Consider the following 69,432-nt stretch of genomic DNA (forward strand, 5'->3'; position numbering starts at 1 on the left):
GAGCTAGGCAAGGGTCTCAAATGCCATGGAAGAAGCAGATGGAGGCAACCACTGGAACGCTCTGTGCTTAATTGAGGGCACCTTCAAGGGTGAGCACGAGGTGGCTGCCCACCACCGGGATGCTCTGCTGCTGCCATGTGAGTCTCTGTCATTAGAACCAGGAATGCAGTTTATAGCTGAGTAACCACAACAACTTTGCACAAATTAAACAACATACTGCAGGTTAATTAGATTTCTTACTGCTGCCTCAATTAACTTAGCCCTGTCATCTGCTGTCAGAAGTGGATGGAGACCCTTTGAAATTCATGGGCTGTATCGTTGAGAGATGGGAATGGGAAAACCTCTCCCTGGGCAACCACACCTGTGAGTGATGCGTGTTTGCATGGATGGGCAATGCCATCTTCTGTGCTTGGAACCCCTTTGTGTGGCAGGGGAGAGCAGCAGGAGATGCATTTGTCTTCCAGCAGAATAGTGACCAAGGAGGATTTCCCCTCTGGTGTTTCAAACTCACCTTGTCATAAGACAATCTTAAAAAAAAGCAAATAAACATATCTGGAGAAGTCTTTTTTTTTTTTTTCTTTTCTTTTTTAATCATTCCACACAACGCTGTGTGAATGCAAATAAATAAAAGGGCCCACTATGAAAACATCTGAGAATGCTGGTTTGTATTTTTAAACCAATTTCCTTCGACTGTGTCAGGGCCTGTTTTGTGTTTGCTCGACAATTATGTGGCTAATGAGGACAGCCACAGCTACATTAGGCAGGATTAGGAAGAATAAGGCTACAAATGCTTCAGTGTTTAAGACAACCACTGACTAATGGGGGGTAGGAGGGCATGCCCCTGGAGCAGACAACACCTCACAGGGTTTCTTATGCTGCTTGGTTGGGCAGGAGAGAAGGGGAAGAGCAGGAGTGACAAGGGGGGCTTCTAGTCCCATCTGCTGAGGGGTGACCATACCTGTGGGACAGGAGGAAGCTTAAGGTGCAAAGCAAAACATCTCATCCTCAATGCCCTGCTCACAAAGAGAGCTTTGTTGAATGGCTGGGACAGAGATGTAAACCTGGAAGAGACTGTACTGAATGCTCATGAACTAACCCCAAAAGTGAGCAGGTGTGGTTGTGCAGAGAGCCCTGCTTCTCCAACAGCATCATGGCTTGGCTGTGTTCATCGCAAGAGTAGGTAACTGGAGACACCTCTCCCTGACAGTGGTACTGGAGAGCACGGCTCTGCAGAATGGTTGAGGTGGCATGGTCCCTGCTCTTCCTCCCTCTGTTTCTGTTGCTATGCCTATTGCCAATTCTCCAGCTGCTTCTTTGGCCCCAATGCTTGGTCTCGTTGCCATGATCCCATGGCCTGTAGGGTTGCACTAATCCTCCAGATGAGGAGAGGTGCCTGCAGCTCACGGAGACCCCACAGAGACCCCAATCCCTGGACATAGGGCTGTTTTCACCAGCTGCAGACCATGGTACCTTGGGGGCCATGCCTGCCCCTACCCTGTCCCCAGTGTGTCCACAGTGCCTGTGCCTGTGAACTGAGTTCCTGAAGAAGATGGCACGGGTGCTGAAGAGCCTCCCCTGAGTGCAGCAACTGAGTTGCACTCCGGCAGACTAATTTACGCCCTAATTGGTGTGGAAACGAGTGCCAGAAAGCACTGGAATATCGAGAAGTGAAGCTCTCCATCTTGGCTTCCTTCAGGGAAATGGTCTAATTAAGAGCCTGTCTTGCAAAGAGAGATAATTTCCAGCTCTGTGTTGCGGTAGGAGCCAGGATGAAGGTTGCAGCTGATACCATCTTCTCCTCACTGGATCCACTTGGCTGTTGCACAGTGAGGGCAAAGCTGGGTGTAGGTTTCTCATCTTGTGCCCAGCACCCTGTGCATCCCATGGGCTTGAGCTCCTTCCTCACCCAGTGCTCTACAGGACTATGACTTATAGCTGCATTAGAACCCGTTTGTTCTCCCATCACCAGGTCCCATCACAAGAGGCTGCACCAGCTGCACAAGCCCATTGTAGCACCGACTCTGGCGTTGACTTCATGCCTACAATCTCCACCAATATTTGCATAGCGGTTGTGCAAACTTCACGCCATTCATTGACAGCCCTCGGGCTGCAGCGGGGCTTTTCCCTGCTGTATTTGCTCTGGTTCCCTGCTGTATTTGCTTTGGGTAAGCAGTGGTTTCACTCTCCCCATGGCCCCTAGCCGCCTTCCAGCCTCAGCACCGCTGGTCCCATCACCGCTGCCTGCAGAGCACGGCTGGCACAGAGACACCCCAGCCCCTTCCCCGTGGCCCCGCTGTGCACAGCTGTTCCCTTAGAAATAGCTGTTGCCATGGTTTTTCCAAAGAAAACACATCTCCCCCCACATCCCCCTCCCCGTTCCCCACCGCCACCGCTCCCCACCGCCTTAACCTTGTGACAGCAGCTATGACGCGGCTCCCGCAGAAAGGCCACTTGGTGTAGCCATGGTAACAATTAGCTTTCTCTTGCTTTTCCCTCGGGTGATGGGTGCGAGGCAGACCCGTGGCTGCTCTCCTGCAGTGGGAGCTACCCCCAGCCCCACATTGGAGCATCCTAGCTGTGTCCCTCACTTGGACGCACGGACATCCATCTGTCTTGGGTGCCATGGCCATGTCCTACGCAAGTTCTAGACACCTCCATGGGGTTCCACCAACCGCTGCAGGAGCTGAATGCTAGGAGATTGGGAAAAGCACCTCCCGAGCATGGGAGAAGGAAGGAGGGAGGAGGATAGAAAGGGGGCTCAAAGGAGAGAAGCATTGCAAGGGAAGGCTGGGAGCTGGCCAGGATTTTGGCCATCCATTTGGCTCAGGGTAGGATGTGTGCTCCAATTCGGTGCCTCCCAGCAGCGGTTGGGTAAACACGGTACAAAGCTGCTCCCTGTGTATAGCAGAGTCACAGCTGCTGACTGCAGCAACTAAAATAAACGTTTCCCTGCTTTTTATTCCTCTGAGCCCGGCAGAGCCCACTCAGCCCCAGGAGTGGAGCTGGAGTCTATTCTTAGCCCTGCAGAGCCTCGCAGAGCTGGGAGGGAGAGGGAGTCTCTGCATGGAGCGGGGACCACTGTTTTAACACCATCCTATCCCCAGAGCCTGGCCTGGCCCCAGGGAGGGACTGAGGTCCATAGGATGCTGATGTTTGGCCAAGGAGGATTTGGGAAGAGAGCAGAAGCGGGGATACCCCAGCACAACTCTCAGCATCTGCAGGATTCGGCATCCCCAAGGAGTGGCTGCAATGCAGGTGGCTTTCAGAGGGTGCTCGTGCAAAGCTGCTTTTCTTCCCACTGAAATGGGCACGGGGGGAATCAGAGGAGCTCAGCTCACAGCTGCCTTTGCCCCAGGAAGGGAGATTTAAGGGGAGTTTTGCACAGCCCTCACTGAGAGTCACCCCTCTGCCCAGACACAGCCAAGAGATGTTTTTGTTCATCCCGACCCTCCCTAGTGATTTCAACGTGTGCTGCAGCCCATGGCACCTGGAAGACCACTGCCAGCATCGTGTCATCCCCCAGCATCACACCTACATCACCCCGGGCATCGTGCTCTGAAAAGTGGGGTGATGAGGGATGACTCCGTGGACACAGTGCACACAGCTGGTGACACACGCTCCAACCATCATCCATGGGGACAACCCTGGGGACAGGAGCAGGGATGGGGAGAAGGCAGGGATGCAGGCAGTGCTGGAGGAGAAGCAGCCCCAGCTCCATAGCAACAGGTACTCGCCGTGTAATGGAGTCCTTTCCGCTCGGCCTCCGCAGCCGTCAGCCTTATTCGCATGGCCATAAATAATTCAATTTTCTCATTCACACACATGAATGCTGCGGGCCGGGGCTCCGGGTGCACTCAGCCTCCATCTGTCCAGGGGGGAAGGGGAAGGCAGGGCTCGATAATAGACTCCGGCGTTTGTTTAACATGGATGAGTGTGGGCAGATGGCCTGGGGATGGGGAGGAGGTGGGGGATGCTCCGTGGCATCCTCAAAGTCCTCAGGTTTAGCCCAGTTGCTTGTGCTAGGTGAGGAGGAGAGGAGAGCAGGGACAAGATCTGGTGCATCCAAGTCAGCATCTCTATTAAATACAAGCATGTTTTGGATGGGAGGGGGCTAGGTGCATTTGGATTGCCTTTGGAGCATCCCACTGGGGAAATGTCCTAAGGGTCTGAACTGAAGGATCTACATCAGGGTCAGCCCTATCCCTGGTGGTTTGGGTGCAGGAGCTGCTCCCAACATGAGATATTGTGTCTGGAGATGGCGTTGGCCATGCAATGGGAGATGTTCTGTGCCACAGCTGCTGTTCCACACCATGTCCTGCTCTTTGGGTGGGCAGCCCCAAACCCTGCCTTGGGCACAGAGTAACAGCCCTGGAGAAGGAGAGCAGCGCAGCAATGAGCGAGCTCTATACCACCCTCTCCCAGGGAGCGTGGGGAGGCCTGACAAGAGAAAACAATATAATTAATGGGGTTCATAGGCTACACACATGCCGTGGGGGGCTGAGATGTGAGGGACAGTCATCAGTGCCATTGCCATCTCTGCAGGTTTAGCATCACCTGGTCCAATGCGTGCCACAAAAACGTGGGTTAAGAGATGAGACCATGCAACGACATCACTATCGTCCACCCACACTCTGGGGTCCCTCTGCAGGAGTGGTGTCTGCAGGAGGAGGTGGTGGGATGGAACTGGCTGACGCGCGGATGTGCTGAGAGCTGCCACGTATTTGGGTACAGCACGTGTGTATGGATGTGTATTTGGGTGTGCTCACACACAGACACAAATTCTCTTTGGGTTGTACTTGGAATGGGCTCTTGCAGTTATCAGCTATTCTGTCCAGCCTGCACTCCACTGCTTTCCCTGCCTGTTGTGTTTCCCCTACTTACTCCATGTATCCATCTAGGCAGACCACAGTTCTTTTCAGCTCAACTCCAGCGCCCTGCACAGTTAAGATTATGTCCACACAGCACATGCCCCATGCATGATTCCAAGTCTCCCTCAGGCAACCCAACACCACAGGGTGGTCAACCAGGCAGGTCAGTGCCCCCTCTGTGCTGCTCGCTACACTGGGAGTGCAGGCATGGTCTGCTCCATCAAGCCACCTCCTTCCTCTTATGCATGGGGATTCCCCAGGGGTCTTGCCCTTCCCTGCACGGTGCAGCTGTGCACCCTGCTGTGGGATGGACAGATGTGCAAACACAATGGTGCCATGCCTTGGGGTTGCCACTCAGTTTCTATCTACCCAACAATTGGTATCTTCCACTCCAAATCCAGGCCCAGCCCAAGCTCTCACCATCTTCTACCATCGTTCCTCTGCATCCCAGGATGCAGGGAGCCAACTTCTCTCTGTGGGGCTCATCCTTGGATTTGGCCCCATTTCTCAAGACTGAACTGTAGAATCACATGGTTCCATTTCTACCCCGCATAGTTCCCATCCCTTTCTGCCTGGAAGAATTTGTCCTGTTCCCTTGCTCCCATTATGAGGCTGTTGGCTCTTTGGTGGTGGGGTCCAATACAGCCCCCATGGACTCGGGATGCGGGGACCTGCACAAGCCCTTGATAGGAGCTGCTGAGCATCAGGACAATGGTCCCCACTGGGTTACATCCCATGGGAAGGAATGAACCCTTCCTGTCCCTGGAAGTAGACATGCCGACCTCCATGCACACATTTCCATTCTGAGCTGCTCCCGGACCCTTTACCTACCCCATTCCCTGCCTGCACATCTGAGTGACACCAAAATCTGCAGCCAGAAAGATGACACTTACCTGCTGCTCACCCTGTTGGGACTGCGGGACAGACACTGGGGACTGGTCCTTGTCCCCCAGGAGATGGGCAGCCCCTCTCTCCCTGCTCCGTTGCCACGCACCGTATTTCCTGCAGCACCCACCACCACCCAGCAGCAACCCCTCTGGGTACATGGCATCAAATGGCATGTACTGGGGATGAGGAAATGCCATGCTGGAGACACCCACTTCCCACATGAGGGTGGCATACAAGGAAAACGGGTGCCTAGACAAGGGGATGGGAGATTAATTCAGTGGTGCCCTGGGAAAGCCAGAGTGGAGGTGCTGGGATCCTGTTGAGCCCAGTGCTGCCCAAAGCAGAAACATCCCAGCGCTCTGTGCCAGCAGGGCTCTGTCCCCACAGTGGGAACCCGTTGTCCCAGGGGTTGCCATGTCTTCTGGAATCATCCCCATGCCCTCCCCAGAAGCAGCAGGAGCATCCCCAGGGCTGGATCACAGCAGGTGCCCAGCGCTGGGTGTCCCCACCACCTCCCCTTTGGTGGCACGGAGCAATCCCTTTGTCAGAGCCAGGGCTGCAGGGAGTGGATGCAGAGAGGCAGGAGGGACTGTGGGGCCACGGAGCGCAGCCTTACCTTGGGGGATCCACTGCGGTGGTGGGAGGTCGGCACTGGAATGAGCACGAACCGGCTCGGAAAGCCCGGGCACCGTGGGAGCTGTACGGGATATGGGGACAGGTGGGATGCAGTGGGATGGGATGGGTGGATGGATGGGATGCGGTAGGATGGGATGGATGGATGGGTGGGTGAGAGGATGGATGGATGGATGGATGGATGGATGGATGGATGGATGGATGGATGGATGGGTGGTCGGGGGGCTGCAGGTTCCCTCACTCCCAGGTGCGCAGACAATAGCCAGGGCTCCTGTTGCAGCTGCAGACTGTCTCTTTAAACCCCTCACCAGCCCACAGGTGGCCCTGTCACCACCGTGGTCATCCATGACGTCATCGGGAGGGAGGGATGGAGAGGAGGAGGAAGGGGGGGAGAAGCGCGATCCCCCTCCACAGCAAAAGTCCCCGAGCGCCCATGGCAACAGATTGCAAATGTCACTGCGCATCAGCGGGAGGGGCCGTCACCCACGGGTGGCACAGCGGGGACGGGGCTGTCACCCACGGGTGGCACAGGGCGCTCCTCGTCCGGGGTCCTGCATGGGCTCTGCGTTGTATAGAGGTCGGGAGAGTTTGGGAAGGTGCTGAGAGCGGCGATCAGGCGCTGGGGGCAGGCTGGGGGGACTGATGGCAGGCGGTGGTCCCAGTAGCATCCCGCTAGCCTGGCCCTGTGTGACTCTGGAAAGGGTCGAAACAGGAGCCGGGGGGTTCTGATGCGGACTTCTCTGTCCCATTTTATAAAAATGGGTGCCTGAACGCCCATGCAAATCTGTAAACATTAATGAATTCTCTCCTCCAGCCCGGGGCAGAATTAAATATTGAGTTAGATCTTATTTTTTTTCTTGGAAAAAAAATGAGTGAAATTGGAGTCAGAATCCTCACCTCAGAGCTGTCCCCTTGGCTGCATCCTCACCCCAACTGTGTCCCCACCTGAGACTTCTCCTTGGGGCACACAGGATGCTTTGCTCAAGGGAAAGCCCCACAGAGGCTGCTTCTTTCTGAGGGCGAGGAAAACACCACTGGAGATTTCTCCTGGAAGAACCCCCCCATATCCAATCCACAGAGAAACATCTCCAGAAGGGAGTTCCCTGTAGTTCCCAAAGCACCCAGCACCTCTCTTGCCGCGTGTGGGTGCCTGCAGCAGTGCACATTTGGAAAGAGCACCCTACAAGAGGGCAAAGCCTCGAGCAGGGCTACTTGCACCAACTTTGCTCTCTGCAAAGCCTAGGGAAGGTTTGTTTTTCTCTCCTCCATCAGCACAGCATAGATGGGGCCACAAGAGGGGACAGCAACGTCTGGAGAGGGTTTTCTTTCCCTGCGAGTGTCCATATGAGGAGATGGCTGGGGCTGTGGGCTGAGGCAGGGTGGGAGCAGAGCATCCTTCCTTTCCTTCTTCAGTCCTCAGCCTCACTCATCCTGCATCACTTGGTGCACAACAGCAGAAGGGTCCTTGCTTCAGTAAACCACCCAAAACATCCCAAATGAGCTCTGCTTGTTGTTTTTTAAGCCCCCATGCTAGCTGTGGGGATGGATGGGAAATATCTGTGCTGCACTGGGGTTCATCCCAAGGGAGCTGTGATGAGGACATAGGCACGTTTGAGGTTTTGGGGTGGAACAGGACGGTTTGCATAGGGGTGCTGATGCTGACAGCCATAAAGGGCAGATGATGTGCAGCTGGGAGCAGAACTGCATTGTTTGTGCCTGAGATCCATTGGGCTGTGCTGGGAATGACACTATCACCTTCCCCAGCAGCAAATGGGACAACTCAGAGCAAAGCCTCATGCGTACCAATAGTTCTATCTGCAACACTCACCTGCTTTCTCTGGGTGCTTTCCACCAAAGCCTCCTCCAGCCCGCCTTGAAACCATCTGCAGCTGGAAAATGGACAAAATCCTTCCTAAAAGCAGAGCAACCAGCCCAATTCCAGCCAACTCCATCCCATCTGAACCCACTGAACGTCTCACCAAGCTCCCTACTCCCAGCCCTCCCTCGCTGAGATTTCTTAAATCCCATCAACAACCCCCTGCAGATGAATGAAAACAGAACTGATCCCACAAAGGTCTGCTGCCCTGAGCCCCAACACAGGCTGGCCACAGGGATGGAGTTATTAGCTCAGGAGCGCTGATTGCTGCTGTGTTAATGGCTCTTTTGTCCGTTGAACTGCCTGTCTGTGTGTGTGCTGGGTGGTTATTTTCCTGCCAGCTGCCGTGTGGTTGGATGCTCTTTGGTATTTAGTTTTATCCTATTAAGGTGGATCCCAATTAATTACATAGAGGAGAGGGAAACAAAGAGAAGAGCTGAGGCCATTCATTTTCAGCTTGTCATCGTGTCTCCTGCTGTGAAAAACACTGGGAAATGGGCACAGACCCCCAGACCCATAGAGTGGGTTCTTTCCTCATGTTCCCATAGAGGATGCTGCTCCTCTGCTTCGCAGGGTGCGTCCTTCCCACACACATGTATAGGAGCACAAGGTGGGTGCTGGGGTTATATAGGGGTTCCCAGGGCTATAAAGTTCCCCACTGTCCTGGCACCTAACTGCCACCCCCATTGGGGTGATGTCCCCAGAGCTTTGTGGGGATAGCAGTGTCATGGAGTGCTTTATGGGGCTGAGGCCCTTCACCCAGGGCTGGCTGCAGCACAGTGACCAGCGTGGGTGAGCATGTCCCCAGCTCCGTGGCACTAATGCCACCACCTGGATGCTGCTGTCCCCATCCCTTGGCTGTCAGAGGGGCTTCTGGAGAGGCAGGAATGGTCCTGTCTGCCCTACACACCTGGGGAGCTTATGAGACAGAGGCGTGCCCCAAAAACATACAGAGCATCCCTAGGGATGCTGTGCAGGGGGTGTCTGGATGAGAATACTGGGGTGGGTGCAGAGGATGATGGTGTGGATGTAGGACCGGTGCAGGCTTTCAGGGGGTGTAGGTTGGGTGCAGTTTTATAGGTGCAGAGTTATGCAGGTGCAGGTTCATGGGTGTGCAGGCTGATAGGAGCACAGGATGGATATAGGCTGATAGGGCCACAGGGATGTAGTTGTGAAGGAGTGGAGGGTAAGTGCACGTTTATGGGGGTGCATGATTATAGGTTTCAGGACAGGTGCAGGGCTATAGTGATGCTTGTTTATAGGTGTGCAGGGTTATAAAGATGCATGTTTTTGGGGTGCAGAGCTATAGGGATGCAGCACGTGTGCAGGCTTCTAGTGGTGAGGGGCTACGGGGCTTTAGGAGTGCAGGGTTATGGGGATGCAGGATGGATGCATATTTATAGGGGTGCGGGTTTATAGCTATGCATATTTACGATCTGCAAGATTACAAGGGGTTAAGGATGGGTGGAGTACTATAGGGGTACGGATTTATGAGGGTTCAGGATTTTGGCGTTGCGGGGCTATAGGGGAGCAGGGCACGTATCAGGCCGTTCCCGCTGTGCGCGGACGCGTCCCGCAGCGCTCCTCCGTTCGCCAGGAGGCGCTCTCTCGCTCGCTCTGTGGACACTCTGGTGCGTCCCGCCTCGCTGCTCTGCCGACCGGAAGCGGAAGTGGACGGTGAGGGTGACGCCTTCTCGCCGCCGCCGTCGCGGTGCGTCGTTGTGTGGTGGCGGAAAGATGGCAGCGGCCATAGAGTAAGCGGCGGCGGCGGGCCCAGCGCCGGGCCCCGGTGGTGAGCGCGGCCTGCACCCTTCGTGGGCTCCGCTACACCGTGGCCTCCACGCCCGGAGGGCTCCGAGCTCCTCCCTGCCCCGAGGGCATGGTCCTGAGCCCCGGTTTCCTGCGGGGCAGAGGGAGAGCGGCACCCGTCCCCAGCCTCCAGTCAGGCTTCTCCTTGAGGCTGCTGTCCCCTCGGTGGCCCACAGGCTGCCCCATCCCCCCTGCCTTCATGCCCACCTCCCCGGGCTCCCTCTGTCCCTGCTGCAGGCTGCCTCTGGCTGCCCCTGGCTGGTCTCGCCCCCTTCCCGATGTTTGAGTGATCCCTTCATTCCTGTGGCACCCACCACGTATGTGTGCTGCCTTCCTCAGCTCGATCCTTTCCTGTGCCCTGCTCTGCAGCAGGCACTCTGCAGATCCCATCGCCTTGCTGGGTTCCCTCTGGGTACCTCCCACTGTCCCTGTTATGTCCCTCTCTCCCAGTCTCTCTCCCTCTCCCGAAGGTTTTTCAGCTGTCCCCCACCCTCAGGGTTTTGCCCAGAACTCCATTTCTGTAAGCAGCCTTGGTGAGATCCCACAGTGAGTGTGTGCGCCGTCTGCAGCAGGGTGAAGATGAAGTAGTGCTCTGACCATGGACCATGATGCCCCCACAATCAAGCCCCGCCGCATCCAGAACCAGAATGTCATCCACCGCCTGGAGCGCCGTCGGATCAGCTCTGGCAAGGCCGGCACCCACTGGCACCAGGTCCGCGTCTTCCACCAGAACGTCTTCCCCAACTTCACCGTGGTCAATGTGGAGAAGCCGCCCTGCTTCTTGCGCAAGTTCTCCCCCGATGGGCGCTACTTCATCGCCTTCTCCTCCGACCAGACATCCCTGGAGATCTACGAGTATCAGGGCTGCCAGGCAGCAGAGGACCTCCTGCAAGGCTACGAGGGGGAGATCCTGGCTAATGGCAATGACCAAAGATCTGTCAACATCCGAGGGCGGCTCTTTGAGCGCTTTTTTGTCCTGCTCCATATCACCAATGTGGCCTCTAATGGGGAGCACCTGAACCGTGAGTGCAGCTTGTTCACTGATGACTGTCGGTACGTCATCGTTGGCTCTGCTGCTTACCTGCCTGAGGAGCCGCACCCGCCCTTCTTTGAGGTTTATCGCAACAGTGAGTCGGTGACCCCCAACCCTCGCTCCCCTCTGGAAGATTATTCCTTGCATATCATTGACCTCCACACGGGCAGGCTCTGTGACACGAGGACTTTCAAGTGTGACAAAGTCATCCTCTCTCATAACCAGGGGCTGTACCTCTATAAGAACATCTTGGCCATTCTCTCTGTGCAGCAGCAGACGATTCACGTCTTTCAGGTGACACCCGAGGGGACTTTCATCGATGTGCGGACAATTGGTCGCTTCTGCTATGAGGATGATCTCCTGACGCTGTCTGCGGTGTATCCCGAGGTGCAACGGGACTCTCAGACAGGGATGGCAAACCCTTACAAAGAGCCCTTCATAAACTCTTTGAAGCACAGGCTGCTGGTGTACCTGTGGAGGAGGGCAGAGCAGGACGGCAGTGCGATAGCAAAGAGGAGGTTCTTCCAGTACTTTGATCAGCTGAGGCAGCTCCGCATGTGGAAGATGCAGCTTTTGGATGAGAACCATCTGTTTATCAAATACACTAGTGAAGATGTGGTCACACTGCGGGTAACAGATCCTTCACAGGTACTGCCTGCCACCTGGGGCTCCCTGTTGCTTGGTGGCAAGTGTTCTCAAGCAGGTTTGGTGCTGTTCGGAGCAGCATTTCCTAGCTGAGCCTGTGAATGTTCACTGGATGTTCTGTTTAGGACCCCATTACTTCATTCTTGTGTGAACATTTGACACCCTTGGTATTGAATAACTTCAGTATCTTTTGCTCTCGTGATTTCGCCACATTCTTCACAACTGAAAATGAGACCGAAAAGATCTTAGGCATTATTGAGTCCCCTTTCCTCAGGGATTGTTCCCTGTGCTCACAAGTGCTTCACAGTGCTCTTTTCCTCCTAAATCCCCAGCTGATTTTTTTAGCTGCTATTTCATATAATACACTTGCATTGTAGAGGTAGTCTCTCCCTTTTCTTCTGCATCTTCAAGCATGTTTTTCAAATATAATATCTCCATTTTTCACCAGTAGAATTACCTTTTCTATTCTGCCTACGTACTTACTCTTTCAAGCTTCTGTCAGAGCTAGTATTTATGATCTCTCCAAATTGAAGTAGCAGCTCTTAAATCTAGCTAATGTGCCAATTGCTTTTCCTTTCTGTTTAGTACTAAAGAAGTCAAATTAGAGTAAATGTAGCTCAGACAGTGCTGGGTCCCTCCAGGCTTCACCATCCCACGTGTTGATCATCTCTTTTCACCACTGTTACTGTTACTCAGTTTTTGAGCTAAGTGAAGCTGAGCAAGATATTTTTCACATTAACCTACTTTAGTCCTTTAATCTGTGCTTTTTTTGTTGGTTTGTTTGTTTTGGAAGTATTTGGCAAAAACAATTAATAAATCTCTACTGCTGAAGTTTGTCAGGTAGTTCCCTAGATGCTTGTTTATCCTTGCCATCTCATCCTTCCTGTCTTGCTGGTTCCAATACTTAGACCCTAAGTGAAACAGGCAATAATTCTTTGTGACCATGACTTCCCTTTTATATTTGTTTTGGGGTCATTATTTTGGGAGAGAATAAATTAGACTAAAACTGTTTTACCCACTGGTGTAAAATGGAGTGGCTGTCTCAGGAACATGAAAGCTTTGTAGACGTGGCTTGCAGTGTGTAGATTGTTGCCTGTATCCAGAGTCGTGTTCTTGATCCAAGCCTCAGGCCACCCCACTGTGAATGTTTGTGGGAGTGTCAGCTCTGCTCCCTGCTGTGGTTACCAAGGTTTTTGTGCCTGCTTTGCTCTAACCCGTTCTTGACTTGCTTCACCTGAAGGTTACTTTTAGATGCAAATTGTGGCTTGTTTGCGCTGTTCCTCAGGTGATGTATTTTCTGCTGAAGAGAAGCATCTTATTTCTTCTTTCTTTCAGCAGAAAATTCCAGATGTGGAGCAACCTGACCTGCCTGAGTTTAGTCTTGGTGTTAGGGCTTCGTGAAGAACACTTTGGTCACAGAATACCTAAAGCTCCCATTTTTTCTTTCATCTATCAGGACAGGACATGGGTTTGGTCTGATTTCAGGATCTTTTCTTCCTCTGCTAAGGAGGCTGAGGAAGTTCCTGTTTACACTTGCTGTGTATGTATAGTTTGGGGGTTGTTGTTCTTGGCTTGTGTTCCAGCTTTGCCAGCTTTGCTGTATGCTTTTTGTAACAGCTTCTGCTGTCTGTGCCGTGCTTGTGCTAAAATGTAGGAAGAAAGATTTCTCTGGTTGAGGGCATCCTGTGTTAACCTGGCAAAGGAACTTCTTTATTTAAGGTTGGAGGAGATTCCCTGCAGTTTTAAAAGATGTAAATAGTTTCTACTTCTGCTGTCTCCTCTCTGCTTCAAAGCTGTATTTCAGAAGGGCTTTCCTTTCCTCAGGCAGTCATTCAGTGAGTAACCTCATTCAGTGTGCTTCATTTTAACGTGTGGGGGTCAGGTTGTACGATCACAGTTTATTTTGGGGCTGTAAAACAAATAAACCTTGTGATATTTACAGATGGATGAGGTGGGCAGAGTGCCTACCGTCATCGCTGAGCATTGATTGGGAGCGGGATGTGAAGCATTCAGAAATGGTGTTTATGAGCAGAAGACTTACCCAGATATGTGCATATGCCCAGTGAATTAGTTATATTTGAAGCAGGGACAGGCTTTGTGGTGCTGGAAATCTAGCCTTGTCCTATTTAATAAAAGCTATCTTTGGTGACCAAGAACTGCCCCTTCCTGGTGAGATGGAAACGTCCTTTCCCTTTGTTGCAGTTGTGCTGGTACAAATGCAGTGTTTTTCCCCACCTCTGGCGTTGATGCTGTGAAGCACTGACATTGCCAATGTACAATACGGTGCCTGAGCCTTCTTGCACGAGAAGGATGGCTTTAAAAAGAAGTTGTTAATGTCTTTCAGATTTTCATTTCTGTGTCAGCAGGGTATCAGAAGGGTCCAACTTTTTGTAGGCAGTGGTGTAGTGCACAGCACTCTGAATAGGCTCATCCCTGTGTGGTGGAAATATTAAGAAGGGAAAGCAAATAATTTCTCTGCATAAAGGAAAGGATGATTTGTTGCCAGCTAGCACTGGGTTTAAAATCATTTTGTCAGCAGGAATGAAAATTAAATTTGGCACTTCAGAAAGCATTTTGGATTTGGTGGAGGGCAGAGAGGAAGAGAAAACAGAAATATTGACATCCAGTTTGAGAAGAAAAATTGGAAGCTCATTCAGCTGTGTTTTTTTTTTCCCATAAATAATGACATCGCAGTAAACAGGTGGATAATTTGGTGCCTGTTGAGGTATTTGAATAGCAGGATGGATTAGTATGAAGATGTGGGATTCTCCTGCTTTGCAAAGACATTTGGGTAGGATCTGTGGCATCACATGGGGAGGAGGAAGGGCCAGTTTCCCTATGCGTGCTCTCTGGCTAACCCTCACCTCTGCCTCTCTCCCCAGCCTTCATTCTTCGTCGTGTACAACATGGTGAGCACGGAGGTTATAGCTGTGTTTGAGAATACATCTGATGAGCTGCTGGAGCTGTTTGAGAACTTCTGTGACCTCTTCAGGAACGCGACTTTGCACAGTGAGGCAGTTCAGTTCCCCTGCTCGGCTTCCAGCAACAACTTTGCCAGGCAGATCCAGCGCCGGTGAGCCATTCGGAGCATGCTTTATACCATATAGACGCGCTCAGCCCCGTCAGCTGAAGGCTAGTATCAAATAACCACCCTGAGATAAACAGCTCCTGTAGTCGCTGAGTGATGCGAGGGTCTGGCTGGGACCTGCTTCATCTTGCAGCCTCGTGCACCTGGTCTTGTATTGCACAGTATCTGTCTTTGTACAGCAAGGAAGAAGGCAGTGGTGCAATTCAGAGCTTAGCAGAGAAAGGAATTTTAAGGGCAAGATGTTGCTGGCTCTCTTTGAGCAGTACCTCCTCTGGAGATCATTAAAACAGTACTGCCTAGTAGCTTTGGGCCCCCTAGATAAGATTTATCAAGATGCTACATCATCTAATTGGATGTATTTTGCCAAGTGGCCTTCTTTAAATTTAGTGTGCAACAAGCTGTGTTCTGTAACAGCAGTAAACAGCTTGTGGTTCTCATTGAACTCTGCTTAGAGAAAGGAAATGGATCTGCCTAGACTTGTGAAAACTGAGCAAAATATCAAAATATCCAGGGTTTCCAGAATGTTCTTTAACAGTCAAATGTGGTTTTAATGAGGCAGAGTGTGTTATGTCTCTTGGAATGTATTTTTATGTGACTCAGGGTGTTTTGTTCTTCTAGTGACTTGTTTGACATCATCCAAAGTACTTGGCAGTCACTTATGGCAGTGAAGCTTCGGCTGATTTCAGTTTCACATCCCATAAGTAAGAGGAAGTTGACTGTAGCATCGTGGAGCTCTGTCACAAAATCCCTATTGCTTAGGGGAAAGAAAGAACGAGGGAGCTCACTGCAGGCACTGCAGTGCTGAAATGTAGAAGAGAATCTGTTCATTCATTCGACTGTAAGAAGCTGTAACAGGAATGTTTAACTTAAGTAGCAAAGTGTAATAATGCTGTATACACAGCAAGCTGGCTTTTGGCTGAGTGTTTCTGTTCAAAGGGAAACAGTTTACTGACTGTGGTGTGTGACATTCATGCAGCTGATCTGTCTGTTCTTGCTTGTGGAAAGCTCAAATTTTATTTGGAAAGAGAAATCCAACCTGCATTCGTCTCTTTACCTGGAAAAGCTTTGAGCTCACTGTGGTTTTGAAGAGCTTTCTGCTTCTCTTCAAGGTTCTTCCTCATCTCAGGTTTCTCCCTCTACGTGTTTAAAACACAATGGCTAGAGAGGGAGGGGGGATTCTAGAGTCAACCTTAAGGGCTCAACTGTTGCTGTGAAACACACTGGCTTTTGCTTATGCTGTTTACAGGCTTTGTGGCAAAACTTGGATTGACTGATAAGCTGTTAATCCACCTCTCCCTGTTTCTGATCCTGTTCATTTCCTGTACTGTGGTGCAGCTGAGGCCAGACCTTGTGGATAGGCACGGTCTTGTCCTTCTATCAGTTCGGACTTTCAGAGCAGAAACAGTAACGATGAGGGAGGATAAAAAGGTCACCAGAGCTGGTTGATGTTTGAATCACTATGATACATCTTTGGAAGTGAGCTGTTCTAGTTCTTACACTGCTGCTGTTTTTCTTTCTCTATCAATTTTCCTCCTTTTTTTTTTTTTTTTTTTTTTTTTTTTAAATCTGTGCCGTTCACCTGTGGCCTTTGTGAGTAAAACCTGCTTCTTTGTTTGCTTCAGGTTCAAAGACACTATTGTGAATGCCAAGTATGGAGGACACACAGAGGCCGTGCGGAGGCTGCTGGGCCAGCTTCCAATCAGTGCCCAGTCATACAGTGGCAGCCCATACCTCGACCTCTCCCTTTTCAGCTATGATGACAAGTGGGTGTCTGTCATGGAGCGGCCTAAGACCTGCGGTGATCACCCTATAAGGTATGAAACAGATCAAGAAGCTGTATGTGAGGAGAGAGCATGAGGGTAACTCTAAATCACCTCTGCCACGTGTTGTGAAATTTGCAGAAAGAACAGACCTCGGTGCCTTCCTCTCTTGACATCCTTTGGCCAGAGGGTTTATTTCAGTAGTTGCACAAAGCTTGGCCAATCTCCTTTTGATAAGTCTCACTTTGTATGTGTGGGAGAGCCCTTCAGGTTTTATCACTGAGCTGCCTCATGGAAGATTTGGGTCATAAAGAGTGAGCCTTTTCCATATGAATGCTCTTGTTTCTCCTTCCAGAGTAGTTCAGCCCTCCTGTGTGGGCTGCAGATACATTTCCAGGTGCTTGCTATCCTTCCTGTGCTGGAAGGATTCTTTCTGAGCACATAAGGTTAGCTGGTGAGGATCATCTGGTTTGTCCTGTGAATAAAATATTGTCTGGGTTAGGTGTTATTCATAAAGCTTCTGGTATTGATTTTGCTATTTTCAGACTTCCTTTTTTTCCCTATTTACGTTTCTCACCCTGGGAGCCATACTCCTCTTCATGTCCCTCTTCCATCTATGATCTATAGGAAATTTGTTTCTGTAGTAGAAGTTTAGCCAGGTGTAAAAGCCATTCTGTGCCTCTTATGTCTGAGTCTTCAATGCTGGAAGCAGGAAGAACTCCAAGCCTGAGAATAAGGAGGTTTGCAGTGCTTCTTTCAGAAACACTGTGACTGTTTATTTCTTTTTGTTGGCTGCAGCTATGGTGGCAGGCAGTAGTGGTTAAAAATTCAGCATCTCCTGCCTGAAAGGCTCAAATCAAAGGGGCTGAGTTCTCCAGGCAGAATAGTCATTCCACTTACACTGTTGCAAAAGGGAAATGAACCTATGCTCGAAAAACAAAGAGAGCCTTCAATGTCTAAGTGCTTTGTTTAGCAACTGGACGCATGTTGGGGGCTCCGACAGCCTCACGAGTCCATTCTGGATGGTTTCCCAAATTTATTTTCATCAGTGCATTCTCAAAACCTGATTTCATGTCTCCCCTGGCCCTGACTCAGGTGCTAGGAATCTTCTGATTATTCCTGTGCTCTCAATTCCCAAATTATGTATATTTAATTGATTTTTTTTTTTCTCCTGCTCGTATGATTTGGTTTAATCTCCAGCTCCCATGCTATCTGCAGAGAAAAACCTGCCCTTTCCCCCCTTGTCATGCTTGACGTTGGGAAAACTTGCAGGGCAGTGGTTGTCTGCCAGCATCAACCTGCGTAGGGCTCCTGCAGACAAAAGGGAGCAAAACCTCAGTCATTTGCTGTGGTTACCGTCTTTGTAGTAAACAAAGCAAAGTGCCACCTTTCCTCCCTCCCTTGAGCAACGCGGCATTTCAGAGCCAGAGCTTTTAAAGCTCAAAGCTGTGCAGTCAATTAGGACTTGAATAGGGCCTGGGAGCAGTGGGGCTCCTGGTTTTTGGGAAGTAAGCAGAAGACCAGGCGCTAACCTTAACCATTCAGTAGCTGCAGTAGCACTGCTGTGTTTCTCACATACGAAACAAAGGGATTAATAAAATAATACTGCTGCTCGTTGTGGTTGGAAAGCTTGGAAATGAGGGGCGACAGGATTTGTAATGTAAGTTCTCTGACTGGCTGAAGTGCAGAGACCTCTATCAGCATAACGGGTGTTATGGACTGCATGTATTTCCTGGCATGACATCTGTGAGATGAAGGCCTCTGTCTGTTTTACTCACCAGTTTCAGCACCTCTGTGCCTGGTGCTCTTTTGACCCGTACTGCTTTTCTGTGTTCAGCCCTCATTTCTGCTACTTGAGAGGCCAGGGGTGGTTTGCTGTCAGGCGGGAAGGACTTCAGGTCCCCATCACTGCCATTTTCCAATATCTTTTCAGGAGGCTTGAAGAAAAATTCAGTGGGTGAAATGATGGGACTTGTGAGGAAGAGGCTCTAACACAGCTTTACCTATAGCAGGGGGTCTCTAAAATCCATCTAGATGGCTAATAAGGAGCCATTTAACCAAAAAATTGGTCTGCAGATAAATCTTCCATTTTCATATGGTTTGAAAAGGCTGGTCTTGCTGTTTCTGTTGACATACAATTTTATATTGCAGTGCCTAATTTATCCCCAGAGTGAGAGCCCATGGAAATGGCCTCTGATTGCAGAGCACTTTTAAAAATAGATTTAAAAATACCAAACTGAACACATCTTTGAGATTACAGGGAGCTTCATCTTGAGTAGTAAATTATTGTGAATTGGGGAGAGAGAGGAGCAGACCAGGGACTATGCTTTATTTAAAGAATGACCCTCCACATACCCAGCCTTGTGTAGGAGGGAGAGGGCTTTTAAAAAGCCAAATACCAAGATTGTGACTCTCTTGCTGAGTTCTTGTGTGCAATTTTCAGGCAGAGCTTGCTGGCACTTTGATTCAGAGGAAGAGAGAGGAGAGTGGCCCTCCAGGAAGAACATGAGGATCTCAATAGGCTGTGCTGTTAAAATGTGGAGTATGTCTGCTCCTGAAACAGCATTGCCTGTATCTGTCATCACCTGTTCTTTCCAGGCTGAGAGCTGAGTGCATTGTATTGCTTGCCAGAAGTGGGGGGAAATGTGCTCTAGTATTAAAAGCATTCTCTGTGTTAAAACCAGAGGAAAAATGCAAAATGTCCACATCCGCAAAGCGATGGTGGAAAAGAAAAAAGCTGGAAAACAAAATGGCAATTCTGTTCCCGAAACTGAAAGGGCAGAGAAAATGCTCTAAGGAGATGAGTTCTTCAAGTAAGAACTTGAGTCCTGTCAGCTAGAGCTCAGCTGCCTTGTGAAGGTACCAAATCCCCCAAGTCTTCACTGGGAAGAGGGGGGTCATCACAGAGGGTCCCCTGTTCCCAGAGCAGCGCAGAATAATGTCTAAGGTGGGCTTATGTCTGCTACAGAAAGTGAGCCTGTCCTCTAGTATGCAGAGAAGGCTCAAGAAATAAATGGCTTTCTAGACTTTGGCTTTTCACTGCATTGCCTCATCCCCTTGGCAGTGCGGAAGCTGTGTTCCAGAGCTCGTCTATTTGGAGACACAAATGTGCTTCCTCAGACCAACAGCCAGATTTATGGGCAACAGCAGAAAAACACATTCATTTGCCTTTACCTCTGCCCTTGCTGTGATTGTCTGTTGAATGCTGTCCACCAGACACTTCCTGCTCAAACTGTCTTGTTGGTGATTTTTGTTGCTGTGTTTGGAAATCTGTCAGGATTTGCAAAGCCTTCTTTGAAGTGTAAGGTGGAATGTGGCACTCTGGAGCAGAGCTGGATCCAGGTGTTCACCTTCCTCTGCTGAACAGCGATGTAACTAAGCACAAGCAGAGCAGCATATTGACAGCAACAGGAGAGGGGAAGGTTGGCCTTATAGCTGGAATGAAGGCCATTGCTAAGGGAGGCAAGATCCATTATGTACAGTATATCTGCCATACGCATCAAGCAGAGCAGCTTGCATTAAGAGAATATAGAGAGTAAGCACACGTGGGGTCTGACCTGAACTTACTTTGCTATTGTAAAGTCAGCTAAGTCCACCAAAATGAAGACAGAGTTTTCTGACTGATAGGAAAAAATATCTTTTTCTAGACAGTGAAAAACTAGCTGCCCCGGGAGGGACTCTCCTCTGTTGCCAAGAGCCAGACACCCAGCTGAGGATCTCCTGCCACTGAGGGAGTACCAGAAACTGAACAAGGCACTTGTCTCTGTTTGTGAAGAGTCCAGATGGCAAAGTCAATAGTCAGGAACAGCCATAATTGACTTTCTCTTCCTTTCAGATTTTACGCTCGTGATTCTGGCCTCCTGAAGTTTGAAATCCAGGCGGGACTCCTGGGGCGACCCATCAATCACACAGTGCGACGCCTGGTTGCGTTCACCTTCCACCCCTTCGAGCCCTTTGCCATCTCAGTGCAGCGCACGAACGCGGAGTACGTGGTAAACTTCCACATGAGGCATAGCTGCACGTAGGGCAACGCATGGGCAGGGCAGCTCTTCTCCTCGGGTCTGGGCCTCTGCCACAGACAGACCAAAGCCAGGCACTCACACCTTCTAGGAAACCAAACCATCGATCGCGTCAAGAGATCTGACCTGGGAGCTCCCACCTGCCGGCATCTCGCAGTGCCCTTGGCTGTGAAAAGGTGATCTGTTGAAGTCAGACCTGCAAATTTTTCTTCTCACTCTTTTCATACCGCAGCGGTTCCCACTGCATTAAGCACTGCTGTTGTTCCCTATTCCTGTTGATGAACAAAGCGTAGCTGAGATTTGTTTCTCAATTTCCCAGAGGCATGTCTGTTTTCTCTCCTGTTGTATTTAGGATGGCAACCACGGAGCTTTGCAACATATTTGTGGAGTGCTCCCTTCTGCACTGATGCTTTCCTACTTTGTCAAGACAAACAGCCTGTCCTAGAGGGAATGGATAGAAGCCATGGGGAGAGCTTAGAAATACAGCTACCTGTATTTGTATCACCAGTATTACTAGGGAAATGAAATCCTGTTCTCATCCACACCATCTTCTTGCACGATTTTAATATGCAAGAGGTTAGGCAAAGCTGTGAGAAATCACTGGAACTGAGAGAGATGAGGTGTATTCCTGACTCTTATGCAAGTAATTTAATCTTTGTGCCTTAGTATCCATAAAGCCCCTAAGTGGAAGGTGGTAAGTTAGTACCAGAAAGCCTGTGCAGCTGATTGTGTCTCTGGCGCATGAAAAAGAGGGCAAGAAGGAAGAAGGGTGGGTGGGAGGGAGGAGTGTGGAGAATAACAGCAGCTCCTTGCTCTTGTTGAAGGGTTTCTTTCTGCAGTGTGGATGAATCCCTTATGGGTATCTGCAGGCTTGCTGCTGAACTGAAGGGAGTCCCAGCTGCTGGCACCCTTCTGTGTGCTGGAGAATGACCGTGGAGAACTAATAGCATTTGGGTTTTTCCAGGAAGGAGGGAGGAGACCTGAATTACTGTGCATTGCTGCAGGTTTGCAGTTAAGAGATGAGTTTGTTGACTTACGTTGCTTACCTATCCCTGTTTGATACACTGTTCTCTGTGAGAACCCTTTTGGGTATTCCCAGGCTTCAAAGCACAACTGGCTGGTGCATCATGTTCAGTGTGGTGCTGAGTGGATCACTGCAGTGTCTATGCTGCCTAGAAATTAAATTCCTAGGGTGTAATACTGCTTGTCCTGTTAGTTGGTGTGGCCTGCCCTTCTCTGTTAAAAATTGAATCTTTGGTTATAGAGCAGTGTTTGTGTTTTGCTGCACACAGACATGACTGTGTGCTATCAAGCATTGCAGACATCCCATGTGAGGTACACAGGGGACATTAGAAAATTGATGCTTGGACATGGGAGACACCTACTTTAAATGACCCTGCTGGTGTCATCTTTGGACCAAAATGGGCTGTGGGTGATGTGTTGTGGCCACATGCCTGTGAAGAAGAGTACTGATGTCATACATTCATTTTGCATAGTAAAGCATAAGAAAATAACTTTGTGTGTTGATGGTGCCTGCATAAAGCATGAATGCGGGACCTTGCAGGGGAAGGTGACTGAGGGTGTTCAAGTCAGCCTTTACTCTCTGTTCTATGGTATTTATTTTCCTGGCCTTGCTAAACTTAATTCTAGGACAAGACACTGTATTTCACTGCTTTTTTTCTGGTTTATGCACTGTGGGTTTCTCAGGTCTGTCAGGAATGACTTCAAGGTTGGAAGACTGCTAATAGAGGGAGCATCAGGCCATGTGTGCTTTAGGTCTGGGTTCCTCTCCATCTAATAACACTATTTGTCAAGGTTTTAGGTTTTATCCTGTGATCTGTTGCTCAAATATTCAATTAAAGCTCCAAGTGGAGAATCATTTGCACATAGTAGATCATGGAATTACCTTCTTCCTGCACCACTCTCACATTTGTTCAAGCTTTCAGTATGAGACTATTTTTGTTTTCGTTTCTCCAAAGCTCTCAGCAGCTCCATCCAAGACTGGCTTTATGCCTTGATGTCAGCCTGGGAGGTCAGTGCTTATTAAAATAGCTCTCAGGTCTCCATTTAAATGTTGTTTGTTTTTTTGGGGGTAGCAAAAATATAAACCATTTTAGCATTTCTGCAGTAGGGGCTTTTGCCAGATTCAGGCTGTCCTATGTGAAGCAGAGAGCATGGCGTGGGTTATTGGACTCGGGGCTGAGAGACCAGAGGTCTGCTCTTATTCTGCTATTAAATTGTTTTGTGACTGAGGGCAAATCTATTCCTGTTCCATCCGGTGTTTTCTTCTCTGTAAATGAGGCCAAAAACATATTTTCAGCTTTTGTAAAACACTTTGAGATTCATGGATAAAAAGTGCTGGGTAAGTGCTAAGTATTTTCTTATTATGTTTGCAGACAAACTGATTGATTCATTCTGGGTACTAATTGCCTTTGAGTAGCATTGCAGATCCTCTGGTCGTGGCTGCTGCATTTTATATCTACAACAGAGTTAATTTTATTACAGAAATGCATTGGAAGTAAAAAGTCTCTCATGCTTGAAATTTTGATTCTTTATTCAAAAAAAAAAAAGTGTGTGGTGGGGAGGGTGGGAGGAAAGGGCAAATATTTTCTACCTGATATTTTTCCTAGGCTAGGATGAAGATTTGTTAGCAGCGCAACACAAAAATGGAATAAACAGAATTTGCTTTAAGAGCCTGATTTATTGTTTTTGTTTTCTCAGAACCTTAGTGGTGCAGCCAGGAGTCCCATTGTTAGGAAGAGATGGTAGGGATGTGTGTTGGGCTGTGCAGGCTTATTACACGCTAGTTTCTTGCCTCTTCTCGACATCTGGAGTAGCAGTGTGTGCTTCCTACCAAGGGCATTTCTGTACTTGCTGCAGATTTCTCATTCTTCTCTCCAGAAGAATGCTGGGGGAGGAATACTTGGCCTTCAGATATGTTTTCCTCTTTTAATTTTATTGCTAGTCCGTCTTGTACTCAGACTGTTCCTTTAGTCCATTTTATAGCACTTGCCTAACCTTGTGGCCATTTTCTGCTCATGCTCCGTGATCAGGAGATAAAGGTCGAGCAGTACAGCTTGTTTGGCAGAAGTCATCACCTACCCACTGCTTTTTAGGGCACTTGCATTTTCCAGCTGTGTGCTGCTTCAGACATGAAATATCTTTTGTACAACATCATGGGGCTGAACATTTGCGAATGGTTCTGGACTGGGACCCCCCTGTAATCCACTGCTGCTTTGTGACCACCCAGCATTGTGCCTGTATGAATTGTGTTCCTATATGCATCTGCAATCTTGGCCCTGAAAGCTTCTCTGAACCTTCCTCTATTTTGGTGTGTGCAGTTTTCTGTTGCTTTCCTTTGGAGACCTTGAGCATGTCAGAAAGCTCTTGAGCCTGCGGCTCTCCAGAAAGGTACTGAGTGACAAGGAGATGCTGAGATGCTTGACTTCAATACCATGTTTGTTAGGTAGTGGAATCCCATCTTTATTACTTCTTGTGCTGCCTTTTCTTTAAAAAAGAGCTATGTAATATTTCTTATATAAACTGCATTAGTCAGCAAGCCACAGAAATCCCAATAGAATCAAATCTATGTATCCATTAATGGCATGTTCCTGCTTAAGCACTCCTTTTGGTTAACCCTCCAGCCTTGAACGGCTGTCCCTGATATAGCTCCCTGATTTTCTCTGTGTACTTACCTTTTGCTCACGTGCTGGTGTCTGTTATGCTTCCTTTGTTCTCTTTTGACCCAGCTGGAAGAACCAGATTTCTGAAGCTTTATTTCAGATTTCTGGTGCTTTCACATGGTTTTATTGTTTTTCATGTTTCTGTCCTCTGATTGCTTTTCTGCCAGCTCTTCCCATAGAATCTCTCAAGACTTTGGAAATGGAGATGATGTCTGGAAGGTAATGGGATGTGTGGCCCTCCCAACAGCTTTCCTCCTGGTGGGAACCTTTGTTAGAAAAGTCAGTCTTGTGGGCAAGCAATGGGACAGGATTTTGTGGGTTTGCTTTTGTGTTGCTTTCATAGTTGTTAGTGTCCCTGAATGCTTGTACTTTCCTGTCTTGTTAGTGTGGTCGTAAAAGCTTTTCTGGCCAAATACTTCCTTACGAGGAGGGAATGGTGAAAGGGCTTTTATATACCTTTTTTTTTTTTTTTTTTTTTTGTAGCCCCTGGGCTGCGGGGGCTGAGCTGTGCAGTCAGTCATTGTAGCAGTAACAGCCTGGCACTGCCTGCCAACTAGGCTGACTGCTCATCAGGCAGCAGCAGCCCCTGCTAGAGCTGTGTTCTGGCTAAGGTCTGATTAGCCTGTGTTTCTTTCAGGGTAGCAACCAGGGAAGAGCTGTACTTATTGTGTAAGGAAATTAATTCTTAGAAAAATACTGATGTGGAAAAACCCTGAATTGCACATTCTTTTCCTGATGTTATGACATAAAAATACCACACCGGCTTTAGACTAGCGTTCTGGAAATGAGTAACTTGTGGGTGACTACTGTGTTCCTACAAGAGAGAACTGAAAAGGGTAAGTTAGAACAGGGGCAGAGTGTCCCTGGTCCCAACCATTTAGGACTGGGCTGCAACATCTAGGTAGCGTTTTGCAAAGATACCACGTGCACCTGTGTGTTTGAGGGCAGTTTTAGAGGAGATGGGACTATTTTAGAGGAGAGTGGCAGGGAGGTGCTCACTAGATGCCCTCAGCAGGGAGAGGAGCCTGCTGGGGAAACTTTCTGAAAGGAGCAGCAGCGCAGTGTTTGGCTGCCATGGTAGAAAATCCTACAAGAACTGCAGTGAGGCAATGAAAATTCAGGGTGACGCTGCAAAGCTCCCTGCATTTTCTGCATTCTACTTTGTTCAAGTTCAAACTGGTGTCTTTTGAAGAGTTCACCTTCTGTAGATGACAGAATTTAGCCTTTTTAAAGCTGTCCTTAGCTTTCTTTTTTTCCGTGCCAAGCATGGACCAAAGCAGCCCTGGCTCTGACCAAAGGACTCCCTGAACCCCAGCTCTGGGCAGTGCTTCATCCCTCCCTGTAAACTATTCATGAGTCGGTTCTCGTCTGCCATGACCTCCATCCATCCCAGCATGTTGCAACATAGGGAGGCAGAGCACTATGAGGACACGTTGGATGCTCCAGGACCCTGCCTCCATCAACCAAGTGGACGTTTCTTGTATTTGGTCTGGTGAGGATGCACTGGAGGTGACGGCACTGAGCACAGGGCCTGTAGGACAGCCCAGCCCTAGGGATGGTGGCACTATGGCTGTGTCAGCAACTGTGGGGCGTGAAGGGAAAGCACTCCATGGGAAGCCCCATCGAAGGCACTGTGATGTGATTTAGGGCGTTAAGAAGAGCAGTGGGCCTGTGTGTCCAGCCAGAGCCTTCTCGCTGGCCATTTGATAGCTCCTCAAAGGCGCAAAATGGCGTGGGGCCGGATTAGATGTACCCTCCGCCCTCAGCCTGCACCGGGAGATATGGCGCTCGCCCTCCGCCTCCGGCCCTCTGGCACCAGCACCGTCGCCATGGCAACGGGGAGAAGCAGCCATCCGCATGGAAACGGCCTTGCTGCAACATGCAGCGAGTCGGGGGGGAGAACGGTTCAAGTGGCAAGTTTGGAGGGGAGAGGGGCCGTGCTGTGTGGTCCTGGCCCAAATCGCAGTGCTGTGCGGCAATGGAGATCTCTCCTTAAGCTCTGGAACTGCCCCAGCACGTGCCCTCGCCTTAAGGATGGCTTTTGTTGCTGCTGCCCTATTTTTTTGTGTGTGTGTCTAGTCCTGAGGTCAGGGTGAGGCCCAGATGAGCTGTGCTGATAACCACGGGCCGTGTAGCTAAGTCACTGTTTCAGCCCTGGCTGAGAGTCCTTAATGCCAGCAAAATCCCTCTCTGTAATCAGAAGGGGAAGCTGGCAGCCAAACAAGGTCTCCTGTAACATAGGGCAGAGCAATGTCATGGCTGTGCGGTGCAGCCCGGCTGGCTCTGGGCAGCAAGGTTGGAGCTAATCTCTCCCTTCCTCCCTCTCACCCCTTATCCCCCAGACAATGGCCCTGCCCACGCCAGCTCCATACTCAGAGGGCTCTGATAAGCGCTGGGAGAGCAGCTCTGCTGCGAGGCTGCTTGCCCCCATCTGCCTTTGTCCCAGTTTTACACCAGCCCCTGGGTGTGAGCTCACCCTCTTGCAGGGATTTCCACCAAAGGAGCAGCTTTGTCCAACATGTCTGTCTACGGGCAGATTGTCTCACACCATCTCCCAGCGCTGAGGCAGGCTGCTTCCCTGCTGCGTGCTTCACAAGGAGCCCAGCAGGCTGCCCGGCTCTCCCGGTTTTCTTGTGGTGTTGGTTCTGACAGCTCAGGAAATTAGAAAATTTACTTGTGCTGTGGATGCGGCAGGAGCAAAATGAAAGGCAGCAGCCAGGTATCTGCAAGGGGCGGTGTGGGGGCCATTGCTGGCAATTAGGAGAGTGAGTTGTTTGCCTGCGGGTTGCTGTATGGAGAGATGAGAGCCGTATTTCACCACCTCAGCTTGGGGGCTGCTGCTGAGAGGCTGGGGGTGAACATATGTCTTCCTCCTGCCTGGCCCTGCTTTTTGTTACCTATGTGCAGTGGGAAGCCTGGTCTGCTCCTGTGCACAGGAGCAAGCAGAGGGAACAGGGGCTGAATGCTGGAACCAGTAGTGATATGGCTATGAGGCATAGCGGATGTTTGTTTGACTTTTGCAAAATGAGCCATGAAGTGGTGTAGCACAGAGGATAGATTTTGGAGTGCCCTTCTCATCTTCCTCCAAGGTCCTCATCTTTGCTGGTTTCTGGGCTGTGAGATCTCGGGGAAGTTTTTCATGTTGTGTTTTCTCTTCCTGCATTTTTGTCTCCTCACTCTTCTTTCCTGCCCCACATTTTTGCTGTCCACACACCCTTGCTTAGCTCTCAGCCCCTCACACCCAACACTTTTTCTTCCTGCCCAGTTTCTCTACCAAACTATAAACTGCTCCCCAAGCAGTGCCTTTTGGGGCTCCCTAGCTGAAAAGAGGTCCCAGACCCATGCACATTCCTGCTCCTAGCTGTGGGGCGTAGGAAGCGAGTTGTGAGCTCCAATGGAACAAAAGGACCCTGCAAAGTGGCAGCAGCAGAACGGGAAAGCATCGCAGAGGAGGCGTGAGTGGTTTCAAAAAAAGGAAATACAGTGAGGCTGCATCTCCCCAAGAGGACCCTGCAGCCCTGCTCCATCGTGAGCCCAGGGACTTGGATGCTATTAGGCAGTTCATTAGTAAAACCTCTGAGCCGTTCCCGCTGCTGTTGAGTACCTATTAATGCCTCTTGAGGGGAGAGGAGAACAACGTGAAAGCACAAAATCTGAGGGCCCTTGATCTCTTTTTGGGCTGAGAGGTCGGGGCTGGGGCTGAGGGGCAGCTGTGGGGAGGAGAGGCTGCGCAGGGACGCGGGGCGTGAAAGCAGCAGCTTTGCACATCCCTGATTATCTTGAAAGTCTGAGTGCAAAACATAACCCGACTTGAACTGCAACTTCTCAAAACCTCCCGAGGGGCACGTTGGGGTTATAAACACCTAGTCAGAGCCCTGCTTCATGTCGAGTTCGAGCCAGGTATTCTTGCACCATAGGGAAAGCAGGCAAAACCTGCACAGATGTCCCTGACAGCTGCAGCTGGGCTGCGGTAAGCCACCCCTGCTGCGACAGTTTATTAGCACTGCGGGGTCTGTCCCCTTCTCCTTGCTTGTGTATACAGTCAGCTGTTAAAGGACACTGACATCACTTAATTAATGGTTTAATTGAATCTCACAAAGGGATCGAAATTGGCTGCCTGACTCCTGCCACTGAGATGCTCGCATAGGAAATAGTAAATCACCAATTCAGCAAATAAAGCTGCACTCTAGGTAGAAAGTCCCTGTTGTAGGAGTGAGGGAAATAATTCCTCTTTGCACAGTAATATGCTATTAGAGATAAGTCTGGGGCTATTTTTTTCAAGCCACCAGGTGTCATCCCTGGCCAAGGGAAGAGTAACTGGGTTAGACTATCTCCCCAAGGCATTCATTAATGGGGAAACAGACCTGAGGTAGCACTTTAAATCTGAACACTGTTTTGTATTTCACCCCCTGTATAATGGAGGAAGTTACACATGGTATTTTAAAATGAAGGGCAATACTCAAGAAAGGCCACGGTAGAACTGGGATGAGGCTTTGCAGTCAGTAGCACCTTCTGAGCTTGTTTTCAGGAGGAAAAAAAAAAACAAAACAACTTTTTATGAGAATAGGGAATCAAAGATGAGCAGGAAGTGGAGAGAAAAAATGTCCCAAAGCAACGGGAAAGCCTAAAGGGAGAAGATGTGACCCTAATGATGGTGCTAATGCTGTGGTCATACTAGTCAAGTAATTGCTGCTCAGGAGGAATGTGAGCCAATAGAAAACAGTATTCTACCCAGGCACCAGGAAAAGCAATTAAGACTGGTAAATACCAGTGGTTGACTGGGCCTTTAATTAATAGTTTCATCTGAAGGGTAAGGAAATCATTAAGTGCTATTGGTGTCTATTAATTCCCTGCAAGAGGAACCACAATAGAGGGTTTTAAGAGTTCTTTCACAGTACAGTGTGTGCGACCGAGCCCTTGCATGAAGAGGGAGATCTTGCTTTGTGTAGTTGTGCTCTCCCGTATCACTGACAGCTGCCCCTGAAGCCTGGGATTTGCTGTGAAATAAACAGCTCAGACCGCGTATTTAGCTAGGACACAGCTTAGGGGGTGCTCTGTCAGGGCTGGAGTGAAAGCGGCTGGAAATGTAACCAGTTAAAAGGTGCACAACTGAAGCACTGTGCTGGAAAGCTTAGGGAGGATACATGGAACTGGAGGTTCAGAAGACAGATATTGCTTGCTATTTTAAGGACCTGGTCACTAAAGTGTGAGACTAACATCAGTCCCTTCTGTTCAGGATGGAGAAAGCTAAATAAACATCAGTTGGAGGAAGGAGTAGAAGTAGGTACCCAAACCAAGCAGAGTGGATAGGGAGATACAACACCCTGCTGTACTAACAATGGCTGTGTATCAGAAGATTTCATCAAATATTCAGAAATGCTCAGAAACTAAGGATGTTACAGAGCAGCCTCTGTTCAGGGCACAGCCTTGATTCTAAGTCTGGATGAGAGAAAGATTTACTATAGTTGGTATTTGATTCTCAAGTCATCCACCTACTCTTCCTTGAATTTCAAAAAGACCACAGATCTTTTTATCTTGTTTTTTTAATCCATTCCACTGTATTTGTCTAACATGGGCATTTCTGCTGCATTGATGCAACAAACAGCTTGTGGTACAGAATGGTAGTGTTTGGTTTTCTCAGTGTGTGTTTTGCAGTGCATCACTGACAAGCCTGCCAGCACTGACTGGTGCTCTCCTTTGTCATGGCTAGTACAGTGCTCTGCAGAAAGCAGTCTGCTGTGAGGCACTCCAGTGCTCATGGCTGCCTTTTCCAGCTAGCTGCCCAGAGAGTCAGAATTAATCTTTGTGGTTCGTAGTATCTTCTCCTTAAAAAGAGTAATATGGAGTCACTAGAAGCTCAGCCATGTTTCTGGAGCAACGGGGAAGCTCTTCTAGTCTGTCAGACATCTGTGAAGAACCTCTCTTCCTTGCTGTCAAATTTGAGACAGCTCAAGGAACTTCCCTTCAAGATAACTTCTCCTCTATTCAAATTCAGACAGTTGGAGTAAGGTAAGGGATTCATCTGGATCTTATTTTATTCTCTTCTGTCAAATGCAACTCAACAGGCTCTTCTAAGCAGACTGATTTCTTTCAAAACCTGCTGTATGCCATTCAGCCCCATGAAGGAGGTTCACTGCCTTGTTGCCATGGTACCCTTTCTCTAAAGAGGAAGAGAATAGTTAATTATGCAATTTAAGAAACGAAGGAGGAACGACAAAGAAAAATAATAGAAAGGAAGATTCTGGGTTTGTGATAAGACTGCTGGCTGCACCAGAATACACTGTTTACAAGTGAAATATTTGCCCAGTGTATGCTGTATATAGCAAAGGATTGATTTTCTGGCAGCATGGATTTCAAGGAGCTGCCCTGTGCTAGGCAATGTGCTTTTGCCATCCAGGAGATCAAGCCTGTAGTCAGTTACTGCTGTTACTTTCTTTGGTTAACATTCCAAAGAGACTCAGACATATTTGTTTGGCTGCAATTCTCTCTGGATGGAGGTAGGGCAGCAATAATACATCACAAATCCGTGACAAGCCCATGCTGCCTGTGGATATACAGAAGCACAGTTCAAGATGAAAATGTTTTAAATCTTCTTGGCAGCAGTTTGTTGTTCTCAGGCCTAACCCCCTGCTTGCTTACCCCAGGAGCTCCAGCAAATCCAGTTTGTGGTGCACAAGGCAGAACCAAGGGGATTGCAAGCAGCAAAACTGGCACAATCCCAGCCCCTTGGAAGGACTGGCATTTTCCATTTGCCAGCAGCACTGACAGGCTGGCTACAACGTGATTGCAACAAAGCACCACAGCAGATCTTTGACAGTAATGGAATCTGACTGTGGTGCTCCACGCTGTGCGAATGGTGAGAGTCGCTTCACGCACACCACAATAAGCTCTGCAAGCCAGGTGGAAGTGTTACCCCATGCCTAGTTTCCAAATGTGTGCAGTAAGAGAAAGACAGAAGGAAGATGAAGTGACCCCATGCAGTTGTTTACTACAGAAGACTGGAAGGAGATCTGATTTAGTACATACCTAATATTCCCCCTTCTACCTAACAAGAACAGTAATAGCACTGAAGGCTAGACAAGAGCCACATACTGTGGAAAGAGGAAGAGAGCAGCTGAGAAGCAATAATAACCCAAAATACTTCTAGAAACACAGCAGGAAATGACTGTCAAAAGACCAACATTTTAATCAACAAACTTTACACACAAGAGGCTTCCCACTAAGGAATTACATGTATTCCTGCATTTACCACCAGCTTCTTCTACCCCTTGGGCTTCTAAGGGGTCTTCTTAAACCTTCTCTCATCAAGAAATTCCAGGGAGGATGGCTTTTCAGAATGTGACACAACCCAGTCCCTGTTATACGAGCTAATATTGAATGCAGTGTCTCTTCCATTCCCTTCTCACATCCGCCTGGCTTTCCGTGGGCGGCAGCCGTTGTGTGGAACTGGGGTGTTGTCGGTGATGGAGATGACCTCCAAACCTCCCATAGTCAGCCCCTTGATGGCAGCCTGGAACAGAGCAAGACAGCAGATGATATACTGTTATCAACATATTGCAGAGCAGAAAAGGGAAAAAGCTGAGGGGTAAAAAGATTGGTCCCCTGTCTGAAAATCAGCTTGGTTCAATAGTTCTACTTTGGAATTATCTTGAAGTATTAATATCAGAAGGAACATTTTAAACCTCTCACTCCACTCCTTTCGTCAGAATTCCCATCAGCTTTGGTGCTTAAGTGGCAAGAAAACAAATACAGCTTTTATTCTGTCTCCAAAGGAAATTATTCTGAAATTTTTATTATTCTATGTTTTCTTCACCAGGCATTTCAGTGATGAATTCTTTGTATCACCTTCAGAAAAATAAATCAAGCTAATCGGTACTGTCATGAGACCAGCCTCAATTTAAAAAAAAAAAAAGACACAACGTGGATGATGTCTGAGAAAGAACAAAATATGAAAGGGAACTGACACCTACTTTGCGTCCTGGCCCCAGTCCTTTCACCATGACTCGTACATGCAGCACACCCTTTCCGCGTGCTTTCTGAGAAAGGAAGAACTGGTTAGTATTCTCTTTGACAAATCTGCCACTGTTCTGCCTCCCCTGGAGTCCTTCATTCCCTTTTGACCTACTATCATAGTATCCTTTAAGTAAAAATAAAAAGTAGGTGGTAATGGATATGGAGAAGATAGATGGCGACTGCTGCACAGAACCAGACGCCAGCAGTAAAGGAGCCCTGGATAAACAGTGGCAGTTTGAAGGAAACTTGTGTTAAGCTGTCAACTCTGCATACAGAGAAAGTCTGACATCAAACTATCCATGACCTAAAGACAGGACAGAAAATGACATATCCATGGATACCTGACTAACAAGGAGCTTCTCAAAGCTGTTTTCCTTTATCTAATGCAGTGACTTTTATCTTGTGATCAGTGGATTCCTTCTAGAGAGTAAATGAGAAAAGCAGTCAAGCTTTATATTCACTGTGCAGGAGTCCACAGTGACAGTGTAAAAATTCTAGGGGCTTGCAAATTGAAAATGAAAAACACCTGCTGTAAAGCAGAGCAGTGCTGCCACCAAGTGGAGCTCCTCTGGGTCTCAGTTTCTGTGTTCAGGTGTGATTAATCTACTACTTTAACAGGAATAGGAACAAATCTGGCCAACCACTGTTATGCAGCTTTTATGAGGCTCCAATGAGCAAAGACTAATAGTGAAAGTGTTCTTATATTCCCCTGAATCAACCATAATAAGCTGTTGGCCAGCAGTGGCACAGAACACCTCTGACATGAAAGGTTTCATGTAATTTAGGATGAGGATTTTCAGTTTAACCTTGCCTTATTTTGCTGTAATGAGAACTGTAACACAGCCAGCCTCATTTTTTTCCTGTCACCTGGACACCTAACTAGTTTTTTTTTACATTAAACTGTACACATCTGGAAATTACATCTACGTGGACATCACCTTCTCTGACTGGAACTGCTGGCAGCAGCTCATTTCTCCTGTGGCAGAGAATAAATATAAAGAATTCAGCCAGTAATTACAGCCACTTCTCAATTCCCTACAGCACGAATTTAAACTGCTGCTGAATCAGAGGCTTATATTTCCAAAATGACTGAGGTATGTTTCCTTTCAATGAAAGAGCTACAAAACGAGCTAGGAAATGATAGGCTACAAGTTACAGTCAGCGCTTGCACAGCTAAGCTCACTTTCTGAGCATTTTTATCTGATGTTTCAAACACACTTTGTCAGTGTGAAGATGCTTGCTGTCAGCAAATGGCAGTGTGCTGCTTGAGTGTTAATGAGCAGAGGTCTGCAGTGCTGCTCGTGAGTAAGGGACAGCAACGTGAACAAGAAGCAAAATGTCTTCTGCCCTGCTCTATTCTCCTGAAGATAAATGAAGCTACTGCACTTGTCCCCCATGGACCCAGGTAGCAGGGGGATGCAGGAGAGTGACAACAACCAGTGCAGACTCACCGCTGCTGCCGCTATGCCAGCTGTCTGTGCCGCAATGGCAGTTGCCTTCTTGGCATTCTGGAAGCCTTCAGTGCCACAGGATGTACGGGCAAACGGCCTGTTGTCAAAGCTGACCACTTGGATGTGGGTACTACAGCAAGAGAGCGACAAAAGAAAGAAAGAGAGAAGCTCAAAGAGGATTTTACTCTCATCATGCATGGCTCCGCCACATAACTCAGCTCCCTTCTCAAAGCCATATGAACTCTTTCAAGGCACATCAGTTCTACTCACATGTACTTCTCAGCAATGAACTTCGGAGTTATGGTGGAGATGGCAGAACCTTTGTGGACAGCCTGTTCCTACTGACTGTCCCAAAGATACAGCTAACCCTTTCACACACACTTCTCACAGTAAGCATTTTACCTCTTCTATTTCAGAAGAATAACAGAATCACAGAATGGTTTGGGGTAGAAAGGACCTAAAAGCCCACCTAAAAGCCCCAATCCCCTGCTGGGGCTGGGTGCCCCCATCAGCTCAAGCTGCCCACCCGACCTGGCCCTGAGCACCTCCGGGAATGGGGCACCCACGGCCCTCTGGGCAGCTCAGGTTTACATTCTGTGTCCATTCACGGACTCCCCTGTTTTCTTTTTTCATTTGAAATGCAAAACTTGAAGTGCATTACAAGCCCTCATTGCACAGAACGGGAGAAGCCGCCTGCTCACTTGTTGTACGTGGCTTTGATGTGAGCTATCGGGATCTCTTCATACGTCTTTCCATCCCACCTCATGGAGTTCCTCTGCAGGATTAAGGGGCTGAGGAGCAAGACAACACTTATCAGACACCGGCTCTTTCCATCCGGGTAAAGAAAGAAGGAACGCAGGGAGCCCCGTATCCCCGTGTGAGGCCGATGCCGGCCGGCTCACCTCAGCTCGGTGCCGCTCAGGCTCTCGGCCCCTTTCTCCGCCAGCTCCTGCAGCCTCCGCACGCCTGCGTGCACGCCGCGGCCTAGGCCGGCGCTGCGGGAAGAACGGGAAGGATGGGGAAGTGAGGACGTGAGCAGCGCTCGGAGCTCACCCCGAGCCCGCCGGGCACCAAGGAGCCCCGGACGCCGACATCCCCAAACTCCGCTCACCCGCAGGCCGCGCCGCGCAGCCGTTGCCGGGCGACCGTCAGCACGGCCTGCATGGCGGCCCCGTCCCGCCAGCGGCGTCCCACTCCGCGCGAGGCACGACGGGAGCTGGGAGGAAAGATGGCGGCGCCAGGAGGAAAGATGGCGGCGCCCAGTTCGCTGCTTTGCGGGTTCCGCCGGAGCGCGATGGCGGCGCGCGTGTGGTGGGCTGCGGGGTGCGGCCGGAGCTTGAGCACCGCTCCTCCCGCTGCTGCTCCCCGGCCGTGGAAGCTCTTCGGGGCTCTGTGCCTGTTAAGGCTGCCCCGCATCACGCAGCCCCTCCGGAAGGAGGAGGAGGAGATGGCGGCCCTCATGGAGCAGGTAGCGGGGTGCTGCCCGGGGGAAAATGGCTGCCCCGGGGCTGGGGGGGTTCCGCTGGAGGCACCTCGAGTCTTGCGTTCGGTTTTGGGCCTCTCACTGCAATCAGACACGGTCCTGGAGGTGTTCGAGGACTGTGGAGATGTGGCACTGAGGGCCGTGGTTAGCGGGCACGGTGGGGTTGGTCTGGGTGATCTTGGAGGTCTTTTCCAACCTTATTGATTCTCTGATTGTGCTGGTGGCCGGGTGGTCTTTGTGATGCCCTTACAGATAGAGCTGGAGAAAAGCCACTACTCCGACCATGAAATCCGCAAGCTGGAGGAGGAGGAGCAGCTCAGAAGGAGGAAAGAAGGCTTGCATGATGATGACGATGAAGAGCTGGGCAGAACAGTTGTTATGGCTCAGGACCTGGAGGAGAAGTGGGAGCAGAAGCTGCTACAGTTCAGCCCGGCCCCGCGGGTTACAGGTACCTATGGAAGTGTTGTGCTCTGGTGGGGAACACTCCAATCCTCTGCCAGGCACAGCTGAGGGCTGTTTGATGGAGAAAGGCATTTTTTGAGGTTTTTTTTTTTTTAAATCTTGATGCTGTGGCAGTGTGGTCAACACATGAGAAATTAATCATCTGATAGTCGAATCAGTGTTGTGAAGATGTGTGTGTTCATACAACCTTATGAGAGCAAAGTGGGTAAAATCGTAGTTGTTTCCACATAAGAGAAACCTTGGTTCCCATGCTTTCCCACTGCTCTTACTGCTTTTTTTTTTTTTTTTTTTTTTTTCAGAAGCTGGAGGTCCAAGCTTTTTGCCACAAATTCCCTTGAAAATGGACTAGGTGTGCTCTGGCAGTAGTATTTTTCTGAATCTTGCATTGGCTTTCAGAGTGTCTGAGAATAATCCTGGCTAGATTCTTGTCCTGTTTCAGATATCTGTGTGTCTGTGTTGTTGGAAGGATATAAGATAAAGAGAAGTGATAAATCATAGTGATTCCAGTGTGGCCAGGAGACTATTTCCAGCATGTGTTGGTTTTTGGCAGAGGCTGATAAAAAAAACGATCGAACATCATTGAACAGAAAGCTGGACAGAAACCTGATGTTGCTGGTGAAACAGAAAATTGGTAACCAAGAGCTGTGGCTCCTGCCTCAAGCGGAATGGCAGCCTGGAGAGACTCTGCGAAACACAGTTGAGCGAGCCATGGCTACATTTTTAGGTATGTAGTCTGTTCTGTGCCTGTCTCACTCCTCTTTGTCCTAGTTGTTTGTTTTTTTTTCCCTTGCCCTACCTGAGGGATATCCACCATCTGTGGCAAAATCGCTTCCCATCTGCTGGGAAGAGGTATTTCATGGCATAGAGATATATCCAGTGTGATGGGGTTTCTGGCAAGAGCTGTGATCCTGTGCTCAGCTGCACTGCATTGTGAGGGGCTGACAAAGCCAGCAGGCTGGGGGCTGGGATTTTTGGCTGCCAGCAGCTGCAGTATGAAGCTCTTGCAGTCTGATGTTTGAGCTTCACTAGATGTCCCCTGAATGGTTGCTCTAAGTGTGCAGCTTCTTTTTTGGTCTTGTTGCCCTGTATCAGCTTTTGTGGCAGATGGGTGATAGCAAACCTGCGTTTCCTTGCTTTTTGATGTGTGTTGGCAGAGTGTGATGCGCTCTCCCTTGTTCTGCAAGGGCTTGCTGAGCTTCAGACAAGTCACTTTTTCATGAGAAGAGACTTAAAGTTGGCAGTATTTCTGCTAAGAAGAGAGAACAGTCTGAACCAGATATAAAGTCATATGCTGTGTGTCTGTTACTATGAAAGTGCAATTACTATTGCTCTGTGTCTTATGTTTTGCTTTCTGTTTTCTTTGCTGGGGTCTTGCAGGCGATCACATTCAAGCCAAAATCCTGGGGAATGCACCATATGGAATTTACAAGTATAAATTCCCCAGGGCCATCAGGACTGAGGATAACGTGGGAGCCAAAGTATTCTTCTACAAAGCCTTCCTCCAAAGCAGTGATTTGTCCCAGGCAGAGCTGAAGAAAGATTATCTGTGGGTTACAAAGGATGAGCTGGGAGATTACTTGAAGTTGGAATACCTGAAAAAAATCAATCGATTCCTTCTGGACTTATAAGTGATAGGCTGTGCTCAGGCAGATGGGGAAGATGTGGAATGTGACTCTGGGGAGGAGCACAGCTGCTGCTTTGCGTGGTCTGTGTGAATGGGATGTTAAGCAGGACTCTGGAGGATAAATTGCCTTTGCCTTATTTCCCAGTTCTCTTCACCAGGCCTGTATTAAATAAATATTAAAACTTTATACTCCCAAGTGAAGCTCTCCTCAGGGAGTTCTTTGCTCTTGTTGAATCCTCCTCCACCTTTTCTGGAAATATGTGTTGTGATCTGTTCCTCTCCCAACCATGTGATTCCCTGGGGCTGTGGTACCCAGGAGGCTTGCTCTCCTCACCAGACTCGTGTTGTGGTCTGGAGCTCAAATGGTTTCTTCTAAGTAATGACCAATGCTCATCTCTGACAACTGCTCTTAACTAAGAGCAGTGCTGGATAGTTACATTTGTTTCCAACTGGCAGATGATGTTCTTAGGTGTAAGAGGGAGATTAGCCAGCTAGATAATGGGAGACCTGACAGGGGAGTGATTTTCTTTGGCATCATTCCAGCTTCTGAAACTGTAGTTTTCTTTAGGGTTGTTCTGGTGCTCTGGGGAGGATACACACATTGCTCTGTGCAGCAGTTGCTTATTCAGGAATTAGCTTTGCAGGCCTGAGGCAGCTCCACCAGCATTTCCAGCTACACTTCGATCTCTCTGGGCACGTTGGCTGAATTCCTTGTGTGATTCTGTGGAATTCTCTGGCTTCTCCAGAGGTAAACAGTTCATTGTCCCAGATTGCGGAGATTTCCTTACAGTGCCACCGATGGGTTTAAGTTCCTCTATCCAGAAACAAGAGGGCTGGTACTGCAGAATGGAAATTCTGTATGGATCACAGGCAGCAAGTAAGGGCTCACAGAGCTGTGCAACGCATGTTTCTGGGAAGCTGGAAGCTGTGTTGTTCAAACCTTTGTTACGTTTAGTCCATGTTGGAGCTGCATCTGGCCCTAGAGGGGCCTTGAGTGGAAAGATGCATGAGAAATAGGCAGTAGCTCTTTAGATGACTGCTACTTTCTCACCTATGCCACTGTCCCCCTTGGGCCTGAAACTGGTAACAGTGAACGGGAGAACCATTTGATCAGCAGTTCTTTCTGGACTGAAAGGCAAACTTTTGGTTGCAGAGGGAAGGCAGCACTAGCGTTCCTACTTCCTGTGAGCAGCCTCAAAGGTGGCTTTGATTCTCAGCTCCTGTTCTCAGTGTACTAGGCCAGCACTGCTAACCTAGCTGAGTCTTTCTCAGGTAGCCTGAACCTACTGCTCCAATTTCTTTATTAGAAGGACTATCCTATGCTTATATTGCACAGTCTCATTTCTCTGGTCTGGTTCTGTTTCTTGAAGTGCTATTACTGTTAGTATAGAGGAAATGCTAAGTTACAGCTTGAAACACTGATTGAGCAACTGGTGGGAAGGCAGGGCCAACCCAGGGAAACTCAGGTGTATGCAATGCAATGCATCTGACTGACTGGAAGGGGTAGAACCAGGATCCACCCCTTCCCAGACCTCATTTGAGGGTTGGCAGTGGAGGCAAGGGGGATCCTGCTGGAGATTCCTGTGTACCTGAGGCCTTCCAAGGGTAAGCAGATTTTTTTCCTTTGTTCCTGTGTCCACAACTGCTGCATTTGAGCATATCCTCACTTCCCACAACCTAAGACTTTGCTATTCCACTATCATTGCTGCATTTTCCTTCGCGTTACTCTTAGAATGTAGCCCAGCACTGGTTAGACTTTGCAGGGAATCTGCCTTCTTTGGTAGCAGGGAGAGGAAGGAAATGGGTGTCGTTAATCATCTGGAAAGCGTTTGGCTTCCAGAGGTGGAGCTGGAGATTGCTATATATTTTTCATCAATCCTTTGAGCAGACCTCAAATTAAAGCTGTTCTTAATCACTCCATGAGCTGTTGAGGTTGGGAGTAGCCTTGTTTCCTAATGCTGGGCAGCTGAGAGCTGCAGGCTTGTCATAGACTATAAACAAAACTTGGTTTCTTGAAACACCCTTACAGACCTGACAAAGGAGGCTGTTTGCAGTGGAGAGCATTTATAAAGAGGGCGTAAATGTGAAGTAAAATACATGCCTGCAAAACTGCAGATTTTTTGGCTGCTGTCTGGAGGTCAGCACTGCCTTCTCTGAGACTTAAAGCTCCAGTGGAGGGGTGAGGTGAGTCCTCCCCCTCAGGCTGTGCCCCTGGAATCCCTAGCAGCCTGGGGCAATGGATGCAGGCAGCCCTGGGTTCTGCTGTTCTCTGCCCCCATTTCAAGCTATTACTAGCTCTGTAGCATCCAGCTTCTGAGCAGAGCTTTGTGGGTGCAGGCTCAGGTTGAACTCCTTGCCAAGTTCTCTTCCCCACTTCCTATACCAAAGGCAGGTTTTGTGGTATGTCATGAGACTTCCAAAGTGTATAAGATGGTATTTAATCAGTGCATTTTTTATCTCAAATCTAGGTGCACATAAGGGAGAAAAGGCTCATCTTGAACCCTGGACAATTCTTATTTTCTGGCTTGCTCAAGCAATGAGTCCCTGTGCACTGTCAGTACTGAGAGGTGTAGCTCCCTCTAGCAATGGACAGGTCAGAATCAACAGCTCTTTAAATTTTATTTTATTTTTTCCCCAGGATCACGTCCTTGTTCTTCTAGGCAGCAGGTGCACAGGAAACCGAGTCTCTTCTGGAAGTTGGGACTGTTGCTTTCTCAGCACCTAAAGCAAGAATTCCTGCTCCTAGTCTACATAGGAACGTAGTCTTTTATTACTTTTTTCCCCTGCAGTTTATTCTGTTTAAAACCCTCAATTAGTTGCTGCAAACAATGCCAGATCTCCTTGTTTAGGTGCTTTTGCTCACTTTTTGATCTGTGTGTTGTCCTTCCCATTGGCCTCAGTGAGGCAGCATACCATGGAGATTTCCTAGGGGAGAGGATGTTTTTTGTATATTCTCTCTACTCCCAAAGGTCCTGTAGCAGATCACAGTGGCAGTTTCAGAAATCTGTGGCTACAAGTTAATTTTTCACTCTGTGCCTTGTGGAGCTGCAGAAGTCTGGTCAGGTAGCTGATCTATTTTAACCATTATCTATTGAAAGGCCAGCACAGCACCTTGGGACCTTTTCTGAGAGAGCCCCTCTCTGCTGGAGCAGAAGAAACCTCTCAAGTTGTAGCTAAGAGAGAGCTGCCTTGAATGCAGCCCAGCACGAAGAGCAGGGAAGGCATACGAGTTAGGCTGAGCAAAACACATGAAGCTCACGTTGCAGATGTGATGGAGAACTGTTCAAGTATTTGCCTGTTTTTTTGGGAAGTTTGGTGTTTGTTTGCACCCAGAGCCTCAAAGGTTTTTCTGACTTTGGCTTTGCCTCCTCATGAGCGCTCTCCATCAGAATGTGAAGCAGCAGCAGGTAGTTGGAAAGGCACCAGGTTCGCTTTAGCTCTCTAGTGCAAGGCACTGTCAGATCAATTGAAGAGCTCTCCTGTGAAGTGTGTGTCAGAGAGCTGTATTTTGGAAAGGGCCTCCTGTGACTCCTCACTTTGAGAGCAGCCGTGTGGAGCTCAGCTGAGAAGTCCAATGTGAGATTGGTACTGCAGCCGCCAAGGCCATTATTTGAGTGTTATCTTCTCCACATTGCACAGCCTGGGGAGAAAGCTGCAGAGTGCTGACAGACTGTAGAGACTTTCTGCTCTTCAGAACCATTTTCTGCACAGAGCACTCCCGTTCGAGAGGACAGAACACAAAAGTCAGATCATTCTGCCCTCAAAGAAGAAAGACGCATATCTGTCTGGAGGACCTTTCCTTGGTGCAGTGCACTGTAGCAGCCATTGCAAAAACCTCCAGAAGCAGAAATAAATATAAGCATCAATTGCAGTCTAAAATTCCTCTGTTGAACTTATTGCTTCAGTCACCGTGTTAGAAGAGAGAGGTGAAGGTTTTCTTTGTGACAAATTGGATGCTAGCTGTCCCCTCCAGCAATGGAGAGATAACAAGTCCTAATAAAACCACTTCTCAGCTTCACAGAAACAGATTTCTGCTGCTTCCCCTACGAAATACCTTCCTTAGCTGATATCCTGCCCTGTCAGCAGGAGTTTTGGGAATTGGTGGCCTCTAAGCAGAACCAACTTTGCATGTTTTGTGATACAGTAACACCAAGCTGTTCAGAACTGCATGCTTTCTCATGTAATAGGAAACTTATTTTTTTTTCTTCTCCTGTCTGGCTCCAAGCAACTAAAATACTTCAATATTTGGAAGATAAATGCATTCAGAGCCAGAAGAGACCGCTGGAGCCACAGGCTACACTGCTTCCTGCTCTCTGAAAACCTGAATGAGGAGAGATGCTATTGCTCCCAAATACAACTCAGAGCTTGTTAGAACAGGGAAAGCTGCCCTGTGTGGCCCTTCTTGCAGGGACAAGGGATAGGCTGTCCCATAAGATGAGAGATCTTCTGTGGCTCCATCTGCTCTTGTTCTGTCTAAGCTTCCCTGTGTCTTGGAATGGGTATGTCTCTTAGGAAGGAGTTTTTCATCAGTTCCCAGGGTTTCTGTGAGTACTGCATAAGCCTGCATGGAAAACATCATGGGATGCTCTGCTCAGGGCATCTAGGACGTCCAGCAGAAAATGGTGTGGGAGGTCTGGTTGAGATAGGTCACCAGTGATGTGGTTGGGTTATGTCTCATCTTTCTGTTTCAATGTTTCCCTCCCATTTCTGGATGAACACTGAGTGGCACAGGCAGAGTGTTGCACTCACACGAATCTTTGCAAAGGTAAAGACTTGTATAAAAGAGGAGAGCTACTGGAAAACTGGAAGTTGGTAAAATTGCTCCAGAAACTTTGCTGTTAATACTCAGACCTCAACACCATACCCACAAAAAGCAAACCTGGGCATTTGTGAGGTAAGCACAAGATGCTGGCAGCAGGAAGCCCTTCAGGTTGTTCTGGATACATCTTTGCTGTCGAGACTACATTTCCATAACAGATAGTGGGGTGTTACACAATCCTTTGGCAGGACTTCATAGGCAATGCTTGGAGACACAAGGACATTTCTTGATTGAAATATGAAGGGACTTTGAGCAACGCTGACGTAAATCTTCTTCAAAATCCAGGCAAGGCAATAAAGCCTTTTTGCAGTGGGTTCAGGACTCATGGCCTCATCGAAGCCCCCTCCAGAAGCAAGAAGAGTGCTAGAAGGAGCCAGCTACTTACACAGCTCCTGTGGTCATCCCATCTCATAATTAAATGAGACAAAGCTTGCAAGATTTCACAGGTAAAGGTTTGCACCCAGGGGCAGGCTGCTGCCTCCTCATGCTGCATGCCAGCTTTCTGCACTCTCTCATCTATCAAAGTAATTATGCCCATTATGTTTCTCCTTTCAGGTTTTACCCTCCCAAATGTTATTCCTCTGCATTAAACCCGTGGGGGAAGTGAGTTATTGAGGAAAGTAACCAGGTATAATCCAGGTTTAATAGGCACACAGAAAAAGCATGCTGGTCTGGGAGGGTGGTCCAGCCAGCATTCTGCTTCTGCAGGCAAATAGAAATTTGTCTTGATGTGTGTATATATCCAGCTTTGTGATCTGTGAGCTCTTAATAATTGGTTTGGTGACCTGCTACCAGTGTTCTCTCTCTGTAGAGCTTTCTCCAGTCCCTGGTTAATACAACGGGTCACAAATCCCATTTGCTTTTGAATTCTGAGTAATCCTTTCGTTAATGTTGCCTAGTGCTTTTTTGGAAGCATTGAAGGAAATTGGAGCCCTGTGCTAATCAGTAACTCTGGCTCTGCATGTTTGTGAGCTGCTGCCCTGGCTGGCTTTTCCAAATGACCGTGGCAGCCTGTTTATGTCAAACACCAATGTGTGCCTCTACAAAGCAGCAATTGCCTCTGAGCCGTGGTATTACACAGGGCACAGGCTGGGAATGTTGGCTGAGGTTTAGGAGAGCAGTGAGGTGTGATGGGGTGGCTGCTGGTGCCACGTTCCTGCTGTGGTGGTTTCCCACTGGTTGGGAAAGTTTAATGGTGTCTTTAACACCTGCAGCATCTGAATTACGGTTGGTGTCTCTTGGTTTTGTTTTTTAATTTTTGTTTCCTGTCTTTTTTTTTCTGTAGTTTGTTGATCTCCACGTTGCTGACAAGCATCACGCCTTACCCCTTTTCACACTCCCTATTCCTAGCCTGTCTGTGGCATTCCTCACACAATGCGAGCGTGCACCGTTCTGCTTGGAGCTGCTGACAACAGCATTATGACCTTGAGGATAGCAGCATGTTACAAAGCAGCATGTATTGCATTTAGTTAACTTGCTGTAGCTGGGCACTGCATTTACAAGCTGCTATTGAGGCCCCTGCACCTCAGGCTTGTGCTGGGTGCTCTTGGGCAGCACTGTGCAGTCACCTCCCCTTGCTTTGGGTCTTCTTCCTTATTAAATGCCTCCAGGATTTGGGCTGTTTGATTTCCAAACCCTTTCCCTGGTGCAGAGGGAGGAGCAGGGAGGGGAGCTCCCTGCACTGGGAGCACAGTGAATGCATCGTGGCTCCAGCGTAAGAGAAATTCCTCCAAGGATGGAGTTGCACGCTGCCTGTGGCACAGCTCCGTGTTGGGCACTAGATGGCAGACAGTGACTGGGAAATCCCATTGTGGAGCTTTCCATCCCTTCCCCCTTAAAATCACCTGCTCCAGAGTGGGGAACCTAAACCTGGAGTAAGGATCGCTAGTTCTTAACCTGGTGGCTTGAACTTCAAAGGGTCCTAAGGACCAGCAGTGAGTCGTGTTTGCTCCATGGAGGCTCAGTGGGTAACCAGATGCTCAGTGGAACCTGTAGGACAGGGAAATGAGGCAGGGATCAGGCAGCTGGGTTTGATGATGGAGGATGCTTGGGGCAGCTGGGTTCCCACATGTTATGAGGGGGCAGGAGCGGCAAAAGTCCCTCCTTACCCACCCTTATCGCCTGGGATTTTGGCTTTGCCAATTGCTGCCCCTGACCCTATAGTGCTAAGGGTGAGACAGCCCCTGCAGTGCCAGGCAGCTGCTTGTCCCCCCGGGCATGGAGCTGTGCAGCCGCAGCCCCATGCTGGGTGTTGTCGGTTCCCCTAAGCACCTTCCAACAAAAAGGGGATTATCTATAGCTTGTTAAGAGTCCTAGCAGGGAGGGAGAATAAGGCTCTTTGCTCTGAAACGTTCTCTTCCCTGGGATTACAAGATAATGCATATGAAATGACATTAGCTCAGCCAGGTTTATGGATTATTTGAAAATCAAATTCTTTTAATCTCATCCACCATCTGGCACCGGTGGAGCAGCCAGCTTGCTGCCACTTCCACCCTGCCTGTGTCAGAGCAAGGGGACATGGCATCCATGCACCCTGGCACCAGTGCCAGCCTTGTCCCCATTTTTCTGACAGCATAGAGGTGACAAGTCCCAGGAGCCATCTATAGGGAGGAGGTGAGGCTGGTTGACAGCCCTGCCTTCTCCCAGGGCGCAGCCAGCCCCTTCTGCTGTTTGGTTGTATCTTAGTTGGTTTTCTTTTTTTGGGGGGGATGAGGAACATGAAGCCAGGCACACTGCAGCACTGCTCAGCTCTCGTGTCTGTCATGAGTTGCTTTGCCCTCTTTGCTGAGCTTCAGTAGGACCATCCATCTTCCCTGTCTGCTCCAGAACACTGCTGCACCTACTACCAAGGAGCATTATAATCTCAGTGCCCATTTAACATGAATAAAAAGCCTTCTGGGACAATAGGTCACGGTTATACAATTTAGCTCAAGTAGAAAAAGGGCCTTTATAGCTATGAATATATGAATACTTAAAATATATATGTAACATTGGTTAACACCGGGACATGTAAGCATAATATATACATAGCGCTGGGCTAACAGTTTGCTCCTTGGCTCCCTTTTCAGAAGGCTGTGGCTGTTCTGCCTGTCAGTTCCATCCCAACAGCAATTCGTGGCTGGAGTCACAATTCTGCACTGGTACAGAGAGTGTTCACCATGGGCAAAGGGACGCTGAGCAACTCAGTGGGGATTGGGATGCAAGCAGTGTGGATGCAATGCTTCTGCCTGCAGGTAAGGGATGGCACGTGGAGCCAGCAGCTTGCATGCAGCAATTTGCTGTTGTGGCTTGTGTGTCCTGAGGATGGTTACATGCAATAAAAAGGGAAAACAAACAGCAAGAAAAAAAAATCGGTGGTTTTAGAGACAGAGAAACATTGTTTCTGTAGGTGATTATTAATTACACAATTACAATGTTGTCTGTATCATTAGGATTATTTGTATTTTTAGTACGTTGTAGTTTTAATTAAATAAATCCCTGGATTGTTTTTACCCTCCTTTGTAATGGAAATCCTTTTTTTTTTTTTTATTAGTGCCAAAGAATAAATTAATTGTGTAATTAGTGACTATTACTTTGTCACTTCTGAAAGGGTTCTTTCCAGGTTGTACACAAGTAGTGGCTACAAAAGGGTTGTAAAAAGCTGTTTGGTACCGAGACTCCCTGGAAATAGCTGTCTGTGGCTGGGGTTGCTGCTGGAGGTGTGGATTTGGCAGCACAGCCAGTGAGAGGAATGTGGAAAACCTCTGCCAGGGCTGGCAGGGGGAGGAGGCTGTCAAACCCTGATGGTGTCCCCTTGCTTACTGCTTGCAAATAAACGTGTTTCACTCTGATGTAGAAATGCCTTTCAGAAAGCATCCTCAGGCTCTCCATAAACAGGATCTGGTGAAGCTGTGACTGCTTCCACATGCTCCTGCTGGTGGTACAAGTGAAGCTGTAGGGTAAGATTTCAGCATGTGCCATCCGTTGTTGCTGCTGGTGGCATGTTAGCCAGTGCCCTGCCATGCGTAGGGTACATAGCAGATTCCAGGCAGGAAAAAAAGAATTTAACACGCAGGGAGTGTTAGGGTCTTAATAGATCTGCACTTATTATTTGGGGAAAAAAAAGAATCAGGATTACAGGCTTATGAGGGATTAGCAAGCATGAATGCCTATTTCTGCATATACTGCTCCTTTGTAAATCCATTGTGTCACTACACTGATATAGAGTTATACCATTATAAGCATGATATCAGTGTATCTGATAACCTTGATTAGAAGATCCAGCAGCTGTGCTAAGAAAAACAGCCCTGCAGGGCTTTCCCACTGGTGTACTGATTGTATCCTGCTTAGGGCCACAAAAATGACCGGAGGGATGGAACACCTCCCCTACAAGGACAGGCTGAGAGCTGGGGCTGTGCAGCCTGGAGGAGAAAAGGCTCTGGGGAGAGCTGAGAGCAGCCTCTCAGTGTCTAAAGGGGCTGTAAGACAGAAGGGGACACTCTTTAGTAGGATCTGTTGTGATAGGACAAGGGAAATGGTTTCAAACTAATAGCGGGTAGATTTAGGCTGGATATAAAGAAGTTTTTTGCAATAAAGGACGGTGAGGCACTGGCACAGGATGCCCAGAGAGGTGGTGGGTGCCCCATCCCTGCAGACACTCCAGGTCAGGCTGGACGGGGCTCTGAGCACCTGATCAGCTGTAGGTGTCCCTGTTCAGTGCAGGGCAGTTGGACCAGACGATCTTGAAGGGTGCCTTCCAGCTTCCACCACGGTTTCCCCTGGACGGGCACCTTGTGAGCGTCACCCCTGCTCCTGAAGGGTTTGGATCACTTGTTGAAGTGATCAGATTGAGGCTTGAAATATCCCAGCTGCCCTCTCCTGGGTGGTTTAAAGCAGCAGAAGGGAAATGAATGGCATGGGGACCCATCTCTGTGCTCAGATGTGGTGGTAGAGACATTGGGCTGTGAAGAGGTGCTCAGATCACTTGGGTATATATGCAAATGTCTCTCAGCTGTGGCTGAAACTGTGTTTTTAGGCATGGCTAAAATATGAAAAGATCTTCATAACTGTGGTATGTCTGTTGGCTTCAAATACTGCATGCCCTCAAGGGTGTCTCAGCTCTTGGAGCCATCTGGAAAGGATAAGAAATAAGTGCAGACCTGGGCAGCTTTACCAGGCTGTAGCTGCTGCCTGCTGTGTCAGCATGAACAACCTAACCTCTGGCTGTGGTCTTACCTAGGAGATGGTCATTGTAAGCAGGGATGTGCTGAACAGGATATGGAGTATTTATGTTATGTGAAGAACTCCATGTGCACATGGATGTTTGATTTTCACTAAATATTTTTCTGTCTAATTCAAACGTAATTTTTTTTTTTTTCCAGGGAATTGTAATAATAAGAGACTGTGTGTTTCTAACTAAATAGCAGCCTGTGCTTGGTAGGCAACCCAGTGTTTGGTTTGAATGGAGTTTCTGCTTTTCTGACTCTGGGAGTCACACAGCAATAAAGTGAGGGCCCCTTGTTGGTGGAGCCAAGGGCAGCACGACCTCCCAGCAGCCAGCAGGAAGGAGCAGACCTGGCTCTGTTCCCTGCTACTCAACCATCACTGTACAGGGCAGTGTCCCAGGAGTGACCCCAGCACTGGGGACAGCTGTCCCTCTCTACAGAGTCTCCTCAGTGCTGCTGCTCTCGTGCCTCTTCGTGATTTCAGCAAGGAAACTTAGATCCACTTGTTCAGACTTGAGTGCTTTGGGATTCTATTTATCCTGTGTATTGTGCCAGGCTCCTGCCACTTCCAGTGCTTAGATCAGTGTTGAATGTGAGATTCCAACATCATTTAGAGTGCTTGGGTAAGTGGTGTCCTACTTTCCTCCCCCTAGGACTGTATATCTTTGGGCTAGTTTGTTGTTTGTTTGTTTTTTCCTTAACCATGCTTAAAATTTCTTTTGGCCAAAGTCTCTTTTTGTGATGTAAGTGTTCTGACAAATCTGACCCTATGTTCCACAGCAGTTCTGCATGAATGAACCAGGTAGGTCAAGCAATCTTCCTCTCTGCTTCCTTCCCCAAAGTTGAAAAAAAAAAAACAAAAACAAAAGAATAACCCCACAACAACAAACCTGGTGTGCAGGACCCAGTGTGTGCTGGAGACCCTACAATAACAAACCTGAGTGCACAGCCCAGTGCTGATGAGCACTGACATAGCTTCAAATGTAGTGATGTTCCTGCTGATGCGTCCCTTCTGAGGACATCAGCATCAGCAATCCTTTTAGCTGTGAAGCAGAGAGGATGACTCATGGACCATCCCGACGCAAACAGTGTCAGTACCTTGATGGTCCATCAGGTTTCCAACTTGCGTCAGCAAAACCGGAGGTGAAGAGGGAAATGAGCGACAGCACAACCTGAGTTTGAGGAGAGGAGAGCAAGTGCTATGGAAAATAAAACTCCTACTGAGCCTGTGTCCCCACTCCTCACCAGCCCCATCCTGCTGGGAGAGCCAGCTCTCAGACCTTCAGGCACAGAATGTTCCTGTCACTTGTAGACATTATAAATGTTGACTCTTGACATATTCTCCAATGGGCTCCAAATTCTTTCTCTGCCAATGGCCTGAAAGCATCTTCCCTGCCTCTCTGCAGAGGCTTTCTGGGCCTGGTTCTCCGGGCATTGTGGGACATGTGTCCTGAGTTGGACTGGGAGTTTGTTCTCCCTGCAAATCCCTCTCTTGAGTCCCATTCAGCCTCCAGTGCCACCCCTTTTCCCCTTTGGTCCCTCCTTGGGGACCTGTTAGGATGGTCCTGCCCTGGCAGGTGTGGCAAGGTTCTCTTTGAGAAGAGCACAGGTGCCTGGAGAAGTTCAGTTTGCTGTGAATCATGGGCTGCTGGTGCAAGAAACCCTCCTTTCGTTGAGGCCAGAAGCAGACCAGAAGTGGTGAATGTGAGAAAGCTGCTAAGAGCAAACTTCAGATGATGTGAATGCACTTGCAATAATTAATGGCTCTTTTTATCTGAAGGTGCTTAAAAACTGACATCTTCTGGAGCCATGAGAGTGAGATCTTTAGGATAAACAAGGAAGAGTGTTTCTTTTTTTAAAGATGTTTCAACTGATGTAAGAATTTAATATATCCCTGTGCGTCTCTCCCTGCTTGAAACCCTTAGGAGAAGAAAAACTGGTGAGAGAGAAAGGGCTTGGTTTGGATCCAAAGGCAGCCGGGCTGGAGCACGACCTGTGATTCAGATGTCACCTTTGCTGAGTGCTGAATGGGGTGAAGAGCCCCCTGTTCCTGCTGCAGGGTGCTTCACACCTGCATCCTTCCATCCTCCATTACTGCCCCAGTCTGGTGGGATACCCTTCCCCCAGGTAGCAAACCTGATAGAGCTACAGGGAGAACAAGTGAGTATTGAACTGGAGCTGGGCTGTAATGATCTGAAAAAAAGAAAAAATTAAATCTGGTTTTCGATGCCTCAGCCGGATCTTAAAAAGGGTTTCACTGTTCCTAAAGCAGAAATGTAAGAGAATGCTCTGCATCTGTTTACCGTGCAGAAGGGTCAAAAAAGGCTCTTCTCCCCCCCAGGGTCCCTGCAGTTTCTCTAGCAGAATTAAAAGGCACACGCAGAGCTGTAGCAGCAGGGTGAGGAGGAGAGCAGAGCAGAGGGAACAGAAGCACCAAACTTCGTTTCATCCCACCTGCGCTGCGGTGCTGACTTGCCCTGAAGAGTTGCAGGAAAATCCTGTGTAAATGGAACATAAATGTTTTATGAATTCAGCCCTGGTGGAGTAAATTAAAGGGTCATTAATGGCCTCATTAAAGAGCTTTGCACTTTGTTCTGAATTATGAAAGCTATCATGCAATGTTAAACTAAATGGAGTTTTCGTCAAGATTTTGAAACTCTTTAACTAGTTCTCTTACCCCCCCCCCCATTCTTTTCTTCCCTTTCTTTTTTTTTTTTTTTGTTGATGAGAAATGTCTTTTGAGGGAGCCGCCTGTAGTGCTACAAACTAGATTTCAATTATAAATCTTCTTATGCTCCACTAATTGCCCAGAATTTTTCTCGAGAGCTGCCTGAGGTTAATGCTGATGAAGAAAGAACCCTTTTGTCTTTTCTTGAACTGGGGCCTCCCTCACTGCCTCTGGCGAGATGTCAAGCTGGGAATTACCTCCAGTGACACCCAGATGGTACATGGAAGGGACAACAGATGAATTGGTCACAGCTTCTTCTTGGCTCACTGCGGGTTGGGGAGAAGCCTTCAGATTCTTCAGGGCTGCCAGCTGACCCTGGCCCAGAGAAGTGTTAGAGTCCATCTCCTCCGTTTCACTCTTCCACTCCAAAAGAGTGGCGGTGCACTGGCACAGCTGCCCAGGGAAGTGGTGGAGTCACTGTCCCCAGAGGTGTTCAAGAACCGTGGGGATGTGGCACTGAGGGACGTGGTCAATGGACATAGCAGGGCTGAATCAACAGTAGGACTAGATGATCTTAGGGATCTTTTCCAACAAGCCCTCCCTGCCCCACTAATGTGCTCATTTCTTTGACTTGTTGACTTGCCCTCTGCAAATTCTTTGCACAGCGACACGACAAATTAAACCCCTTATTAACTAATTAAGCTATTTCTCCAACCAGGCAGGAAGGCGAGAGAAGGTTGTTATTCTTTCTATTTTTAAATACCTGCAAGAGGCACACGTGTCTGAGATGCGTGGTGGACGACTCCAGCTGAGCTGTACCACTGCAGCCTGACACCTCTACAACAAAACCCATCAGGGATGGAGCTTACTTGTTTTCCTGTTTAGTTTGCACATCTGGGGGCAATTTTGGTGTCCAAAAAGGCTTCCTGTACCTCCAGGTGTTCAAAAACCATGGAGATGTGGCACTAAGGGATATGTGGTTAGAAGCATGGTGGAGGTGGGTTGACAGTTGGACTGGATGACCTTAGAGATCTTTTTCAACCTTGATTCTGTGATTCTTTAATGGGCCTTGTAGTGTGGGGAAGGCACAGAGCTCAATACTGCAGCCTGCGAGCACACGTTTACTTCGAAGTTGGTGAAGTTTTCTGGCATTTTAGCAAAATCAGAGCTGAGCAGCAACCTGCCCTACACCAGGGATGTCCTTTTCTGGCCTCCTTGCAGCTCCATCATCCCTCTTGCTTCTGAGCACGGCACCATGCACGGACCCGAATGCAGGTAGGTGTGACCCTCCCTGGGTCTGTGGGCTGAAAGGGGCTTGGAGCTGTGATGGTCCACAGTTGCAGAGGGTTTGGGGTGAGTGCTGTGGTGGGAGCGCCTGCAGAGTGTGCTGTGGCTTCAGGGATGCTGTGTGCCTGGGAGCTGGGATGGAGGGGTTTGTGGTTTTCCTTAGCTGGTGGCATGGTGGAAGGGTTCTTGGGAGAACACAGCACAGCTGGTGCAGCCCTGGGTGTAGAGAGCTTCATGCATTTGTCTTGGTCTGCACAGACAGGAGATGCGAGGGCAAAGGGAGCCTGAAGGCTCCTTGGGCAGAGAGATGGCTGCAGGCACACCTGAGGAACCCCAGAAATGCTTTGCTGTGGTGTTTTCAGTGAAGTGACTGATGGGAACTGAGGGAGGAGGATGGATGTGGGTGGGGAGCGGATTTAGGAAATGATTTCATCATTGATTAAATTTTCTACGTGCTGAGACTTTGCAGAGGTTGGGGAAAGAGCAGTGAGAAGATGTCACCAAAAGATCCCATTGCCAGCTGTGGCTGAAGGGAAAAGAGATGGAGCTTGTGAGGTCCTTGGCCATGCAAAGCCACACTGGGAGAACGTGGAGCAGGGACAGCAAATCCCACCTCGTCCGTGCCTGAAAATCTTTCCCCTGTCTAATGCATTACTGCATGCTTATTCCTATAACAAATAACTGAGTCAGCGGGAGAAAACCAAATTCAATTTATGTCCCAATCCAAGCAAATAGCAAAGACTGCCAAATCCGACAATAAAAAAAACCACAGTGATCTCAGATGTTTCTCTCCTCTATAATAAGAGGGAGCAGCACAGCGTTTGGCCGAGGTGCCGATATGGGGGGGGACGGAAGAACGCAGGGGACAGCATTGTGCAGCACTCTGTGCAGGGTGTGCTGAGGGATAGAAGCCTGGGAAAGAACACCTCAGCTCTGCGCTGCTCCCAGCCCGGCTGCAGGTGCACAGTGGCACCAAAAAAAGCATTTTGCTGTGCAGTGGCATGGAGCTGATGTCTCCACCATGTGCCTGTCCTGACATAGGTGATGCTGAATCTCTGGGTTTCCAACAGCGATAGTAGATGGCTGAGAGGAATTAAAGGAAAGGTACCTAGGCACTTTGATTAACTGCTTTCCTAGAAGAAGGCATTTAGCGAGCACAACTGAGCTATAAATACCCTATAATGTTGCTCTAATACATGAAACAAAACAGTTGACGTTGAGCTGGAATGAAGTTTTATTGTTTTCTCTGTTCATCACTGAGCTGTGAAATTCCAACTTTGTAGGGTGTGCATTTGGTGTGTGCTGGGTCCATACAGAGAGCAGGGGAATAAGGTGCCCAGTGTCAGCTCTCCTTTAGATGTATGCTTCGTTCCCTTATTTGCTTTTTAGCCATACAAACCGCAGAAGAGCAAAAGGGAGAGGAAGGAAACATTATTTCTGGTCTGGGCTAGGAACAATTTGGTCTCATTATAATCTGATTTCACCTGTTACTAATTTTCCTCTGGTTGTGAGGGCTTGGAATTGTTTGTTTGGTAAACAAAGAGGGAAGAAGAGCTGTTGGATGTTGCTTAGTGTGAGGTAATGATAGTGAGGGCACTCCAGGTGACATGAGTGGTGCCGGAGGTGGGAGAAAACTCTGACCCCATGCAGTGCCCTATGGAGTTCAGAATGGGGCAGAGGGTAATCCCCATTGCCTCCCATCTCTGCAGTGTGTGTGGAGCTCCTTACTCCTTTATGGAGCTGTGGTGGGGAAATGGGAAAGCACAGGTGTATGGGGAATTCCCAACACGATGCCAAGTCCCCACCCTACAAATCAGTTTGCATCCCTCCATTGCTATCCTTCCTAGTGTAGTCCTGTTGCTGTGACAAATAGTTTGGGTGATGTGAGCTGCTGAAAAGAAATGACTTTATTAGGCGAAAACAGCCTGTGAACCTCCTGGAACAAGCAGACTGTTTAAATGACTCCAGATTGCACGGGAAGGCGGCTGCTCCCCTAAATCCCACAGCGTGCCTCAGCCGGGCTGCAGCATTGCATGGCACAGAGCATCACCCTCCACGGCACAGCTACTGCCTGGGGATGGAGTGAGTGTGAATAAATCCTCAGCGCCAGAGCTGCTTTAGCATGCCTCTAATTGGAGCCATAAAGTTAAACCTGGCCGCTTAGGGTTCTGCTGGGAACTGGGGCTTCCATTTGCAGGCTCCCCCGTGCAGCTAAAGGGCACCGCGCTTGCTAATAGGTGTTAAATTGGTGCATCACTTTTTAATAAGCCTCCTAATGGCATGATGCAGTTCCTTGGCAGCTCTGGGCTGCCTCCATTACGGTACCCACATGCTGGGGTGAGTGATGGAAGGCGGAGTGCCAGGTACCAGAAGGTTGGAGATACACGGAGCCAAGGGATGCACCCAGCTCCTGTGCTCCCCTGTGTACTCCACCAACTTCATTGTCTGGACTGCCCCTACCATCAGACCAACCTCATCATCGGGACCATCCTGTTTGTGATGGTGCTGCTGAGGTGTCACATCAAGGATGATGGTCCTCCTGTATGCATCACCATCCCTGCTCTTGGGCTGTCAGAGCGATTCCAGATTTTGCCTTTCTCCTGCTTGAAACTGAGCAGGATTTGAAGTGGTGCCCGGCTGAGCTCAGCCCTGTCCCTGGCTGCAGGATGGAGATGCCTTGGGGATGATGCTGCTGAGCCCCATGAGACGGGCGATGGGTCCAAGTGCCTGCCTGCCTGCTGCTATTTCTGCACAATATTTCTGCTTTGCTGTGCATGATAAGTTGTATCTGGGATGGCTCAGTCTGGAGAAGATGAGGATCAGGGGAGGCCTTACTGCTCTCTACAACTCTCTGAAAGGAGGTTGTGGCTGGGTTGGGAACCTCTTCTCCTGGGTAGCAGTGATAGGATGAGAAGGAATGGCCTCAAATTGCTCCAGGGGAGGTTCAGATTTGATATTAGGAAGAAATTCTTCTCAGAATGAGTGGTGGAGGCATTGGAACAGCCTGCCCAGGGAGGTGCTGGAGTCACTGTTCCTGGAGCTGCCCAAGGAAAGGAAAGCTGTAATACTTAGGGATGTGGTTTAGTGGGTAATGTTGTTGGTAGGTGGGCGGCTGGATTAGATAATCTTAGAGATCATTTCCGACCTCAGTGATTGTATGATTAACAAAATGTAAAGCTTGTCTGTCCCCCCATTCCAAAGGGGTTCCTCTGATCCTGGTTGCTAACCCATAAGTGACAGTGGGGATGTGACTGAGAACTGTCCTGGCAAATGCAGCTGGCTGGATCCAGGAGGGAAGTTTCCAGGCTGCTTTAGCAGAAAGGGCTGGGTTTCCAAGGAACAGGCTTTATTTTTATATAATCCCTCTGCTTTGGGGAGTTGGAGGGGGTTTGTTGTTAGTAATTCAGAGGAGGGTGGTTAGAAGCGCTGTGCTGGCCTGGAGATGAGTGTGCCCTCAGAATTTACAAGACTCACAAGCAGAGAGCATTTGCTCAAACTCTGCTCCCCTTCCTGGAGATGGGACAGGGCAGGACTCAGGCGGATGGGATTTGTCACCTCCAGACCAGCAAATCAGAGGCCAAAGTGGTGGAAGGGAATGGATGCAATTTTTGTCAGCTCCATCCGCGCCGGCGAATGCAGATCATGAATTACACACCCGCCAGATGACAGGCTGACATTTTAGCTCCAAACATTCTTCTATAATTAGAGAATCTAATGCAATACAGGGAATGGCTCCATTTTACACACACATTATCGTAATGCCTTTAAATAAGATAATTGATTATGCCTCTGCATAAGAAAGTAAAATATTCGGTGTAATTAAAACCGACATTCAGATTTTGGCATGCTGACAGGTGAGGCCATGTGTCATTTTATAAATCCTTAAAGTGATATTCACACCCACATTCGAGTTTCTGAAGTTTAGGGAAAAGAAGAAAAGAAATCCTCAGTGCTGAGTTGTTTTTTTTTTTAATCCTGAGTTCAAATGTGTTTTGAAAAGAGGGATTTCTTTTTATTTTTTTCTCCTTCAGCTCTCATTTGTCTTCATTTCAGCCTCGTATCATCAGCTGACAAAGCCCTGCAGTCATGCTGCTGTGAGCAGGGATGCCCAATCCTCTGAAGAGATGCAGGTTTCAGCACCAAACCTCTGCCTGATGCTGATGAGCTCTCGTGGAGCACAGACCTTCGTGTTGGAGGTGGGAGAGCACCTTGTGGTGCAGCAGCTGCCAAAAGCCCTGACATCCCAATGAGGGATGGATGAGAAACCCCAACTTCGTGTGACGGGTAAAGGTGTGGGCCAGATGAGAGGGGGGTGACATGGGGACAAGGCCCTGGGGATTGCTGCCACTTGGAGGAACAGGAGCATCTTAACCCTTTATAGAGCTTTTGTGCCAAGGAGTGAGGATTTGTTGCTTCTCCCATCCGTTTCTGTGGCTGGAGGTGCCTCGTGAACTGTACTTCTGAGACAACCAGTGCCCAGAACTACTCAGGACCGCCTATGAAACCTGCTGCTGGGACTCCATCCTGCTGCTAATGGAGAAGGTCCTCCCCTATGAAGACAGGCTGAGGGAGCTGGGCTTGTTCAGCCTGGAGAAAAAGAAGGCTGTGGGGTGACCTCATTGCAGCATTTCAGTACCTAAAGGGAGCCTACAGAGAGGAAGGGAATCAACTCTTTGAAAGGGTAGATAACTACAGGACAAGGGGAAATGGTTTTAAGTTGAGGGAGGGGAGATTTATGTTGGACATCAGGGGGAAATTCTTTACAGAGAGAGTGGTGAGGTGCTGGAACAGCTGCCCAGAGAGGCTGTGGATGCCCCGTCCCTGGAGGTGTTCAAGGCCAGATTGGATGGGGCCCTGGGCAGCCTGGTCTAGCATTAAATGACGAGGTTGCATGTGGCAGGGGGGTTGGAGATTCATGATCCTTGAGGTCCCTTCCAACCCTGGCCATTCTGTGACTCTCTGAGAAGGTTTGTAAGACAACTCCCCACCACAGTGGGGTCGTGCCTCCTGCAGTCACTGGGTTGGTGGTAGGGCCAGAGGTTGGGATTCTCAGTTGTGAGAAATCCTCTAAGTCAAGGCTGATGCTAACCTGATGCTTCAATATTTGCCAACTGCTGCATCTCCTAACTTTGCAAGCAGAGCCTTGAATACTGTCAGCATATTTAAATCTATCCTTATTGTCCCATAGCATGTTTCTGGTGAGATTTGGGCAAGATCTGGGCAAAGAACCTCTGTCCTTTCTGCTTTGCATCCATCTCTGTCCTCTTTGAAGGTGACACGGTGGTGTATCAAGGCTGTGAATGTTAAACTGTCAGCTGCCAGCCTCAGAGCTGGCTGTAGAAGCCAACTCTAGCTTCCTCCATACCACTGCATCCTGACTTGGCTGGACAGGGTGAGGGCAGGGATTGCCCATAAGCACCACATTGGAGAACCCTCCCTGGAAGGATGTGAGTTAAGAGGAGGTGCTTTCTCATTTCCATCCTCATTCATATTACCATTCCCATCCTACTCCTACCTCCATCACCATCTATAACCCCATCCCTTTCCCTATCCATAACCTTACCTTCCTCCCCATCCTCAGCTTTATTCCCATTCGTAACTTCATCTCCTTCCTCATCCCCGTTCTCACCCATAAGCCCATTCCTATCTCCAACCCCATTTCTACCTCTATCTCCCCATCTCTTTCTCATTCCCATCCTTACCCATAACCCCATCTTACCATTCCTTTCAATCCCCTTTGTGCAGGATTCTGATGAAGGCAGGAGGAGGAGGAGAAGCCGAGGCAGTGGGCAGCTGCCTGCTCCACTGCCATTAGCGATGCGCTTTGCTTTCTCCCTCTATTTAGGCCATTATTCCAGGCTCACAGGGCTGTGGTTGGCAGTGCGGGCGCCGGGCCCCGCAGGGATGCAGGCCCAGCAGCCAGCCCTTGTATCTTCCTCCACTCTTAAGTGGGCTGGTAAAGGAAACCACCCCCCTGTGCCTGCAGAGCAGAGCAGTGTTAAGTCGGCTTGTTTAAAAGGATTGCAGCTTTCTTTTGGCACTGTGACAAGCAGGGATGATGGCAAAAGGTCTCTTTTCTCACTGCCCCATCACTTCTTATTGTGTGATGCTAACAGAGCATCGCATCAGTGCAGCCCTCCCCATGTATCCAGCTCCTCCAGGTCAATCATATGCGCAAGACCCTGGTGATGACATCCCGCTGCCAAGTGCCACATCCCTCAGCTGCTGTCCCCCGGTGCTGTCTCACGTTTGGCACCTGTGTTCCCCATTTCCTCCACCCGCGCCTGCTCCTCACCCTCGCACACCCCCAGTGATGATGCAGTGCGCGGAGGAGCAGCATTAGTCACTGTTCTGTAGGAAGAAGGCTGTGAGCAGAGGAGGAGGAGAAGTGAAGCCACAGTGCAGAGCCAACAATCATCCCTCTACGTGTGGTTGGGGCTGAAATAATGGCACTGGGCTCAGGCAGTGCCCTGGAGCTGGGCAGATGGGAGAATCCAGCTAGGATGACCCAGAGAGGGGGGAAGTGGTGTGAGAGCACAGGAAGCATTGCTGCTGAAATGTTTCCCCTGGGATGGAGCTGTGGATTTTCTGAGCATCCTTTCTTCAGTAGATGGAGCCTGGCTGGAGGAGATGGGCTGCCCATGGGGCAGTGAGATGCCTTGGGGGTCTGTGGAGAGGTCTCTGCAGAGGTGTCCCCTGGGGATGTTCCCAAAGCCATTCTCTGCCTGGCCCAGGGCCACTGCACGTTCCTGGGTGAGAAACGCAAAGCTCAGCCCTGAGATGAGCTCTGCTTAACAGCCACTTCCCTACTTGCAGCTTCGAAGTCCTGCAGAGTGTGTGGGCAGCAGACTGGAGGAGCGATCAACCACAGAACACCATCTCCTTCCTTGCAGATATGCCTCAGTCCAGCCAGCAACAAAGCAGCAGCTGCCCAATTTCCATGGCTGGTGGGAGTGCAAAGCCCTCTCCTCCCCATATTCATCGTTGTCACTGCAGATTCTGCTGTAGCCTCCAACTGCATGTAAGTCAGGACTGTGCCGTGCAAATGGATGGGACTCAGGGAGCATCCCTGCACCATGAGCTGCTGCCAGGACCTGCTCTATGTCTTCATGTCACACGTGTCCATGCGTCTGCATTTAAGCCTATTCCTGACTTGCCCAGTACACACAGGGATGCTGTGCGTGCTCCATGCTTTATGTATGTTAACTTTTTGTTGTATCCAGACCCTCTTCCACCACACGCATCATCGGGTTGCTGATTGCTTTCCCCATGGTGGGCTGGACTGTGAAAACCATTGGGCTGCCAATGTACCTGTGGATCCTGGGACACCAATGCACAGGTGGAGAGCTAATGAATCACAACATCCCTCATGCATTAACTTCTCTGAAATGCAAAGCACTCCCTTGATATTTCAGCATTTTCCACCCAGTCCAAAGCAAAACCCGATAGGTAGAGAACAGTGGGGAGCTGCACAAGGTAACACTTCCACCTTGTGTCTGGTACAATGATTGCATCAGCATTCATTACAATGGAACTTGCTGCCCTTTAAAGCAGTTCAGCACATGCTGTATCCTCAGCTTTCCTGCTTCTGATTGGGTCTGCACTGAACTGCTTCCTTGCATGCATTCAAAACAGTTTGTAATTAACAATCACATTGTTTTCCTTTGAACATCAACAGAGATGCAGAAAACAGAGATTGGGAGCTGAGATGTTGGTACGACTGGGTATTATTCTGCTTTCATGAAATGACTTTTCCTATTTTGTTGCAAATTTAGTGCTGATGAGAAGCTGGGCCAGTGTGCAGGCAGCCGGGAGGCTTCACTCACCAGTTCATGGACAAAATTCTCTCCTATTGCTATAGGGAAGCAGGAAATTTGAGCTTGGATGCCTTGTTACCTTTGCCCATGCTGAATGCATTCTGGACACCATTGCCCCATTCACAAAATAGTACTCAGCAGAAAAACCTGAAGAGAAGGATGAGGAAAAGCAAGACTGTGCAGGCTCCTGAGCTTCACACTGTGTTGGAGTAGAGCGGCTGCGTTTGAAGCTTTGGCTCTGTGAACAAGAAGCAGATTACAAACTTCTTCAGTTCTGGTGCAGAGCTTGGATGGGAGGATTGCTCCCTCCATCTGTTCTTCACATAGGCAATCTGCCTTCGAAAGCCATCACTGCTTAAGTATGAAGGAAGCGTAAATGCAGGAGCACCTGAATATTGTTTAACAGATGGGGACACACATTTTTCAGGCAGAGATTTCCTTTCCATTGCCCCACTTATTTCAGAGGTGTTTTTCAGGACCATCCTTCCAACGCCTGGAAATAGGATCCCAGCCTGCAGTTTGTGGCAATGGTAGTTAATTTTCAGCAGCTAACTTTGCTGTGAACACTCTTGTGACATTTGTGAAATTTGCTTTCATCTCTTTCCCTTCCAACTAAGCTCACATTTTTCATCAAAGCCTTCCAGGAAGATCACACTCCATGCCACACTCTCCACCCTGGGAATGAAGTGGCTGGAGTTCATCCGTGCCATTCTGAAACGCTCAAGCAAACCAATAAAGCACACAGCCAGGCTGCAGCCTGGGAATGCCTCTGCCCACATGCACATCTTCTCTCCCTGCAAGAGCTGCCCTTCTGTTGATGATGCTCACTTGTTCTCGCCCCTTTTGCATTAATACATACAACGCAGTGGCTTTCAGCTTCATCAACCCAAGGACCACTACAAATCTTCCGAGGGGAATGCTGTTGTAGACTGCTGAGTGGCAGAAACGAAATTACTTTTCTTTGCAACTTTTTGATGATTCCATGCAAGCAGATGGTGGACCCCATACCTCAGGGACAGCACATTGAAGCCACCACCTCACTGAGTTGATAAACCAACAGAAATGTGTCATATGGACCCCTACAGAGCCCATCTACTGGGAGAAGTCACAGCTGGCGAAGAGGAGGAAGAAAGAATTGAAAATATAGGCACAGAGGATGGACTTCAAATTTCTCAGTTTTCATCTCACTTCCCCTTCCCATTCTTTAGTCATCGTATTCTTTCCGGAAGAAAGTGGCTGTTGGAAAACAGAGAGAGAAGACGACAAACACTGCTGTGGAATTATTTAACGAGCCAGAATGAATTGCATTTGAAATCATTTAAATGGGATCTGGGAGTATTTAACTGCAGCACAGGAACTTAACAAGAGTGGGAAAGGATTTTGTGCTAATTGCTGGCAATGATATACCTACGGAGAGAGAACATGCAGCAATTAGTAAGCAAGGCTGTAATTTCAGCCTAAGGTCCCTGCCTGCCCTGGAATATGGCATGGATTATCTGCTGAAAGGAAGACAGGGGCCTTGGTCTGCATGTGACCAAAGGGCAGCAGATGAGTTTCTCATTTAGAAGTCATTAGCCAAGAATGTCACACAAGAGATGGGTCTGCTTAGACCCCACTGCATCTTTCCCAACCAGTCTTGGCTCAAATTGACAAAACTGAAGGAAACCCAAAGCCCCATCCCAACACGTGCTGTGCTGCTTTGTCCCTTCCTACCTGCAGGGACTGATCCTGCCACCAGCCCTTGCTCAGAGCTGTAAATCTACATAGAGCGCAGTGGGCTGAGGACCAACGTGGCCATTGCTTGCTGGGCAAGGAAACCAGGGCATTCTTGGTGCTTCTAGGTTTGGGAAGCAGGGTGAGCAGGAAGTTGAGCTGGAGAACAAGGACCTATCTTTCCTATGGAAGTACCCATACAGTCCCAACTGTATAATGCCACTGTTCTGAACCTGCGTACCTAAGGCACAATTGATGTTCACCAACATGTCCACAACCTCAGCCCAGAAAGAACCATCCAACATAGCACCAGGTGAGACCAGGTGTTCTTCTAAGGCAGAAAGCCACCCTGCCTGGCTGAGCCTCTGCCACCTGACTGTGGCACACAGCCTCTGACAGCCTCTGCTCATTGTTTTCTATCTCCGTTCTCTCCCTACGATGCCTCTGTCTTTGGTTTTTGTCTTTCAATCAGTTTTCATCTCAGTAATTCCCATTCAGTGGTTAGTCTCTGATCTTTCTAATTGAGATCAGAGCTTCATGTAATAGGGAGGGGGGAGGGAGACTATTTTTAATTTGCTACGTTCCCATTAATAACAAGTTCTAATTAAAAAACCTCCATCTTCCATCCTCCCAAGTTCAGAGGAAAACTCTGCGACTTCTGTTGGAATCTTCTCCTGATAAATTGGTACCACAGCCTCCTAGAACAGCTGGTCCTCTTTAGCAGGCATCGTAATTAATGGGAATAATAAATGCATTCAAAGCAGGTTCGTAACCTTCCTTTCTGTGCACTCAGGCTTCTCTTTGCATTGTGAGAGAGACACATCAGCATCTCCACTTCACAAACAAGCCCAGCAGAGCTGCCTAATTCTAAGAAGCCCAGGTGCCAGTGGTAGCCACTGGGCCATCACAGCCCTTGTGATACCCTTTGTGCAGGGCTCCATTTACACCAGCTGCTGGCTGGGGCTGCCTTGGGGTGCAGATCAGCTGTGCTAGTGATAGACAGACTCTTGCTCTCCCTCTTTGCTTTTGTTCATTGCTACTGAGTTAATGGATTTGTCTCAGGAGCAGCCAAACCAGGAGCCATCAACACAGATATCCCCAAGATGAGCAATCTGTCCTAAGCAGTGATTTCAATTAAAGGGTCATTAGCGTGAAATCTTATCCCACCCAGCTCCCATTTGCCAGCAGGAGGTCCTTCTCCCCGTCCCAAGCCTGTTCTGCGGTTAGAGCGCACTGCTCCTGCTGGAGCCCTCCCGTTTTGCTAAAACACAGCAGCTGCTGCTAATAAACAAACATATTGATCATAGAGATATGGGCTGTCAGGGACTTAATTCATGAATGAAATGTGCTGGGGAGTGCCTGGTAGGAGAGGGCTGTGCTTGGAGAGCTCGAGGTCAAGATGGTGCCTGGAGGTGGGAGCAGAGGCTGCTTAGCACTGGGGCTGGTGTTAAGAGTTCAAAGGCTGAATTTGTTCATGGCACAGAAAGGAGCAGAGCAAATTTCTCCTCTGTCGTTATGGGCCATCACTGACAGGGAGGGATGTGTTTTGGGGAAGGGCTCCAGTTCCTTCCTACTGAAGCATTTGGGTCAACCCAACCATTTGGGGCTATTTTAAGAAGATTAGAAGAATATTCTCCAAAAGCCAACTGTAAAGTCCTAGAAGCATCTGAGGCTTGGAGAGAAATAGGAGCTGCCTGCCTGCTGAAATTTGTGATGCTGGAGCATCACTTCAGAAACTCCATCAGTACAGAGGAGAGGAGAGGAGCAGAGCTGCAAATTTCCAATTTTCCTACTCTCCTGACAGCAGTTTTCCTGATTTGGGTCAAAATTTCCCTCCACCTATAGACAGTAAAACTTCCTTTTGTGTGAGATTAGGACTGTGTCACTGAGATACTAATGGCTGCCATTGTTTCTAAATTATTATTGTCCAGCATCTTAACAAAACAAGGTACAATCAACTCACAGGTGGATCCTACACAGCCAGGGGCTGTAATTACAACAGGTGTGTATTTGAATATAGCCTTTACAGGTGCAATAAATTACACTGAAACAGCCAAGGAAAATGGAGGTTGAACTGTAACAGGCTGCCATACTTTTGGTATTAGCCACGCCAAAAGCTGTCGTTAAAATAGGCCTCAGTATTTATGGTCCTGAGTAGTGGAGGCCTTGCTAAGATTCTGATGAATGAACTTCCAAGGACAGGAATAGCTGTCAGTCTGAAATATTTATCAGTCTGAACTCTCTCTGCAATTCATGCCATGGTTTTGCAACCTTCATTTTTCTTGCCGTCTGCTCGCTTTGAAGCTCAGGTTCCCTGTGCACCAGGTATTCGGCACTGCTGAGTGCTGTGCTACCTCCTGCCCCTGGGGCCATGTTTTGGGGCTCACCAAAGGAATTCCTGCTCCCTGCACTGCAGGAGATGGAGCCCATGTCTGGATGACTTCATGCCTCCCCCAGCATGTGTCCGGATGCTGCTGCTGCAGTGCCTTTGCTGTGGGATTCCCACATCCCTCTGGCTAAGGAGAGATCAAAGGAGCTTTGGGGCATGCAAATATGATGGGCACTGCAGCCTTGGTAGTAGATCCGTGCATGAAGGAAAAGGAAGGTGGGTTTGCTGAATAGGCTTCAGAAAAGCCTGAGAACCAGGATTTCTGTGCAAAGGCAAAGCCTGATCTCACCAACTGGGAGTTTCCATGCTCCTCGGGTCTCCAAGGCACCCGGAGCTTGCAAGTTAATAGAAGTCTAAACATTATCTTCTGAAAGAAGGGATGAAAACTCCCAGTGAATCACCTGCAGCAAATGCCAGCAAAGCACATTTCCTTGAGGTTTCTTGAAGCTACCTCTGAAAGGTCAGATCTCTCAGTGAGACAAAAAGCTCTCTTCTCCCTCCTAGCTGTTCCATCAATACTTTTTTTTTTTTTTTTTCCTCTCCATTTATTTTTACCTTCCTGTTCAGGAAAACATACATTAAGGAAAAAAAAAAAAAAAAATGCTGCTTCCATGACAGCAGCTAAGTCCAAAGCTCAGTCTTAGACTAAGAGCTCAGTCCAAAGACCCCAGTACACTTTGGGAGCAACAGAGGAGGTGAGGAGACCCTAGCGATGATCGGGGCAATGCAAAGTCAGCTGTGAAGTTGGACGCAGAGGGGACAGCTGATATTCTCCAGTCTGAAGCAAAGCGAGGGTCTCATCCAGACGTGTTCCCTTCAGCCAGGAGATCGGGCTGGCTCTGAGCACCTTATCAGCTGCAGGTGTCCCAGTTCATTGCAGGGGAGCTGCACTGATGGCTTCTTCCAGCAGCCAGCTCACAGGGTCTGGGCGTGGGCAAAGAGGCCCCATCTCCTGGCGAGAGCTCTGCAGGGAGGCCGTGACTCCTCTCTCTCACTCATGCACTTTATGACTCTCCACTGAGTTAATCATGCAGTGCAATTCAGGGGTAATGTTCCTAACCGCACTGCTGGGCCCTCAGCGGTACCTCCAGCTGCAGCACACCTCCACCTGCTGACACCATCCCTCCTTTTTCCCCATCTCCGCCTCATTTCTCTCTCGGTCGTTATGGCCTTTGTCCAACAAAGCACTTAAACAGGTGTTCCCCTGAGCAAGGAACCCAGCCTCCTCCACGCGGTGAATCTGGAAGCCCATGCAGGAGGCATCTGGCCACCTCTGCCCTCTGCACACCTGGGGTTTTTTTGGTGTAGAAAAGCACTGGGGCCACGGGCAGAGCAGATAGATGGAAGACCCTTGGCTGATCTTTTCACTGTGTTCTGCAGTCCTGACATCTGCTCGTGTGCGACAAGGGGAATAAATCACAGAGGATTTGGGGACTTGGGGAACGTGAACACTGCTGAGGGCTGAGGTTCTTCGGTTTGCTCAGCCCAGAGAAGAGGAGGCTGAGGGGAGGCTGCATGGCAGCATACAGTTCCCTCATGACCTACAGCTTCTTCATGGCCTACACCTTCCTCGTGACCTACATCCCCCTCATGGCAGCCTACAGCTTCTTCATGGCCTACATCCCGTCCATGGCAGCATACAGCCCCCTCATGGCCTGCAATCCCCTCATGGCAGCCTACAGCTTCCCCAAAGGGAAGAGAGGGGCAGGCAATGCTCTCAGCCATATGGTCTGATTTTGGGAACTTGATGATCTTTATGGGTCCCTTCCAATTTAGGATATTCTGTGATTCTGTGCTTCTATAAAGTGCCCATGCCCTCCGTGCAGAACATGATTCTTGCTACCAAAATGTCTCCTGTATGACCGGAACCAAAATCTCTGCATTTCACCCCAAAAGCACCAGACTCGAGGTTAGCTCCATGCACCAGTGCAGTATCTCTACTACTCAGCCCGGTAACAAGCCGCAGATAAGACAGTGGGGCTTACATTTCAGGACTTAAATATTCAATTAATCAATGGAATATTCCATTAGTGTAATAATCACTTGGCATTGGCTGATCTATAGGTACATCTCAGCTGGGCCTCGCAAATTGATTTCTGATGAAGTTCTAATTGACTGCACAGGCAGAAGAGGACCTGTCTGAGCATATTGAAGTGGGGTCTGTGGAGGCTCTGGCAGTACCACCTCCCCACAAGGAAAGGGAAGGAGAGGGGGAAGGTGTGATTTATACCCCATTTATCACAGCAGCCTCTACCCTATCCTGTTTTATTGGTCCCAAGTGAAGCATGAGAGCTTACAGCTTTAATGTGGAAATTTGCAGGCAGCTGGAGACCCCTGTGAGCTGCTGACAGCTGCTTGTCACTTGTGCAGTGGGTGCCAGGGGGGCCTTAAATCCTGAACCTCTCAACATGGGATGCAGCCATGGATCAGGTCGCATTCAAAGTGCTGAGGTTTTCCTCCAGAACACCCCACTCTCCATAGAGCCATACCAGCAAAGCCATGGGTGTTTCTTCCCTGCTGATGTGGCTTAGATTCTCTGGGAATTGGGGTGCGTGGACAGCATGTCTTCCTTAGCTGTCCTGGAACCCTGAACCCTGTGTCCTGCCCTCCCTGAGCCTGGTAATAGCATGTCTCCTGTGCAAAGTTATGGGCTTTGTCAGGCAAGTTTGTGGGCACCTTCGGTTGTAACTCCAGTATGTCTCCAAAGGATCTGCCATAAGGGCTTAGGCAAACTCTGCCCCTGCAGCCTGGCAGTGCACTTCTATTGCTAGGATAGATGCTGTAGGAGAGCCCAGGAGAGGTCTGTGATGTACTTGTATTGTACAGGCACACAGAATATCATAGAATATCCCAAGGTGGGGAGACCCCAATTCCCACCCTGCAGGACAAGGCTGCCTAGAGATGTGTGTTGCACCAGAGTATGGTTCTTCAGTGAAGGTCCATGCAGCCTGACTGACAGCCCCATTTTGCTCCTGAGAACATCACTTGTGACCTACTGGTTCCTTCTGAGCTCTCCTGGTGGGAAGAGGACACTATGCCAGGTCTCTGAAGCATGTCTGACTGCTTTTCCTTCAGCATGCATAGAGACCCGATGGTTGAGCTGGGCGTGAGGAAGGTGATGGATTTCATGAAAACTGAAAACAACACCATCAACAAAACCAATCAGTGCATGTGTGGCTGGCTGCTGAATTTTAAGAGAAACAGCTGTGTTTTTCAAACACAGAGAAGTGACTGTAAGTTCCCCTCCATCCTCTACCTACATTAACTTAAGAGAGAACCAGGTGCTTAAAGGTTACTTGGTAGGCAATGGCTGTTCTGTAAAGGGCTACTCATCTCTAACAGAGATAGCTTTTCTTTTATTGAACATCATCCAGAGTGGCTGAAACCTGATAAAAAAATCCAGAGTGATAGCTTTCTTCTTTTTTTTTTTTTTTCCTTCCTATTTCCAGTGAGGAATAATAACCAGCAAAATAAAAAGGCAATTGTCTCGCTGTATGCACTACTTTAAGCAAAGGCTTTTTCTGGCAGGGTTTGCAGCTTAGGTAAATGCCCAATTAAAAAGATTTTGAAGAAAGTCCTTTGAATCGATGTGTCTGAACATGTCCCCCCCACACCATTTCCATTTCCAGTATTTCTAGCCTCATCTATTCGTTATATGGGAAGGAGATTTAAGAGGATGAAGCTGCATGTGTGGGGCTTAGGTGACAGAATTATCCTTGGGAAAATCAGATTCGGGTGGAAAGTAGCAACATTTAGGGAAATGGCTTAGCAGGCAATATGGTGGTACGTGTACACTTAGACTTGATGATTTCAGAGGTCTTTTCCAATCTAAATTATTTTATGATTCAATGATTTTATGATTCTATGAATATGGTTTTGTGTGATGGTCTCTGGGACATGGAAATGTGTGAGACACCTTAGGTTGATTCTGCTTCCTTGCAGCAAGGAAAAATGCACTGAGATTTATGCAAAAGGGGTTTCTGGCTCTAACAAAAATGGAAATAAATTCTACATGGGGATGATGATTCCTCTTCACCTCAAACCTAGGGTGACAAGCTGGGAATCAAAGCCTTTCTGTGGTTGTAGCTGTGGGTTGCTTCAGAGCAGTCTTGACTGATGAGGTTTGACTGATTCCTAGTTTGTTTGTTTTTGTTGTTTTCCAAATGACTGTTTTTAATTACTCAATGAGCAGAGCCAGAAGTACAACCAGCAATGGAAATGCATCTGAGCGGGGCTGCAAACGGGGTAGACAAAACCCACGCTTATGGCACGTGGGGACCTTTCTGCACACCAGCTTCATCTGCATAGGAGACTCATTTCTCACCACTCCTTGGACACCACAAAACGTAGAGATGTGATGCACACTCAGATGAGTCCTCTCCAATCCTTAGAAAATCCACCAGGATTGGATTTGGCCATACTCACAAGCATCTGCTACATATATCTGCTATAGAAAGAGTAGACCCTGATCTTCAAAGCCGTCAGCCCTATTTTTACCCACAACATGAAGTTCAATTAAAAATTACATTATATCTCCCCCAGATACGTGTTTCTCTCGTCTCTTTCCCTTTTTTCCAAGCTGTGCGACATATGGGGCAACCGCACTGCGTGTGCTCAGAAAGCATGTCCAGTCCTCAGCATGTCATAGATTCCCACACAAATATGGAGGCTATTAAGTAGAAGTTATTAAGTGTCATTGCTAATATACTGGAATGTGACGAGGAAGGATTTATTTTTATGCTGGTGCCTCAGCCATCAGAGCAGTGGTGGGTGCATGGTTTTTCTCCACTGTTGGAACTCAGCAGAGTGGTTTCATTGACCTCTGCCTCCCATTCGGTCCCTGCTTGGGATGTTCTTGGGCTGGAAGTAATGACATAGTGTGGTTTAAACTTGGAAAAAGTGACACTGAACATTTGAGAACATCAAAACCCGTATGGAGAAGCAGATGTGGCCCAAATGCTCATCCCAAATTGAAAGAGGACACATGGCCCAGCTGAGTTATGGACCAAGGCATGGAACTACTTCTGATAAACTTCTCAACTTCCATCTCAGAGATGGGCAATGGAAACCATTGGTTTGTGTAAGCACTACAGGTTGTTTAATCCTTCCATCCCCAACCCTACTCTGATTGAAGACCATGCCTGGAGTCAACTTTTCTTGTCAGAAGCTGAATTTCAGTCTTTCTACTAAAAACACTCCTCTTCTCCATGTTCTGCACTGTTTTCTGGGTGATGAAATACAGTTCCTCTCCTAAATGAAGCTATAGGCAGTTTATTAGCCTGCCTAATTAACCTATAATCAGCGTTTCGTTCTCCTTTAATCACAGGCTGCTCACACCCTCGGTTCACAGAGTGCAACCATGCTACAGCACATGTATTTATAAAGGGAAAAAAACATGAAATGTTCCACATGCCGTGACCTCTATTTACAGGGATAATGTCAGTGCATTCAGGCACTGGTATGGCTGGGGATGGAGTGCTGGGGTGGCTGCAAGTCTGATTAGGTGCATCCGGGTGGTGAATGGCTGGCTGTCACTGATAGTTAGTGGTGGTTTGGGAGGTAGGTAGCTGGGGATGGAGCAGTGCCTTCTATCTTCCCTGCACGGTAGGACTGTCTCCCAGTGATCTAGCTTTCTAGCAGTGATCCTTCCACAAATCTACACCACATTTGCTGAAAACGACAGATTCCTGAGACAACACCTGTGGCTTTTCATTTGTTAATTCTTCCTCTCCTTGCACACCCAGTGCCACCTCCCTCAGCACTGCCTCCTGCCCTTCCAGATCCTCATGGGCGGATGCTCAGTCCTCTGCTCTAGCCAAACAAAATAGACTCAGCTTTCTTAAAGTTTCCTTGTAAATCAGGTTTCTGATTATTGCTGCTGCCCCCTGAACTCCCTCCAATTTGTCACTCTATTCCTGATGCTGCGGTGCGCCGACCATGAAGAGACAATGTTTGAAAACATCCTCAACCCAGGCGACGATCTAACGAGGCAGTGTACAAAAATATCGTTACATGGTGAGCTGAAGGCATTGTGCAGCTCTGTAATCATTTTCAAGATGGTAAAATCATTCTGCAAGGACAGCCTGTCTCCACTCTGATAAAATCAGGGCCAGAAAAGCAGTCCAGCTTGGAGGAACAAATTGCAAACTTGTTTTATTTATTTATTTATTTTTTGTGAGGATTTATTTTTAAATAAGGGA

At 48.6% G+C, this 69,432-nt stretch overlaps 3 protein-coding genes across 6 annotated transcripts; 2 read left to right on the forward strand and 1 right to left on the reverse strand.

Annotated features, from left to right (window-relative positions):
• The first annotated feature begins 9,753 nt into the window (after window positions 1-9,753).
• On the forward strand, window positions 9,754-21,383 carry DET1 (DET1 partner of COP1 E3 ubiquitin ligase). 4 transcript variants are annotated; one of them, XM_031587743.2, is made up of 5 exons: window positions 9,754-10,057; window positions 10,644-11,755; window positions 14,635-14,825; window positions 16,463-16,654; window positions 20,436-21,383. In XM_031587743.2, exons 2-5 carry the CDS (start codon window positions 10,673-10,675, stop codon window positions 20,623-20,625), a joined length of 1,656 nt encoding a protein of 551 aa, XP_031443603.1. In that variant the 5' UTR covers window positions 9,754-10,057; window positions 10,644-10,672; the 3' UTR covers window positions 20,626-21,383. The 4 variants fall into 4 exon arrangements, with proteins under 4 accessions (XP_031443603.1, XP_090005143.1, XP_031443604.1 ...); XM_090149017.1 differs by having other exon boundaries at window positions 10,647-11,755; XM_031587744.2 differs by having other exon boundaries at window positions 9,754-10,019; window positions 10,647-11,755.
• A 10,081-nt stretch (window positions 21,384-31,464) lies between these two features.
• Window positions 31,465-35,001, reverse strand: MRPS11 (mitochondrial ribosomal protein S11). Its single transcript, XM_090149018.1, has 6 exons — window positions 34,878-35,001; window positions 34,669-34,761; window positions 34,468-34,557; window positions 33,767-33,896; window positions 32,273-32,338; window positions 31,465-31,812 (listed from the first exon to the last, which is right to left on the reverse strand). The coding sequence occupies exons 1-6, from the start codon at window positions 34,928-34,930 to the stop codon at window positions 31,705-31,707; spliced, it is 540 nt and encodes a 179-aa protein (XP_090005144.1). The 5' UTR covers window positions 34,931-35,001; the 3' UTR covers window positions 31,465-31,704.
• MRPL46 (mitochondrial ribosomal protein L46) lies at window positions 34,656-47,431 on the forward strand. The gene is made up of 4 exons (XM_031587746.2): window positions 34,656-35,234; window positions 35,502-35,697; window positions 36,262-36,435; window positions 37,089-47,431. The coding sequence occupies exons 1-4, from the start codon at window positions 34,929-34,931 to the stop codon at window positions 37,337-37,339; spliced, it is 927 nt and encodes a 308-aa protein (XP_031443606.2). The 5' UTR covers window positions 34,656-34,928; the 3' UTR covers window positions 37,340-47,431.
• The last annotated feature ends 22,001 nt before the right edge of the window (window positions 47,432-69,432 follow it).

This window comes from Phasianus colchicus, chromosome 12 (genome assembly GCF_987193195.1).
Source record: "Phasianus colchicus chromosome 12, bPhaCol1.hap1.1, whole genome shotgun sequence".
In the NCBI taxonomy this organism is placed as follows: Eukaryota; Metazoa; Chordata; class Aves; order Galliformes; family Phasianidae; genus Phasianus; species Phasianus colchicus.

Coding starts and splice junctions, on each gene's coding strand:
- DET1 (XM_031587743.2), top strand. CDS start 10,673: ATGGACCATGATGCCCCCACAATCAAGCCCCGCCGCATCCAGAACCAG. Junction 14,826..16,462: donor GCCAGGCAGATCCAGCGCCG/GTGAGCCATTCG, acceptor TGTTTGCTTCAG/GTTCAAAGACACTATTGTGA. Junction 16,655..20,435: donor TGCGGTGATCACCCTATAAG/GTATGAAACAGA, acceptor TCTTCCTTTCAG/ATTTTACGCTCGTGATTCTG.
- MRPL46 (XM_031587746.2), top strand. CDS start 34,929: ATGGCGGCCCCGTCCCGCCAGCGGCGTCCCACTCCGCGCGAGGCACGA. Junction 35,235..35,501: donor TGGCGGCCCTCATGGAGCAG/GTAGCGGGGTGC, acceptor ATGCCCTTACAG/ATAGAGCTGGAGAAAAGCCA. Junction 36,436..37,088: donor AGCCATGGCTACATTTTTAG/GTATGTAGTCTG, acceptor GGGGTCTTGCAG/GCGATCACATTCAAGCCAAA.
- MRPS11 (XM_090149018.1), bottom strand. CDS start 34,930: ATGCAGGCCGTGCTGACGGTCGCCCGGCAACGGCTGCGCGGCGCGGCC. Junction 34,762..34,877: donor CTGCGCGGCGCGGCCTGCGG/GTGAGCGGAGTT, acceptor TTCTTCCCGCAG/CGCCGGCCTAGGCCGCGGCG. Junction 31,813..32,272: donor GACTGGGGCCAGGACGCAAA/GTAGGTGTCAGT, acceptor GCTCTGTTCCAG/GCTGCCATCAAGGGGCTGAC.